We start from the raw sequence: 72,089 nt of genomic DNA on the forward strand, positions 1-72,089 counted from the left end.
ACATGCAGGGCACTTATTTTGCTGCTGAGGGTCTGGAGTCAACAGTCCTGGCAGCACGTTCCCAATCCCCGGATCACAGGTAAAGTTGCATTTTCCTAGAACCACCAGTTCTAGAAAAGACTTCCTGAGCTCCAGTCTCTCAACTAGAGCAAAGATAACAGTTCCTTTCATTGGATGACAAGCATATCTCATATCACATATGTTGGAGTGGATTGTTTTTTATCACCTCTCTCTTCCATATGATACAGTGCTTTTCAGGAATAATCATTAAATGAAATGAATAAACATAAATGGCCAGAGAAGAAATACAGACAGTGTGAAAATTTTCTTTTATTGAACTTCATATATATAATCATACCAGAAATATTAATAAATAATAAAATAAATATTAGAATTTGAGTGCAAAAAAGGAAGAAAAACAATGGATTAATATTTCTTAATTTTTTGGAAAAAAGGGGAACAAACTTACATCTATATATTTGTCTGTTGCAGAAATGAATAATAACATTCTAGTTTAATAGAAATCAAAAAACAACAAAGAAGAACAGCAATGTACAAAAGATCCATCTCAATTTTAAAGATTTTCAAATTCAGTAAAATCATTCATGAATGAGCCATTATTTCATGTATGAGCTAACATTTACGCTTACTAAACAACCACAAGTATTGGAGACATGAACTGTACCTGAAGTGATATTGCATGATTTTAAACCGTGAGGAACTTATTCTCAAAAACGAGCATAGGGTAGCTCTATTTGCACTACTGGGTATTTACCCCAAAGATCCAGATGTAGTGAAAAGAAGGGCCATCTGTACCCCAATGTTTATTGCAGCAATGGCTACGGTCGCCAAACTGTGGAAAGAACCAAGATGCCTTTCAACGGATGAATGGATAAGGAAGATGTGGTCCATATACACTATGGAGTATGCCTCCATCAGAAAGGATGAAGACCCAACTTTTGTATCAACATGGATGGGACTGGAGGAGATTATGCTGAGTGAAATAAGTCAAGCAGAGAGAGTCAATTATAATATGGTTTCACTTACTTATGGAACATAAGGAATAACTCGGAAGACATTGGGGGATGGAGAAGAGAAGTCAGTGGAAGTAAATCAGAGGGGGAGACAAAGCATGAGAGGCTGTGGACTCTGAGAAACAAACCGAGGGTTTTGGAGGGGAGGAGAGTGGGGGGATGGGTGAGCCTGGTGGTGAGTATTATGGAGGGCACATATTGCATGGAGCACTGGGTGTGGTGCATAAACGATGAATCTTGGAACACTGAAATCAAGTCAAATCAAATCAAATCTTAAAAAAAAAACAAAAAAAACAAAATGACCATATGTTGTTGGGTCCAACAGGTGCTAGGCATTGCCTACCTGGAAGTTTTCTAAAACTGGAAGTTTTCTAAAACTGGAAGTACTCCAACTTAACTTCCATGTAAATACAGTGTTGAATAAAGAATATGCATTTAAAATGTTCTGAATTGAAGCTTATATATGTATTACAACTCAACAGTAGTCACAGCAATTTGTTAGAACATAGTCCAATGATTTTTTTTTTTTTTCAGAATATAAGCCAGGCAGAGAAATCACATATTTTGTGGTATCTTTTGTATGTGGAATCTTAACTTTTTAAAAAAGTCAAACTCATAGAAATAGAGCAGAGATTAGAAAAGTGATTGCCAGATGTGCACCTGAATGTTTATAGCAGCAATGTTCACAATAGCTAAAATATGGAAAGAGCCTAGATGTCCATCAACAGATGAATGGATAAAGAAGATGTGGTATATATATATATATATATATATATATATATATATATATATATATACAATGGAATACTATGCAGCCACCAAACCTCACCCCCCGAAATCTTGCCATTTGCGATGATGTGGATGGAACTAGAGGGTATTATGCTAAGCGAAATAAGTCAATCAGACAAAGACAATTATCATATGATCTCTCTGATATGAGGAATTTGAGAGGCAGGATGGGGGGTTTGTGGGGGTAGGGAGGGAAAATAATGAAACAAGATGGGACCAGAGAGGGAGACAAACCACAGAGACTCTTAATCTAATGAAACAAACTGAGAGCTGCTGGGAGGTGGGGGAAAGGGATAGGGTGGCTGGGTGATGGACATTGGGAGGGTATGTGCTATGGTAAGGGTTGTGAAGTGTGTAAGATTGATGATTCACAGCCCTGCACTCCTGAAGCAAATGATACATTATATGTCAATTTTTAAAAAAGAAAGAAAGAAAAGTGATTGTCAGGAGCTGGAAGGTGGGGGAAATAGAGAGAGGTTGATAAAAGGGTATAGACTTTCAGCTATAAGATGAGTAAAGTCTGAGGATCTAATGTGACACATGGTGACCATAGTTGATAACACTGTATTATATCATTTAAATTTGCTGAGAACTTAAGTGTTGTCACCAAAAAAGAAAAAAAAAAGAAAGAAAGGAAAGAAAAGAGAACAAAAGAAAAAGATGGAGCTAAATATGTGAGGTAATGGCTGTCTTAATTAACTAGATAGAGGGAATCCTTTCACAGTGTATATGTGTATCAAATCACTATGTGTAGATTTTAAATATTAAATACATTACACTTTTTTTTAAAGCAATTATACCTTAATAAAGCTGACAAAAAGAGGTTGGCCTAATAGAACAATGAAATCACCTCTTGAAAACCTAGTATGACACCACCTAGGAGAAAGCACTCCATGAGTTTGAGGTGCTGTCTCTCAACACTCTCAACTAGGGCCCATCAACATACATCGTGGTTTCTCCCATAACCAGACCCATGAGGCTAAGAATTAAGGGGTAGTGGTGAGAAATACCTAATGACCCACTTGCAAAAATTTTGCACTTTGCTTCTCATTCCCACAACTCTGGCTTCTGTTCTTTTGGAAGTTTATTATATAGGAGAAGACGACTTCTTTCAGGGAACACAACAGTGCTTCCACTGAACTAGAAGCTGGGACTGCCACTTCATGCCACTAGGCAAAGCAACAACAACAACAAAAAGAAAGAAAGAGAGAGAGAGAGAATTACTATGTTGGCTAGGGTGATTGATCTTGATTGCCATTAAGTACTATATACTAGTAGTATACTACGTTATATGATAGAACTATACTGTGTTTCCATTTCCCTACTGAGACAACCTTTACACTGCTTTCACTAAAACAACGAATGTCTTTGTACATGTCTCCTTTTACACATCGATGAGAGGATAGATCCCTAAAGTAGAATTTCTGCATCTGCATCACAAACTATATGGATATTTAACTTTACAAAGTGTTGTCAAATTGCACTCCAACATGGTTGTACCCACTTACATCTCCACCAGCAAAGACTGAATTTCTATTTTTGCATATTCTTATGAATATTTAATTTTTGCCAATCTGATGAGCATAAAATGATATCTCATTGTTGATTAATTTGCATTCCCCTGATTACCAGAGGTTGAGCATCTTTCCTGTCTGTCTATGGCAATATTGAAAAAATAGTGTCGATTCTCAATTTTCCACGAGAACAGTAGCAGCATTCTGAGCAGTGGTATGTACCACCTCATGAGGCAGTTCTTGTATTCATGCCCATACAACAGATTTTCCTCCCTAATTAGGTCTGGGTCTAGTATCAAATTTAGCTACCCCGAGAATATAGAATGAAAGAGGAACGCTAGTGCAGAATTTTAAATCACCATCTGATAATCTTCAAAATGGACAGTTCGCATGGCTTTTTGTGTCTCCAATCTTGAATTAGCGTTATGTAATCCAGGGATTGCTCAAGCATAATCTTAGGGATTTTTGTCCCTCTGAGTTCCAGTTAGTAATATGGGTTTCAAATGGCAGAATGTGGCTTGCTTAGGAGTCCTGCATTGTTGGAGAACTGCCATGCCTTGCCTGTTTACAGTAACCACAAATGCTACTGTCTAGGACAAGTCACAGCAAGCAGAGCAGGAAGGGATCTTCATAATCAGACTGCCCGTAGCCCATGATTTGCAGAAGGGGAAACTAAGTCTCAGAGAGCATAAACTGTGAAGTGGTCAAGAGCTGAGTGCCTAACCCATGTGCTCTAGCTTAATCTCCTGAGCCCTCAGGGTGGTTGCATGGTGTCTGGTCACAGGATCATTTTCCACATGTGCCATGACATGAACAAGGTTGCTGTTGGTAGGCAATTGTTCATGGGTCTCTCAAGTTTCTGTGTGTCTCAGGGGAACGTTCATCTTTTGCCTCTGCCCCAGTTGTCTTGCATCTTCTGCCAGCATCTTTGAAACTGCAGCAGCTTATCTTGTTACTCGCAAGTGGGGTAAAATCTCAGGTACTTCAGTTTTTCAGAGTTGCAAGCAGCGGTTTCAGAAGCTGTTAAGTGGGACAGATGTCCTCTGGTTAAATTAGTTTGGGAAAAGTTGAGGCAAAAAAAAATTATTAAAAATGCAAAGAGAGGGAAGCAGGTTCTTTTCTTGTCATATTCTTTAAGAAACTAAAGAGCATTATGAATTGCTGCTGGATGTGGGGGTGGGGTCTAGTGGGCTAAGTGTCAAGAATTATTTGCATAGAAACCTTCTTCCCTCCTTCCCCCTATGGAATGCCTATTAACATTGGAAAGAACAATAAGAAACTATAGAATAAAATCAGTAGAAACTATTTGGAAAGCCAGAGTAAAATACTATAAGAACAAGGATGGAAATGCAGTTGCGAGGGGCAGTTTTCACATCCTTCGAAAACTGGGATGAGGTAGGCTATAGGTAAGCCAGCCTCAACTACATGTCCCTTTTGCAGACATGCCCAAACCATGCAAGCTACTGGGATTTTGGCCACGGGCCAGACTTTAGAGTCAAAAGGGGGCTTAGAGATGATGCTAACTCTCATTTACACATTGCAGCACTGAGGCCAAGTAGGAAGACACTTAGGGCAATCCATTTGTTGGTGGCAAATGACGGTAATAAAATCTAAGTGCTGTGAGACATTCTTCAGTGTTCCTCACACATTCTTTGTCTTCATGTTGTCCTGTTTCATTTATTGGTAACAAAACCTTAAAATCTCTGAAGGCAAATATGTCGTTCTGCTTAAAAGCTCCTCCTACGGGGTAACGACGTATTAAATTATCTACCATATTCGCTAGTCACTATGCACATCCAGCGTTGCCCAGTCCAGCTTTCCGCCATGATGGTAACGCTCCAAACTGGCACCAGCCGATATGGTCACTACGAGATATGTCTGGTCACTGAGCACTTGATACATGGCTGTTGTGACCGAGGAACTGGTTCCTTAACTCTGTTTAATTTTCATTAGTTAGAATTGCCATTTAAACCGCCATATTTGCCTAGTGGCTACTGTGGGGACTAACTTAACGGTAGTGGCCGCAGAGTATGGCACGCGTCACAGGGCTGAATCTGGGGGAAAATGAGCAGCCAAGGCTGGGGTCTGAATTCCCTCGAAATATCTGAGGGATCCATGACAAGCAGTCACGTCACAGGACCAGGCTCCAGTCATTCATTCAAGGGCATTTCACAAGCAAGCAGCAGAAGGGCCAGGCCTTGGGTGGGGGACGGGGCACAAGACAATAGGGCGGCCGTTAAAAAGGGGCGGGGCCTGGCACGTGAGACTGAGGGGGCCACGTTTGCGTCATCACCGCGGGAGCTTTTGGGTCACAGGTCCATGGTACTGAGGCGTCACTTCGGTGAGGCAGCGACCCAGAGCCATGGCTTCCGAGGGGAGGTCGATGCGGGGGAGGACTAGGTCAAAGCCCAGGGTCCTGCGAGGGGCTCGCTCCAGGCTGCCAGGTTGTGAGGCAGGGTGTAGTGCGGATAACGCAGCCATCGGGTCGCACCCAGGGGGCAGCATCCCCAGGCAACAGGCCCTCATGGCAGCCACACCTCAGCCAGGCTGGCAAGCGTCTCTGCGCGGCCTGCGGGCGGAGACGCGCCATTCTCTGCTGAAAATGTGGGCCCACAAGTGCTTCGGGCTGCTCTTGCTCACCGTCTGGATGTTGCTTTTGCTGTGTTACTACCTGAACACCGGTGAGTGGCGTGGCCAGCCTCTGCCGAGCCACGCAGTCGCGTCTCTACCTCCCGCCCCTGCTCCATCCCGCCCCCCCGCTTTTCCACGCCCCCGCACCTCTCCACCTCCCCGCTTCTCCTCCCCCAATCTCTCCCCTTTCGCGCCCCTTACCAAAGCCCTTCCCTCTCGGGGGCCTTTCATCGCGACCTCCATTCGCCGACTTCCCCCCAACAAAATTCTAATCTCCCTTAGCCTCCTGCCTCTTTTTTGGCGGGGGGGGGGGGGGGGGGATGGGGAGGAAAGGAGGTGAATTTCCCTCCCGGAAAATGGCCCGTTTTATAGCGAATGAGTGGGTGGCATTTAGTGTATTTCACTGTTGCAAAGCCACTGCCGTTACCTGGTTCCAAAATGTTTTCATCCACCCAAGTGAAAATCCACACTCCGTTCCTAAAGCCGTTACTCCCTCCTCATCGGCCAGTCCTGGGCAACCACCACCCTGCTTTCTGTCTTGGGGGACTGACCTTTGGTGGCCTTTCCTGTGGTGGTAACATAGAATATCTGTGATTTGTATCCAGCTTCTTTAACTTAGCATGACGTTTTTTGAGATTTATGCCTGTTGTAGCACGTATGGGTACTTCATTTCATCTTAATGGCTTAATAACATTCCATTGCATGAATATCCTGCATTTTGTGTATCCATTGATTATGTTCTGGGCGTTTGGGTTATTTCCGATTGTTGGTTATTATGAATAATATTGCTGTGAATATTTGAATATTTGTGTACAGTGTTTGTGTCAATGTGATTCAGCCCTCTTGGCCATATACCTAGGAGCAGAATTGCAATTTCCTCCCTTTCTTAAAAATGTGTTCTTCTTTATACTCCTAAAGACCTTCTCTCTGTCACCTTACCTGGTAGATGTATTCCCTCCCTCACCGCTCAAATTTTCAGTCAAGGTCTATTCATTCTTCACCTCCCCAGGATGACTTTCCTTTGCTCACCTTACAGGCCTCCTCTCCCCTTCCTCAAAAGCCTTTCTTCTTTCTCTCACAAAGCCCTTGATTCCCCTGCTCCAGGTCTTCACTCCAGACGTCCCTTGGAAAAATGCCTTCATTCACTAACTTCACGCCGTCCTCTCTCTAACTTACTGTCATGAAGTCCTTCCTCCCCTCGCTCAGAATCCTCCTTACCTCCTTATTTACCCTCCTTCAGGCCTTCTTTGTTCATGTCCTTTTAGAGGCCTCTTTCAGCCCTCCAAAGGCCCTCCTTCGCCCTACCCTTAAGTATTTCCTCCTGCACTGCTCAAAGGTACTCTCTCCTTCTGCCCCAGAGCCTTCTTTTCCTTCTACTCAATGGTCTTGCTGCCTCATTTTCCTCAAAGTCTTTCCCACCTCCTTCTTCAAATATTTCTTGTTCCTCACTCAAATACTTTTCCTTTCCCCACAGCCTTCCCTCCTTAGCTCCAAGCTGACCTTCTCAAAAGTACCTTCTCTACCTTAACCCCTGGCCTGCCCTCCCTCACAGCTCCCTTTCAATGGTATTCTGTCTCCTCATCTGCATAAAGGCCTTGGCTTTCCCAAGGTCTTTCTCCCTCACTCAAGCTCCATCCTTATCCCTCCATCTCTAAGCTCAAGGACTACTCTTTCCCTGCCTGCTCCAGGACCTTCCATCCCCCCAACCAAGGTCTCCTACAGTCAAAGAAGGAGGCAAAAATTGAGCAGAGGCATTGTAAGTAAATGGAACAGACCTCTGTATACTATGTCATAACTTTGTGGGTTTGTGACTTTTGGTGGGGGATGAAATTCAAAGTTAAATAAAGTATATGCTGTTCATTCTTCTATCAGCTATTTTACATAAGTTGGGAAAATATAATTTTTGCTCTTTCACAAATATCTTAAGATAATTTTTAAATGCTTGCAAATCATATTACTTCAAATTATTCATATTTATTTTTTCTTCTATTCATCTAAAATACCAAAGTATTTCTGAATTACTTTTACTGTATTTGTAAATGTTAGTTACAAATACATTTGAGAGCCTTACAAACTGAGAGCTTTTTCATTCTCTGAAAAAGTAAGTTAAAAAACACAACTATAAATTGTACATCATTTTTTTCTTAGTCCATGATTTCTTCATTTTCTATTTCTATTTTGAGTGGAACTCTTACAAAAAAAGAATACTGTTATTCAGTGTGATTTCTTTATTTCCTTGGGGACTTTTCCAATATAGGTTTAACATGTTTTCTCCTAAAATAATCCATGATTCATTCTTTATATCGTCAGTTTTCCCAGATTCCCAGGAGGTGATATGTGACTGGATGGATTAAGTATCATTTTACATTTTAAATGATTTAACTTAATCAATTTAACTAAATGCAGTGTGTTATGGGTTGAATTGTGTCCCTTCCAGAAAAAAAGTTGGAATTTTAAACCAAAGTACCTCAGAATGTGACTTTATTTGGGGAAAAGGTCTTTATAGAGGTAATCAAGTTAAAATGAACTGAGTCCTAATCCAATAGGACTGGTGTCCTTATAGAAAGGGGGAATTTGGACACAGAGTTAGACATTCATAGAGAAAAGACCAAATGAATAGACACAGGAAGAAGACCACTGTATATAAGCCAAGGAGAGAGGTTTTTCTTCCCAGCCCTCAGAAGGAACCAATCCTATTGACATATTGATTTTGGAACTTCCAGCCTCCAGAATTGTGAGACAATCAGTTTCTATTGTTTAAGTCACCTAGTTTATGCTGCTTTGCTTCAACAACCTTAGCAAGCTAATACACACTGAAGAGTAAAATAATGTGGCCATGGCCTGGAGGATTATGGTGAAAGCAAGTTACATGGTCCTAGAGCTAAATTTCCCTTTCTTTTTCCTAGACAGACACTTCTGAGTTCTTTTAGATTTAATGTCGCCAATGGAATTTGAAGTTGAAGGACTTGAGGTAGCTCCGGGATATTTCTAGTTTCATATTTTCATTTGGGCTCCCAAGCCACATTGCTTTTCAGGTTATATTTATGTAGAAGACATAAAGACTGGTAGCATACAGGATGAGGAGACTAGCAGATTGGGGACTGAGAATTTGATCCCACCTATTTTACCAATTTTCTGTAACCTAGTGAATCAGTCTTCATTGCACATCTTTTTCAGGGAGATTTAAAACATAAAACAAGAGGGGCACCTGGGTGGCTCAGTGGGTTAAAGCCTCTGCCTTCAGCTCAGGTCATGATCCCAGGGTCCTAGCATCTAGCCCTGCATGGGGCTCTCTGCTCAGCAGGGAGCCTGCTTCTTCCTCTCTCTCTGCCTGCATTTATGCCTACTTGAGATCTCTGTCTATCAAATAAATAAATAAAATCTTAAAAAAAATAAAACAAGAAATAAAGATTTACTAATAGGTAGTATTTTCAAAATACTTTAGCTCCATTGACAAAATTGTGACTAGTTTCTGTATTATTATATTAGAATACTTCACTTACCTGCTATGCTTGGGGAATGGATGAGGCAGTGCATATTGAAAGAAGGTCTGGTTACTTGCCATGTACCTCATTAGGCACCATGCTTGCTCTTGTTTTAACCATTTGTGCGTGTGGTGTGTTTGGAGGAGCTCTGAATTAGAAGTTAGGAGACCTAAGTTATCTTGATTCTGCCACTGACATGCTGTGTGACATTTGATGAGTCACCTTACCTCTTTAGGTTTCTGTTATCATGTCTAAAAATTGAGATTTCACTAGATAAGTGTTTCTCCTGCCTCATTCATTTGTATAACACCTGCATAGTTCTTGATTATCTTAATGTTACCAGTTTGTCATCTTTTTTTGAACTGCCCCACTTTTTTTACATAAATATATTTATTTTAAAAGGAAACTGTAGCACAATTATAAACTGAAAACTGTTCACGTTTGCTACTATGACAATTATTTATAAAGATAAATATCCTGAAAACAAAGTAATGCTATTAAATTTAAAATTATAAGCAATAAAATTAAAATAAACAATGGAGGATGTATGACAAAATATTTACCTGTTTTACATTGTACTAAGCACTTCATATTTTACTTCATTACTCCTTACAGTCCTTCAAAATAAACATTATCTCCATTTTACAGATGAATAAACTGAGGCAAAGAGAAGTTTACTGATTTGAAGTTCACCAACAATTATGTAGCAGAGCCAGAATGCAAATTCAGGTCTATTTGAGACCAAAGCCCAGAAAGTCCCAACCAGATCTTCTCCAATGTGATACCATTAGCCACTACTCCCATTCTGTCTCCTCACTCTTTAATACAGTTCCTCATCTGAGAGACCTTCCTGCTGAGCAGGACTGGCAACATAATTTGCATAATGAAAATACAAGGTCCCTTGTTCAAAATTTATTACACATTTCAAGATGATAGCAGAACAAGGACCCCAAGAGTAGGGTCCTTCAAAGAGCCAGACTCTATAGATTGCACTGGTCTCATACCCATGGATCCTGCAGCTTCGAGTCTGTTTTTTCTTTTTTAAATGTAGTTAGATTTTCAGTCTTTTTTTGTAACAGGGAAATTAAAAAATAAAATTCTTTGTGACGGGGAAACATAATTGTTTCTTTACGATTTCTTCCTGTCTTTTAAGGAAGCTGGTGCCTAATCTTTTGTTTGCTGAGCATAATGAGTGTACAGATGCAAATTAGAGGCAGAAAGGATGGAGTTACTCTGCCTATGAAAAGCAATGCCAGAGGAGAAAGAGTCTGGAGCCTAATAGGGTGACGAGGAAGATCTTGGAAGACTTAGGTGAGGGCTCATGGGAGATTTTGGAGAAAGGAAAGGACAGTTTAACTGCTCCCAGGGACGAAAGAACAGAGATGTTAAGGGGGATTTTATAAAGGTTTGCTGTACAGTGAGTTATGTCAACTTTTTTTGATATCCTATCTCATATATATATATATATATGTATATATACATATATATATGACAATCATTTATATTTCTTTCTACACTTTCAAAGTAATACATAAATAGCAAAAAATCAATCCATCCATAATATTCAACGGTGTTCCTCTTAAAATCATGTATGTAATGCTCATGTAATCATGTAATGCTGTTGATACTCATACCACACTTTGGGAAATACTGCTCAAGGTAATTCGTAAATAATTGTCTTTCAGTGTAGGGAAGAAAGCAGAGGTAGAGTGCAAGTTAAATATACTGGAGAATTTTGGTTCAGGCTGCCACTCATGGTGCCTATCTTGAGTAAAATGTTTAATTGCTTCATCTATTTCAAATGCCCATTGAAATGACCAAAAGATCTATAATGGTTGAAAACAAAGAGAACCAAGAAGGTTCCATCTGCCATCAACATGCCAGAAATTTGGAGGGATTTCTGAAAGATAGAAAGGAGGCCAGGTCAGACACCACTGAGAAAAGTTGCAGCAACATGTGTTTTACCACAGGTTTAGGCCGAGCCTATCTGGGAGGAGGTGGAGGCTAGGGTACTTTGAGTTGGGGATCAATCTCTGTCCTGGAGGGATTCCAGAAAGCACAGTCCCTGTAGAAGATAACCTACAGGGGAGGCTTAGGGCACAGTGTGCTACTGTCAGCCAATACTTCCCTTAGATGGTTAACTGACAAGGACAGGTCAATTGGGGAAGGGGGACACCAAGTGAAAAAATGACAGTTTCTCGTCTTGTCAAAGCCACTTATAATTGTAGTTCCTTTCCTGTATGGTGTAGAGCAGTGAGCCCTCTACTCTGTTGAAATGTGCCTGGCGATATTAATTTCATCTTTTGTACCCTGTCCTGGAAGCACTCTTCCAAGCTCTTTGTGTGCCCAGCTTCTTCTAATCATTTTTTAAGCTTCAATATCATCTCAGATAGGCCATCCTCTAGTCAAAGTAGGTCCATTACCTTAAACTGTATTGGTATCTACTTTCTTCACAGCACTCATTACAATTTGTAATTATTTAATTGTTAGTCTACTTATTTTTTGTCTGTTTTCTCCACAATATTTTAAGCCCCATGAAGGCAGGGTTCTTTTTTTTTTTTAAGATTTTATTTATTTATTTGTCAGAGAGAGTGAGAGTGCACACAAGTAGGCAGAGAGGCAAGCAGAGGCAGCAAGAGAAGCAGGCTCCCTGCCGAGCAAGGAGCCCGATGCAGGACTCGATCCCAGGACCCTGGGATCATGACCTGAGCTGAAGGCAGCGGCTTAACCAACTGAGCCACCCAGGCATCCCGAAGGCAGGGTTCTTATCTGATTTGTTCAGTGATGGATCCCCCAACCCTAGACTATAGTAGGCATTAAATACATATCTATTGAATGAGTAGGAGTTAGGAAAAACAAATAGAAGAAAATGGATTACTTACTTTAAATATTGTCAAGATATGTAATATATAGTGAAGAAAAAATTCGAATGAATGAATGTTTATGCATAGTGTTAAAATACATAAAACAAATGGTTTAGAAATTCAAGTAGAAATGGACAAAGCCACAGTCATGGTGGGAGGCTCTAATACGTATCTTTTAGTCTTTGACAGATAAAATAAAGATAGTGAGCATTTGAATAACACACTTTAGCATGATTTAACATGTATAATAAAGTTAATATTCATATAATAAATTTCATGTCATTAGAAAGTACCCTACAGGGATGCTTGGGTGCCTCAGTTGGTTAGGCATCTTCCTTTGGCTGGGACCTTGATTTCAGGGTCCTGGGATAAAGTTCTACATCGGGCTCCTTGCTCAGCAGGGAGGCTGCTTCTCCCCCTGCCTGCAGCTCCCCCTGCTTGAAAAACAAATAAAATCTGAAAAAACCGGAACAAAATAAAGTACCCTACAGACCAAAAATACACATTCAAGTGTATGTGTATGGAAATTGGTCTCATTAAATAAGAAAGGACATTTTCATTGATATAAAGGAGACTTAAAAATTATAAGTGAAGGGGCTCCTGGGTGGCTCGGTGGGTTAAAGCCTCTGCCTTTGGCTCAGGTCATGATCTCCAGGTCCTGGGATCGAGCCCTGCATCAGGCTGTCTGCTCAGCAGGGAGCCTGCTTCCTCCTCTTTCTCTCTGCCTGCCTCTCTGCCTACTCATGATCTCTCTGTCAAATAAATAAATAAAATCTTTAAAAAATTATAAGTGAATATTATTATGATTCCATCTTAATAATTATTTTGTAAGTGGATGATTTTCTAGGAAAATTAAGGTTAAAATTGGCTCATGGGCATGAAGAAGTGAAATGTTGTTGAGGAATTATTCACTCTACAAAATACAGAGTCAGACTATTTATTGATGAATTTTCCCAAACTTTTAATAGATAAAATATTTCCTATGCTGTTTAAATTTTTTCAGTATAGAAAAAAATATGGAAAGCTTCCCAAATTATTTTATGAAGCAAATATAAACCCCATACCAAAACCTACAGAGATAGCAGTAAAGGAAATTCAGGCATACTTAGGAATGTTGATCCACAAATTCTACATAAAGTGTTAGCACTTGTGGGCTTCAGGAATGGGAAAATATTTTAATATTGGAAAATATATTAATATTCAACAGTTAATAGGCAGAGGGAAGTATGATTGTTGCAGTAAATAGTAAAAGCCCTTGATAAAATCCCACTTCCATTCTTGATTAAAAATGAAACAAAATAATAACCAAAAATTTGTTGTAAACCAGGACTAGAGGAATGCATCCTTAATTTAAAATAAAAAATAGCTATCTTAAGTCAGTAGCCAATTATACTTAATGTTGAAACACTAGTGCATTCGTTGAAACACTAGTGTATTCTCATTAGAGTCAGGATAGACTACAGTATGCCCATTATCATAGCTGTTTTTCACCATAGTTTCAGAAGTTCTAGCAATGAAGTGAGAGAAGAAAAAGAAATGAGCTGTTAGTATTGGAAAGAAAGGAGGCAAAACCATCTATATTTAGTGATAATATGTACAGATCTGGAATGAAAATGAAGAACAGTGGAGAGCTAAAGAGCGTCAAATAAGGAAGTAAATCAGAATATACATGAACCCAAATCAATAGTTTTCTTACATACCAGCTGTAAATCAGCTAGAAAATGTAATGCAATATATTATATTCACATAGCGAAATATATATGATATAAGGGAGTAAACATAGTAAGAATAAGGCATGGGTATTCCGATCAAAATTCCACCAATATTTTTCAAAGAGCTGGAGCAAATAATCCTAAAATTTGTATGGAATCAGAAGAGACCCCGAATTGCTAAGGAAATGTTGAAAAACAAAAACAAAACTGGCGGCATCACGTTACCCGATTTCAAGCTTTACTACAAAGCTGTGATCACCAAGACAGCGTGGTACTGTCATAAAAACAGACACATAGACCAGTGGAACAGAGTGGAGAGCCCAGATATGGACCCTCAACTCTATGGTGAAATAATCTTTGACAAAACAAGAAAAAATATTCAATGGAAAAAAGACAGTCTCTTCAATAAATGGTGCCGGGAAAACTGGACAGCGATATGTAGAAGAATGAAACTCAACCATTCTCTTACACCGTACACAAAGATAAACTCGAAATGGATAAAAGACCTCAACGTGAGACAGGAATCTATCAGAATCCTAGAGGAGAACATAGGCAGTAACCTCTTCGATATCAGCCACAGCAACTTCTTTCAAGATATGTCTCCAAAGGCCAAGGAAACAAAAGCAAAAATGAACTTTTGGGACTTCATCAAGATCAAAAGCTTCTGCACAGCAAAGGAAACAGTCAACAAAACAAAAAGGCAATCCACAAAATGGGAGAAGATATTTGCAAATGACAGTCCAGACAAAAGGTTGATATCCAGGATCTATAAAGAACTTCTCAAACTCAACACACAAAAAACAGATAATCATATCAAAAAATGGGCAGAAGATATGAACAGACACTTCTCCAACGAAGACATACAAATGGCTATCAGACACATGAAAAAATGTTCATCATCACTAGCCATCAGGGAGATTCAAATTAAAACCACATTGAGATACCACCTGACACCAGTTAGAATGGCCAAAATTAGCAAGACAGGAAACAACGTGTGTTGGAGAGGATGTGGAGAAAGGGGAACCCTCTTACACTGTTGGTGGGAATGCAAGTTAGTGCAGCCACTTTGGAGAACAGTGTGGAGATTCCTGAAGAAATTAAGAATAGAACTTCCCTATGACCCTGCAATTGCACTGCTGGGTATTTACCCCAAAGATACAGATGTAGTGAAAAGAAGGGCCATCTGTACCCCCAATGTTTATTGCAGCAATGGCTACGGTCGCCAAACTGTGGAAAGAACCAAGATGCCCTTCAGTGGATGAATGGATAAGGAAGATGTGGTCCATATACACAATGGAGTATTATGCCTCCATCAGAAAGGATGAATACCCAACTTTTGTAGCAACATGGACGGGACTGGAAGAGATTATGCTGAGCGAAATAAGTCAAGCAGAGAGAGTCAAGTATCATATGGTCTCACTTATTTGTGGAGCATAACAAAGAACATGGAGGACATGGGGAGATGGAGAGGAGAGGGAGTTGAGGGAAACTGGAAGGGGAGATGAACCATGAGAGACTCTGGACTCTGAAAAACAACCAGAGGGTTTTGAAGGGGTGGGGGGGGTGGGAGGTTGAGGAACCAGGTGGTGGGTAATAGGGAGGGCACGTACTGCATGGAGCACTGGGTGTGATGCCAAAACAATGAACACTGTTATGCTGTAAATAAACAAATAAAAAAAAAGAATAAGGCATGGGACTTGTATGAATATAACAATAAACCTTACTCAGGGAGAGAAGAGAGTTGAATGAATAGAGAAAACAAACATATTATTTGGTGAAAACATATTGTACAGTTATCATTTCATTCCAAATGAGCTGACATATAACTGAATTCATGCCAAACACATGAGACACACAACAAATGTTTTTAATGAATTTTAAATAAGTGAACATAATTGCAATAAAATTATTATTAGTTTTTTTGAATTGATAAAATGATTCTAAGCTTCATCTAAAAAAATTCTTCAGCGTTAAGAATAAAATTTTGATAATGAAGACTAATGAAAGGATTGCGAGATCAGTTATTAAAACATATAACAGTGTAAGATAAATTATAACAGTGGTGCTATGGTTCATGAACACATAGAGTCATGAAACAGAGTAGAAAATTCAAGAATCAGATTTATAACTCTTTAATGACCTAGAATATGATGGCAGTATCATAAGTAGAAAAGAATGGACTTTATGAATTTGGACAACTAGAAAAAAAAATCCCTACTTCATAATATATTCCAGGTGGATTAAAGATATAAATTTCAAAAGTGTTAGAAGGAGGGCATCTGGGTGGCTCAGCCAGTTAAGTGCCTGCCTTTAGCTCAGGTCATGATCCCAGGGTCCTGGGACGGAGTCCCACATCTGGCTCCCTGCTCAGCGAGGAGTCTGCTCCTCCCTCTCTCTCTGTGCCTCCCCTGGCTTGTCCTCTCTCTCACTCACTCTCTTTCTTTCAAATAAATTAATAAAATCTTTAAAAAAAAGTGGTAGAAGGAAATATTGGAATTTAGAATATCTTTCTAAACATGACACAAAAGGCAGAAATAGTAAAGGAAGAGATTGATACATTTGATTACATAAAACACTTCAAACTTTTGAACTTCCCAAAACATCATAAAAAATATAAAGATAGCTGACTACCTTGAAAAATATTTGTAACATATATGACAGACTAAAGCTTAAGTTCTCTATTATACAACAAATGTATGAAAGATGTAAGCTCACTGATGACTGAAGGTGCAATTAAAACAAAAGAAATACCATTATTTGGCCATCAAACTGGCAAACAACAGCAAAAATTCTAGGGTGCGAGAAAACTGGTATTTACCTGCACTACTGGTAGAAGTGTACTTTTGGGCAGACTTGCTGGAGGGTAGTGTCACCAAAATCAAGAACCATTCTTTACTAATTTATCCTAAGGTATTATTCATAGCTATTGGTAAATATATAGTTCCAGTAGTAATCATTACAGTGTTCTTTCTTTTTTTTCTTTTCTTACTGAGGTATAATTGACATCTAACATTACATTAGTTTCAGGTGTACAACATAATGATTAGATATTTGTGTATATTGCAAAATGATCACAATAACTCTAGTTAACATCTGTTATCGTACATAGTTATAAATGATTTTTCTTGTGATGGAAACTTTTGAGATCTACTCTCTTAGCAACTTTAAATATGCAGTACAGTATTATTAGCAACTTTAAATATGCAATATAGTATTATTAACTATAGTCACCATGTTGTACATTACATCCCCCCAAATTATTTATTTTATACCTGGAATTTTGTACCTTTGATTCCTTTAACCCATTTCACCTACCCCTACCACCTGTCTCTGGCAACCACCAATCTCTTCTTTGTCTATGAGTTTTGTTTTGTTTTTGTGTCTATGAGTTCTATGCAGTGTTCTTTATAGTATCAATATCTTGTGAATAACTTAAATGTCTTTCTATGGGGGAATGGTTAACTTAGTTGTAATAGGGCCATATAATGGAATACTGTGAAATTATTAAAGATAGTCTTGAAAAATATTGAATGATATGGATAAATCCATGCTACAGGAACAAAGACAGATATACTTTCTTCTTGTATAAGAGGGAATGATGCAAATGAAACTAACAGCAGTCTGTTTGAAGTGTTGAGGAAGATGGATAAGGAGAGTTTTACAATGTCTAAGGGCTTCATTTTTTATCAGTAAATAAAGAAGCAATCAATATATGCCAATAGTTGTTGTGATGGGGTCTGATTTAGTTGGGATACATACTGTTTCCAACTTGTTAATTGGTTGGGCCTCTGAATGTTAATGTTGTTTGTCAGAGGCAAATTCAGTATTGTAATTCAGTTTATAGCACAATAATAAGATGTGTTAGTCTATGGCTTAAGCATTTTAAAATTAATTATTTTTTAATTAAAAAATTTAAAATATTAACACTTAGTTTTTCAGTATTCAACAGAATCACATTCTGATTAATAGTACCTAAGCTGTTATGAGATGTAAGTATAATACCTGTTAGTCCATAGACTTTCCATAATAAATTTAACTAAGCAAAAGGTAATTACTATCAAAGGGTCATAAAAAGTGATCAATGCTTTATACTTTGGGATTAATAATTTCACTGTTTCTTAAGGGTTCTCGAATTCTGTATCTCCAAGTGAACGTATTCTGTGGAGTGGTGAAAATGTTAATGGACAGTCTCTGGAAAAAACTTCCATTTGGGAAGCTCTGTTAAATTTTTTCTTTCCAACAAGTAAGTTCTTTGACTTTTTTTTTCCTCCCAATATTCTTTTTTTGAAGAGTAGTTACATGTTTAGGAGGCAGTGTGGGCTATTGACACAGGGGACAGCCAGACCTGAGTTTTAATGTTGACTCTGCCCTTTGCCTTAGGCGAGGTAACATCTCTGAACTTCAGTGTCCTCATCTTTAAAATGAAAATATTAATCACAAAGAATTGTGAGGATGACCTGAAACTGTACTTTTAGGACATTCCATAAATGTTAACTCTTTATGGAAATGCTTCTTCTTCACAAATATCTAAACCTTTCATAATTTATCTTAATGGCATTGCCTGAAATTTAGTCACTGAACCAATATTGTGAAATCAATATCTTCTTTAGCATTAATCAGGGAACTGTGTGGCTCTGATGTTATGGAATATACCAGATGTTCTCCCATCTGTTTTTATGATAAAAAGTTCAGGTTTCAAGTCACATCATATTTTTGTGATTCTGTATATAATGTGTTTATCAAGCACATGATGACCCCTGAGAATTATTAACCATAAATAAACATCTTTCATTTTCTACAGCATGTGGTGCCCTTTCAAGGAGAATCTTCAAATAAATTGACATGTGAATTACAAGGATGAAGCTTTTATTAAAAATCATGAGAATTTATTCTAACAAAGTTTGATGTACATATATAAGCACAAAATTGTATCCATTGCTTAATTTCAGGGTCTACCACTTAATTTTTCTGTGATCTTGCATAAATCTCTTCACATTTCTCTATATTGGTTTCATCCAGTACAAAACAGGCATTATAACACCTACTGCTAATGAGAATAACAAAATAAATGATGCCCTTAAATAAATTTTCAAAATGGCCATGGTCAAGTTGAGTGAAGAAAGAGAAATTTGAGGGGTTGCCTGGCTGGCTCAGTCGGTAGAGCATCTCAGTCTTGGGGTTGTAAGTTTAAACCCCATGTTGGGCATAGAGTTTACTGTAAAAAATAAAAATAAAAATTGGGGTGCCTGGGTGGCTCAGTCAGTTAAGCATCCAATTCTTAATTTCAGCTCAGGTTATGATCTCAGGGTCATGAGATCCAGCCTTTCATGGGGCTCCACACTCAGCCCGGAGTTTGCTTCTCTCCCTCTCCCTCTGCCCTGCACCCCAGCTCACACACACTCTCTTTAAAACAAATAAATAAATCTTTAAAAAAATAGAAATAAAAACTTTAAAAAAAGAAAGAAATTTGAGAAGGTGGTGTGTTGTGAAACTAAAAAATGGTTACTGAGTGCCAAAGTTGGTCATAAACAACAACAGATGATGATTTAAGCTTTAGAGCTTATGGAGATAACAGACATACACTGTCCCATAATTACCTCTAATAACATTATACAAACACTGAAGCCACCTTTAAAAATAGCCTAAATATGAATATCTGTATTCCAAAATATTCCTTCAACCTGGTGCGGTAAGTTGAGTCAAAATCAATTGTATGAGATACCCAACAAAATCAGACTGTTCATTGTAAAAGAAACTTTGGGCCCAGGTTGATTCAAATCTTTCAAAAACAGGGATTAAATATTTATGAAATGTACATGCTATCTCTTTGAAAAGAATAACTACAAGTTCATAAGATGGGAAATACTTTTAACCAATTTATTTCCTCCCGTGTGTAATTGAAAAGAAACACTCTCCCCACATAAGCACTAAAAAAAGAAAAAAAAAAAAAAGCCTGCCGTTTTGTCATCAGGCTGTTGTTCATCAAAGATTTATCTCTTGCTCATTAAAGTGATAACCTTGAGACAGACTGGCAGGGAAGCTTGAGAGGTAACATGATCCTTCTCTCTTTGGACAAAATTATATACAGAAACCTGATAAAAATTAGTCTACCCTTTTTAATTCTTCAAAATACAGGTGTCTCAGTAATTTAAGTCTGAAAGCTAATTTTAGTATCTGGCATAAAATCCATCAGATGCAATTTCAGTATAAAATAACAGAAGTTCAGCATGGTTCAGTGCGTTAAAGCCTCTGCCTTCGGCTCAGGTCATGATCTCAGGGTCCTGGGATACAGCCCCGCATCGGGCTCTCTGATCAGCAGGGAGCCTGCTTCTCCTCTGTCTCTGCCTGCTGCTCTGCCTACTTGTGATCTCTCTCTTTGTGTCAAATAAATAAATAGAATCTTAAAAAAAAAAAGAATTGGAGAATAGATTGCCCAGTGTATATAACAAGAAAGTAGACCAGGTGCCTGGGTGGCTCAGTGGGTTAAGCCTCTGCCTTTGGTTCAGGTCATGGTCTCAGGGTCCTGGGATTGAGGCCCACATCGGGGTCTCTGCTCAGTGCGGAGCCTGCTTCCACTCTCTGTGCCTGTATCTCTGCCTACTTGTGATTTTTCTCTGTCTCTCTGTTAGATAAAAAGAAAGTAGACCAAACTCTCATGTGTCTATAAATTAGGCCAGTCAGAAACAAGGGATGAGGGGCTAATAGAATTTCTCCCATAGAGAATTAACAAAAAAAAAGTGTTTAGACCTGATTGTTCCTGAAGCCATCTTACAACTATAAAGGATACTAGTATTCCCACCAACAGTGTAAGAGGGTTCCCCTTTCTCCACATCCTCTCCAACACACGTTGTTTCCTGTCTTGCTAATTTTGGCCATTCTAACTGGTGTAAGGTGGTATGTCAATGTGGTTTTAATTTGAATTTTCTATGGTATTATTTTAACAAGGTGTCAGTTTTAAAGACATTTGATATTTCTTGTTATTTAGCTCCTTGTGTTTTTTTTTCTTTTGATTAATTTATTTTTTTCAGCAAAACAGTATTCATTGTTTTTGCACAACACCCAGTGCTCCATGCAATATGTGCCCTCCCTACTACCCACCACCTGGTTCCCCCAACCTCCCACCCCCGCCCCTTCAAAACCCTCAGGTTGTTTTTCAGAGTCCATAGTCTCTTATGGTTCACCTCCCCTTCCAATTTCCCTCAACTTCCTTCTCCTCTCCATTTCCCAATGTCCTCCATGTCATTTGTTATGCTCCACAAATAAGTGAAACCATATGATACTTGACTCTGCTTGACTTAGTTCACTCAGCATAATCACTTCCAGTCCCGTCCAGGTTGCTACAGACCTGTACCCCTGGGGATAAAAATACACTATATGTTTATAAAAAAAAAGAAAGAAAGGATGAATACCCAACATTTGTAGATCCTTGTGTTTTATATATGTATCCTACTACTCAGCTTATGATCTATAGTCCTTTTAAAACTACCTTACCAATGACCTGTTAACAGTTTATATTTTTCTGCAGTTCATCTAGAATTGAAATGTGATGTTAATAACTTTGTGATAATTTTTAGCTTAACTCTTATTTTTTCAGCATTCATTACTTTGTATATGTTATTCAGTCTTTAAATGCACCAGTTTGAATGAATTTTTTTAAAAGATTTTATTTATTTATTTGACAGACAGAGATCACAAGTAGGCAGAGAGGCAGACAGAGAGAGAGGAGGGTGAGGGGAAGCAGGCTTCCCCTCGAGCAGAGAGCCCGATGCGGGGCTCGAACCCAGGACCCTGGGATCATGACCTGAGCTGAAAGCAGAGGCTTTAACCCACTGAGCCACACAGGCGCCCCCCCCCCTTTTTTTTGTTTTGCCGTCATTATTTAATTAGGGAAAATGCTTATTATCCATACTGAATTCTTTTTCTTGGATTTTGTTTCTGAAAGCATGCATTCCAAAGGTGAATCAGGTGGTGAAGGCTTGCAACGAGCTGCAAGATTATAACAAGAGTGAATGTTTGGGATACAAATGCTGTTATACATCCTTCAGGACCAGTAACTTCAGCTGTTTTGTCCCATTAAAAGACAGTAAGTTCATTCTCTTACATTTATTTTATTTCTTTTTTAAAAAATCAAATAAATAGGTCACAATGGCATAAATTTAAATTTCGATCTCCCAGCTTCACACCTAAAGGCGGCTCCCAGCCCTAGAGCAACACTCTCTGTGAAAGTCCTGAGGTTGTCAGGCATCTATTCATGACCAGTTTCTGCTTAGCCCTTGGATGTGACTTTGGCAGTTCAGAATTAGTCTTATCTTTTCTTTTGCTTTGGCCACTCTCTGTCTACTTCAAAAGATTTCAGACTTTATGATATATGACCCTCAGTGCCTGGGAGAAGATACCAATCAGGCATGCCTTAGCTTATTTTTCTCATCTTAACTTCTCTTCCTACTTGAGTAGAATTCTTCCCACTTATCTTTTCTTCAACATCTCAGTATGTAACAATAGACTTAAATGTTCTTTGTTAAGGTTTGTTTATTAGTTTCTCTTTGTTCTTTTTGAATCAGGTTCTTAAGGTTTTTTTTGCTTTTTTTTTTAACAAAGTTTTAAGAACTAGACCATCTGTTTTTGCTCCTTCATTTGGACAGTAGGGACATATTACCAGTTGGTCCCATGAAAGCATATTAGATATGATTAAACACTAACAAATGCTACAAAAAGGATGCATATAAAACAATGTCTTAGGCTAATATAGTCCCTATTCAATTTACAGCTCTTTGTTGGGCATCTAGTATTAATAATGGAAACTGAAACCTGATCATGAATATAGTATTACAATTTCAACACTGCCACATGTTGTTTATAATTCATTCATCAGTGTAGTCTTTATATTATGTGTGAAGAGACATTTGGTCTTTATAGAGGGGAAAATTGAACCATGACTTATAATTCCCCAACCATATTAGAATGCATTTCCAAATGAATATAAGAATAAAATATGCTTGGGGCACCTAGCTGGCTCAGTTAGTTGAGTGTCCAACTCTTGGTTTCAGCTCAGGTCCTGATCTCAGAGGTGCGAGATCAAGCTCTCAGCAGGTTCTGTATTCAGTGTGGAGTCTGCTTGTCCCATTCCCTGCGTCCTTCCCTCTAGTGTCTCTCTAAAGCAAATAAATAAATAAATAAATAAATAAATAAATAAATAAAATCTTAAAAATGAATAAAATATGCTTATTCACCTGCAAATTCTTAATTTCTTGTTTAATGTTTTATAATTTGAAGTAAACATTTATGAAGCCATTCCTTTAACAAATTAACTATTCATAGATTAATTCACTCCTTGACTGCTTGAGAATATATAACATGGCCAAGGGAAAAAACACACTTAAGCTATAGGAAGAAATATATAGTATGAGTCTTACTAGTCTGTTAGCAAAAACAGTAGGATCATTTTGCTAAGGCTTCCTTTGGGAAGCATGTATTTCAAGTGTAGTGTTTAGTTCTATTTCAAGAACATTTCATAAACTCCTGCTTCTGATAGAGTAGCAAAGATATTTACCTGTCATATAAGAATAACTCCTTATTTTGCTTTATTCACTGGTAGTTTTTTAAATAAAAACTTTATGAAAGAGCTCAGATTTACTTCTCTTGCTTAAGTCATAAAAGTAACAGGATATAATTAAACCAACAGAGTCTACACAGATGTTCCGGATGTTTGGGCTTGGTGTGATTAGCATGATCATCCTGGGATGTCTGCCCATTTATTGCTGCGCTCTTTGCCGGAGGAGGTAGGCAAACATAAACTTTTATTTGCTGATTGCTGAATGTATTTGGATATTTCTGTGTAGACACATTTATTCATATGCACTAGAAACACAAGAATTATGCTTGGGTACCTTTTGTTTAAAAGAAGGTAGCTTAAGAAAAACCTAAAATAGAGTTTGCATAATATTCTTAAATGCATGTTATTTTATTTTTCCATAAATTTAGACATTCTTTTGCATAGTCTGTACCTTCCCTCATCAGACAATTGGAAGGAAAAATACATCAGTGAGCTGGGGAGTGTGTGAGTGGAAGTGGTTATTAACTGCAAGTCAGAAGAGTTCCCAGAAGTGTTGTCTCCATCTAGTAGCTGGTCATCTACTATTGGGTCTTAAAAGCCTTGGTCTGTCTTCAAGCCAATTTGTATCAGATTTCTTCTTACCATCTTATAAAAAATCCCAGTGGCCTATTGGCACGATGTTTCTAAGGTTTAAAAAATTCCTCTCTACCTACTGGAACAGTGGATGTGGAGAGAAAGAGCAGGGCCAGGGTGAGTGAGGCAGTTGGAGCACAAAATTTAAGGCGGCACTCACTCTCAGGTTTGTGTAAGGGCACTAGCATGATCATGCGAGTAGGTATTTTCTTCAGTTTTCAGGGAAAGAAAAGGTACCTGGGTTGCCTGGGTGGCTCGGCTGGTTGTCCGCCTCTTGATTTCGGCTCAGGTCAGGATCTCAGGGTCCTGAGATGGAGCCCTGCCTCAGCCTCCATGCTCAGTGGGGAGTCTGCTTCTCTCCCTCTCCCTCACCACCTCCCACCCCCAGCTCACTCCTGCACCATGCATGTGTGCTCTCTCTCTCTCCCAAATGACTGGATAAGTCTTTAAAAAGAGAAAAAAGAGAGAAAAAGCAAAGTCACCTATTGAAGATTAAGCTTCTCTGATGTTTTAATTCAAGTTAATGAGAAAGTGGTATTTGAGGTACCAAAAAAATGGTTTAGATTTCACTGGAAGATTGACACTATACTATACACGAGTTACCTTGTTTTCCATAAAAATCATTAAGCCTTTTTTTTCCTTTTTTGTACATTTTGCTTGAATTTGATGAGTGTGTCATATTCAACACTGTATTTTCAGTCCATAGCAGGGTGCCTCATATATTAAGGTGCTTAATATATTTTTGTAGAATAAATGAGTGGTTGAATGAATAAAGAAATATAGTAGCTGGCATTGGCTAGCCTGGAAGGCGGTCTTACAGTAACTTAAACTTTCTCATCGCTTACATCATTTTCTCAAACCATTTTGAAGACACATGGAGTCACAGCATTTCAACTCCTCCAGTTTGCTGACAGTTCTTTCCATTTTTACTTAGTTTCCAGTACTGAGTGTATAATCCCTAGGCCTCTCTCATTTTCTTTCTTTCCACAGATGATTGGGAATAGGAGTGGAGTTTTTTACCTTTCCTTCTTCAAAGTTTGATTTCAGATAAAAGATAGCTCTGAATAAAAATGAAGTAATATTTGCTAGAAAATTGTGGCTAGGATTATGCCATGCAATTTAGAGTCTGGTATAAGAGGCCTGGTATAATAATTTAATTACAGCCTCTCTATTGTGTCTCTGCCAAGGAGTTTTGTGGGGATATTCAGGTACACTGTATTTTTCTTTAAAATGAAATTCAAAGAATTATTCCTTGATAAGAATATATTTTCTTCTTTCTACATAGTATAAACTGCTTGAGACTTGAACAATGTGAATAGTATGTTTATTGAACACCAAAAATTTTGGTTTACTATGATTTATTTATTTGTTTATTTTTTATTATTTTTTTAAGATTTATTTATTTGACAGACAGAGATCACAAGTAGGCAGAGAGGCAGGCAGAGAGAGAGGTAAGGGAAGCAGGCTCCCTGCTGAGCAGAGAGCCCGACGTGGGGCTCAATCCCAGGACCCTGGGATCATGACCTGAGCAAAAGGCAGAGGCTTTAACCCACTGAGCCACCCAGGCACCCCTGTTTATTTTTTAAATTTGTTTTTCAATTTTGTGTAAGAGTAGCATGTTCCTTCAGACGTCCTGGGTTGTTTGTTGCAACCCTGGATTATGTGGGGGCAGCTTGCCGCTTAGCTTAATTTCCAGGAACAATGGATGTTCAAGGGTGGATGTGGCACTGTCAAACTTTTCCTGGTAAGCTGATGTTAGAGGCAAGGGTAATAATTGTGCTAGAATAAAGATCCTATCCTTGATACCAAACAAGGAGCTCAAATGGAAGCCAAAGCCTGCTAACCATCCCTCTGCCTTTTGGGGGTCAAGATATCTCTTTAGAACTATCCCCTTAACTCACTTCCTGTTCATTTCAAAGAATAAAGAGATAAAATATTGCAGTAGGTAAAATAAATGACCACATAAAAGGGAAGTAGATGCAGCAGTAAAATCAATATGTAGTGGTTTTAAAAAGAAAAGAAAGTAGCCAAACACAGTTGTTTGTCTAAATCAGAGGGGCTAAAAGCCAAAAGCAGATCTGCAGTAACATGATCTGGACCTGTTTGTTAGAAGAACTCTTGAGACACTGAAAGGTCATCTTAAGCTCCTCCTCCTGCTGGATCCTGTCCTATACATTAAATATAGACACCTTCAGATGTCCTAACTCTCCCCTCTCAGCCTTTTGTTGTAAGCCAAAACAAGTGATGTCTTGACATTCTCCAGCTCCTGCCATTTGGACAGTGAGTTTTATTTACAGGTTGCCTCAGGCAAGAGTTGGAGGAAGTAATAATGAGAAGTAATATGAGCAGGTGGGAGAAATGAAAGCAGTTTAAGGGAAGAGGATAATCACTTTCCAGAGCCAAATGTATTTCATTCTTTTGGTGCCTAATTCATGCTTTCCATAATTGACCATATTTAGTCACTGCTTGTGCTAGGGAGGATGCAGAAATGTCCCAAGACATAGGCCTACTTTCAAGAAATTTAAATCTACCTTAAAATAAGTCCCAAGCATGATATATTAAATAACAGTACAAGACAGAATATAATTGAGAACTAAAAGAGTGGTGGCAATAACTTGTCGAAGTTCTGGGGATCAGGGTAAGTGGGAAAGAGCAGAGTGGATTCCACAGTGGAGGTGCTGTTTGAGCTGAGTTTTGAAGGGAGGACAAGATTTAGGTTGAAGGATGCTCCCACAGAATTCAGTGCATCCAGATGGAGTCTCCCCCTTAACTGCTCATCATTTGTAAGCAGAGGTGGCTGAAATTTGCCCCTGGAGTAATCTATAATGGAATCTCTAGTTTACTTCTACTTGACTTGAGTTCAGGTGTGGTACGAACCAGGTACACAGAGAACTCAAGACCGCTTGAGCTGGTTGCACATATACAGAAGGGAGCAAAGCATTAGTGAAACACTTTCTAAGAATTTGCTACTAATAGCCTTATTAAACTTGCATATAAGATGAGTTTTGAAATTCATTACATCTTCAAGGTTATGTATGATCTATTTTTATTCTCATTAATAGGGATCAGAAGCCTCATTAGGTTTAAGTATCACTGGCTGGCTTAAGACTTACATAGAGATGAAGAAAGGAAAAGATCAGATGGATGAGGACAAAAGGAAGCAGGGGAGGAGGGCTCTAGTGGAGAGAGGAGAAGAGCGGTGTCTGAATTGTTCCCATTACAGTAATAGAATGCCAATAATAGTAGTCTCAAGTGTCAAATTAAGTTTCTAATCTTTATCTGTTTTTAGATAAAGTTTAATCTCTATGCATAGGCCAGTTAAACATCTGTGTATTATATAGTGATATGATACTTGAGTATGTACATAGCTTTGGTAAGGTGAAAAATTCAAATATTATAATACCATGCCTATTAAACTCAGATAGAGTGCATTTTCTTGTTTTCTTTTTTTTTTTGCAACTTTGAATTAAGAAAAAAATTCAGAACTCAGTCTGCAAATGACAAAACTATGTTTTCTCTCAACTAATAAAAAGCCATTTTTTTTAAAGATTGTAGATCATCTGATACACAGATGATGTAAATAGCACATACCGCATACACTTTCAATGTTGCTTCTTGCCAGATGGCTGTTACCGAAAATTTCTACATTTAGACAAATCCTGCTGTGTGATTCTCTGTATTTATAATGTGGTTTTCATTATGCAGATAGTCTTAATACCACTTAGTTTCTTAGAAAGGGAGGTAAAGAATTGGGAATTAATTGCCTAAAAATCACCACCCATTGAATTTTAAAAATAGGCATTTACATTTTCAAATCCCCATGTTTGTGTGTTTCATTAAACTGTACAATATAATTAGTAATGTTATTTTGAAAAGCTTTATGTAGTAATTAACCAACTGCTGAAAGGTTTGAAGTTCCTGGATTATATACATATGAATTCAGAGAAAGGAAATAAAATCTATAAAATTTAAAAGTATGACTAGTCTCTAAGAACTTTGATAAAACATGATCAGATGAGAATGTGAGCAAACTGGAACCCTGCTCTGACATGAGTCACTCTAGATTTGAAACTCACATAAAACCAGTTCTTCTTGGACCCTGTTCAAACTAATTTAGTTACTGAAATAATAAGAGAATCTCATTATATGCGGATTATATGTCTGAGGTGTTCCCATTGCAAAGACTCCAAGGGTAGCATTTTAGAGAATTCTGGAATAGTAGGTACTATTAAAAAGTATTAAAAAGTACTATTAAAAAGAACATTTTGTTGCCAAGTAACTAATAACCTTATTGCAAAATGCAGTGGCCTTTTCTCAATTCCCATCCAACTTGAACTTTTTGTCACATAGTAGTACATTGTTGACTGCTCCTTTATTGAAAATTTCCTTCCTTGGATTTCATTGTTCCCCTTACCATTCTGATCCATCGCGTTTGCTTTTCTTTGTTCTCCCAGCCGTGGTTGTTTTCCTAAGTCTTATTCTTATCTACCAGAGAATATTACAAGTATGTATCAGAAAGAACATTTGAAAAGATCTGTATTCTAGTTCTGTCTTTTCTACCAGTCTTATAGTGAGTTTAACTTCTTTTGTTACTGGTTTTCTCTTGCAGTTAGGGTAGAGAATTGAGTCAGATAATTCCCGAGATCCTTTCTGATAGTAATATTCTGGTTTTCTCTGGGTGAATAACTCTTTTAAATCTGAATATTGGGGAGGGTGACTGAGTGGTTCAATCAGTTAAGCATCTTTCTTTGGCTCAGGTCCTAATTCCAGGGTCCTGGGATCAAGGTCCCACATCTGGCTCCCTGCTCAGTAGGGTGTCTGCTTCCCCCTTTCCTTTTACCCCTTCCCCTGCTCATGCCCCCCCCAAATAAATAAACAATTAAATAATTTTTTTTAAAATCTGAATCCTGGGGCGCCTGGGTGGCTCAGTGGTTTAAGCCTCTGCCTTTGACTTAGGTCATGGTCTCAGGGTCCTGGGATGGAGGGGGCTCTGCTCAGCGGGGAGCCTGCTTTCCCCCTCTCTCTGCCTGCCTCTCTGCCTACTTGTGATCTCTCTGTCAAATAAATAAATAAAATCTTTAAAAATATCTGAATCCTGAAATCCTTACCTCTATCTCCTCCAAATTTCTAATTGCCTTCATGAATTAGGTGTTCTGTTAGTACCTTAAATGCAACATATGGAAAACTGAACTTACCTTTTTTTTTTCTCTCAAATCATCTCCCCTTGACATCTGTCCACTTCTATCAATAATTTCTTTAGTCTCCCAGACTAGAAACTTTAAAATCATCTGTGACTGCTTTCCTTTATTTGCAATATGTAATCTATTCTCTTAATCCATTGTCATTTTTTTTGCTTTCCTTTGGAATGAGTCTGAGATTTGCCTCTTCTCAAATTTATCTATTTATACAGCTTGGTCCAGGTCTTGTATGCTGTCAACTTCTGTACCAGTTATGTGGTTTTAGGAGAGGAGCAAAAAGGAGCCAAGGTGTATTAGTCTTTTAGGGCTACCATAACAAAACACCAGAGACCAGGGGATTTAACCAATAGCCATTTACTATCTCACAATTATGCAGGCTAGAGGATCATGATCATGATGCCAGAGGATTTGATTTCTGGTGAGGGCTCACTTCCTGCACATGGCCATCTTTTCACTGTGTACTCATACAGCCTTTCCTTGCATGAGAGAAGGAGAAGGGAGAGAAAAAAAACCCAAAATCTCTGGTTTTTAGTTTAAAAAAATGAAAAATTGTGGCACCCAGGTGGCTCAGTTGGTTAAGCGTCTGACTTTGGTTCAGGTCGTGATCTCAGGGTCCTGGGATCCAGCCCTGGTCTGGCTCCCTGCTCAGTGGGGAGTCTGCTTCTCCCTCACCCTCTGCTCTTCCCCTTGCTTGTGTGCTCTCTCTCTCTCTTTCTCAAATAAATAAATAAAATCTTTAAAATGTATCAATCAATAAATAAATAAATAAATAACTGAAAAATTAGTTTTTATAATGATATTCATTTTACTGATTGGGGCCCCACCCTTATGACCTCATTTAAACTTAATTACTTAGAGACTCCAGTCTGCAAATATAACCATACTGGAAGTTAGGGCTTAATATTTGAGTTTTAGGGGCGCCTAGGTGGCTCAGTGGGTTAAGGCCTCTTCCTTTGGCTCAGGTCATGATCCCATGGTCCTGGGATCGAGCCCCGCATCGGGCTCTCTGCTCAGCAGGGAGCCTGCTTCCCTTCCTCTCTCTCTGGCTGCCTTTCTGCCTACTTGTGATCTCTGTCAAATAAATAAATAAACTCTTTAAAAAAATATGAGTTTAAGGACACAAGCATTCAAAAGGCTAGCTAGCATCCAAGGGCAAAGAAAGGCTTGAGAACTGCAGAGGGCACTGGAATAAAGCGTTTAATCCAAAGAGTTTATACACAAGAGAATATAACTAGGTTGGGACTGTAAGTGGGGTTTGGAAGATGGCTAGGAGTTGAGTACTGGAGAAGGTTCCTGGCACTTTGATAGGAATATATGGCTGTGCCCTTAAGAAGGAGGGAGTTATTAAGGATGCTTACCAAGCCAATTTGGACAAATACCTGGATTCCTAATCTATGCTCCTTCTATTCCATCCTGTAATGTCCTGCCAGATTAATCTTCCAAAGATAGTATTATTTTGTTTTATTATATTATTCAAGATCTTCTAATGCATTCAAGAATATCTGGATTCCAGGGGTGCCTGGGTGGCTCAGTCATTAAGCATCTGCTTTGGGCTCAGGTCATGATCCCAGGGTCCTGGGATCAAGTTCAGCATCAGGCTTCCTGCTCAGCAGAAGCCTGCTTTTCCCTCTCCCACTTCCCCTGCTTGTATTCCCTCTCTCTCTGTCTCTCTCTCTCTATCAAGTATATAAATACAAATCTTAAAAAAAGGACTATCTGGATTCCAGACCTTTTATTTATTATTTTATTATTATTAATTTATTATTTATTTTTATTTCTTATTTATTGAGCTCTTACTTTGGTCTGGGCACTTGCTATGTGTTGTGTTCTTCTCCATCTGGCCATCTACCTGGGAAGCTTCACTGTCTGTGTTATGAGCCATCTAAGTCCATAGCTTCAGAGTTCTCTGATGCATTCAATTCTGAGGAATCTCTCCTGTATTCTGTATTGGCCACCCACTTTCATGCTCATATCCTAAATCCTGTCATTCATCACAAACTAAACCTCTGAGTCTCTGAAATCTTAAACTTCGATCCTCAAACTATTCTTTGACTATAGGTACTTTGTCCTCTAGGTTTTTCTTTTCTTTTACTCTTGCTACACCTATTCTCATTGGGACCTCTAGGGCCTTTAACTCTGTTTTCCCCTATCTTCTGTTTTCTATCTTTTAATATTATCTGATTTCTTTATCTAGCCTGGATCCTATCGTCTGATACATGAGTCCATTCTTTCCAGCTCCTTTGTTTCCTTGAAATTGAATCTACTTCTCTGCTTCTAGATCTATAGGTTCCTGGGAATTCTTAGAGAAAAAAAAATCTCACAACTGTATAGATCTGTATAACAAGAAATTCCCAGTGAGCCAGTTAGTGTTTCCAGCCATACCACTCTACTTGATGTTTACAAACACCATACTTCTTTGCCACTCTGATCTTTTCACACAATGTACCACCCACTGATTGAAAAGCTCTTGAACATCTTCCCATCACCACTCTTCTTTATCTGGCTCACCCTACCCTGGATGCAGGCCTCAGCTTAGATGTCACCTCTTCTAGGAAGCTTACCCCAGACCACCAACCCAGACTGGGTCAGGCTTCTTCCTTTTTGTCTCCTACCAATCTCTGCTTACTGCTGTTTAGATTGTCTCAATGTGATATAATTCTGCTTATACAGCTGTCTTCCCTTCTAAATTTTAAGCTTCTTGCGGGCAGGACACATATATTATTCATCTTATGTCTCTAGTATTTAGAATGGTATTTATTTCATAAATGAGCAAATGTGTCAGCGAGTGAATGAGTATGAGATAAGTTGATCTGTATGTTTCAAGTGCGAGTATGCTGGTCACAATATGACATTTTACATAAAAAAAAGAAAATCACCTCTAGGATTCTGGACAAATCATTTCACCCCTGCTTTCCCTCTTGGGCATTCTCAGTAGATATTGGGTAGAATATTTAACTTTGGATCTCAGTAATGAATGTTAAGGCTGAACCTACAACCTAGTTCTCTGCAAACTAGACTAGTGCAGTGCATTTCGAAATAATAAGGCTATGTTGGCATTTTTGTCAACTAAGGTGAAATGTACTCCATTAAATTTAAAGTAAAATCTATGGATAAAAAAATAGTCATTTTAATTATGTAAAATAAAATATATTGAAGTCACATTAGAAAAACAGAATAAATCCCCAATTTCTTATCTAAAATTCTGAAGTTCAAAAAGTTCTACAAACCTAAAACTTTTTCGAACTCATTTGGCAACCTGAGCTGACCTGACCTGAGACATTTTTTAGTTATTAGTTAATGCTTAAAATGAAAAATCATATATTTTGTTGTAGAAATATTATTGTGTTTGATCATGAAATGTTGCTTCAGACCTTATGGAAGTGCCATGTAATATTCAGTATATCATGTCATATTACCTTTCTAAAACCCAAAATATTCTGCACTCTGGACCACATCTGGCCCCAAGAGACCGAGAAATATATAGTTGTTTCAGTTATTATTTTTTTGAGACTGAAGTTAATAGCACTAAAACATAAAGAGGCCATAGGTAAATCATAAATTTATTTTTGGCCTTCACCCACTATTTCATTTATGCCTGGAGACTTTTTTATGATTAACTGAGGAAAAAGTATTTATTTGCTCCGTATATGTCTTACCTAGTAGAGCTCAGTGACAACTTAGTAATGCAGTTTCAGGGGAGAAAAGTGAATATTACCTTCAAAGTCATCATTTCAAGGGCAGGCTTATCAATCTCTGGGCCCCACATGCTAAGAACCTGGTTGCTCTGTATAGCTAAGTAGCACTGTCAGGAGCCAGGTGTCCTCTTCTGTACACTACCTAGCTTTGAGCTGAGGTTAAGACTATGTATCTGTCATTACTTCTTCATAACATCATATGGAAATCTTCCTTTCTCTTTTGGGTTTTTGTCCTTACCTTTGCTTTGAGCATTTCTAGTTTTTCTCCTTGGCTTGTGCTTAGATATTTAGAAAGTGAGAGATCTTGGGGCACCTGAAGTCCAAATGATAGCAACAGTCAGTGAAAGTGTAAGTTTGTAAAATTATAGATGATAATGTAATGTGAACTATTACCATTTAGTTTTGAAATTAATAGGAGAGATGAATCTCTATAGGCTAGGAGTAAAAGGGAAGGTTTCCTAGGCAAATAATATATAAGCTGGGTCTTGAATTGTGAGTAACATTGATGTCAGCAGAGGGGCGTATGACAACATTATTATTGTGGAATAGTAATAGTAATGGTAGAGTAATAGTAATGGTTACATAAATATGAATATGAATACATAAATATATGAATATGAATATATGAATATGAATACATAAATATGAATGAGCCAAGTGCAGTATTTTCTATCAGATTTGTTAAATATGGTGAGTTAAATAATCAGATGGGAATGTATAAAGAGTTATGTGGGTAAATAGCCTTTTCCTTATAACCCATCATTTTTTTATAACCCATAATTGTTATTGTTCTATCACTGTTGAAAAATAAGGTTTCACTTTGAATTTTTAACATTGTAGCAAATGGGTCAATCCTTTACGAAGGAGAGTCAACAGAATTTTAAAGAGTTTGAAGAAACAAAGAAAGAAAATAAAGAGGGATGCTGAAATGTTACGGATAGCGGCAGAAGAGGAGGAAGATTTAGGTGATGAAAAAGAGCAGGAGACCAAAGGTAATTATCAGTAGGGTACAAAACTGAAGCATTTAATATTTGATTTTTATCACCATCTTGGTTCAATTGTTGTGCTCTGTTGGTTGGTTGGTTTATTTTTATTTTGTTTTGTTTTTGTTTTTGTTTTTTAAGATTTTATTTATTTATTTGACAGAGAGAGAGATCACAGGTAGGCAGAACAGCAGGCAGAGAGAGAGGAGGAAGCAGGCTCCCCACTGAGTGGAGAGCCCAGATGTGGGGCTCGATCCCAGGACCCTGAGATCACAACCTGAGCCAAAGACAGAGGCTTTACCCACTGAGCCACCCAGGTGCCCCTGTTTTTGTTTTTTATCCCACAAATGTTTGGACCACAGGATATGAGCTTCTGAAACAGTATTATCACTAGGGATATTTGGATTCTAGGAAGGTGGACAAGAAAGGTGCCAAGTTGTTTGGGTACCACACTCTTTGGTATACATAGTTCAGTCCTTTAGAAGAAATAAGTGGAATCTGTCTGCTTTGCCTCTGCAGCTCCATGAAAGACACCTTCGCTAAACAGTAATGGCTGTAGTTCCCCATACGTACTGACCATGCCAGATAGGCAGGCGAAAGAGGGTAACTTCAGGAATCTGACAGATCTGCAATCCAATCCTGGATCCTAGCTGTTAGTTTCAGCTACCTGCTCCCCAAACTTAAATAATTTAGTATTATGAGTGGTTGAGGGATCCCAGAATCATACAGCAGGGACTACTTGGACCTCAGGCTTACAGATCTCCTAGGCTTGGAGATTCTTCCTCCCATAATAATTAGGAAGAACCAACTAAGAATAAAAGGGTCAGTTAGAATGGAGGTATCAGGGAATAGAGTATTGGACTGGGGTATGGTCAGGAGACTCAGGCCATTATCTTATAGCATTTTCACAGACAAGTTAACCTTTCAGCAACTTGATACCATCAGCTGAAATTTTTTTATATTGCTTAAACAATATAATGTATGTGAAAATGCTTTGAAAATTGCAGTGCAATACTCACATTTACATTGTTAAATTCTAGCCTCAGTTACAGAGAAGCAGAGGAGTGGAATAACAGACCGTTGATCTTAGTGTCAGGGGACTCTGGCTTTAGTCTCAGTTCTGCCATTATGTACAGTGGGAACTTGGGCAATTCCCTTAACTTCCCTGGGCTTCAGTTCACCAAGCTGCAAAATAAGAAGTTTAGACTAGATGAATAAGAAATGTGACTTATCTCAGAAGAAACAAAATTCTTATATAAGGTATTATATATATATATATATATATATATATACACACACACACACACACACATACACTAAGGTTATACATAAATATATATTATGATCATACATGTATATACATACCTATATATCATTGCTTTGTATAAGTTTAATGCAGTATATACATGTGCATATGTATGCACACACAGACACACATATATGACTTTATAAATAGACTAACAATATGATTTCTGTGGGCCATTTACTGGGACATGGAAGTTCACCTTGTTATTCAGAAAATTGTCTTTGTATTTGCCACAGTGTATTTTGTCTTAGCCTCACAGTAACATAAGATGATACACTGGCAAACTGAAAATACATAAGTTAAACATAGCACTGAATATACAGAGTTTGAGAACTTTGTTGCAATCATTTCCTCTTCTAACAAAGTGTGATGTATGTATACTAGTCCTTTCACGTTGTTTTACTCTACTTTACTTTTCTCCTGTAGCATTATTTTCCCACTGAAAAGAACACAAAGCATTCAGAACAGAGGAGACTGTTCCAGTCATCTAAACCTGATGGAGTTCTTATTTTTGTCATGTTGACTTCCCATATAAAATAAAGTTGTTAGTTATGTTTCTGTGCATCAAATCGGGATCTGAGTTCTTCTTATTAAAAATAGTTTCTACAGAATTTAAAAAAATATATGAAAAACACTGGTGACAATTCAGGTCTTAGGTACTACTGTGATTTTTGCAACTTCGGTTATGTTATCAGCATAATACTTCTGTTGGGGTGAAATAAGGCAGAGATTTCATGGTGTTATTCACCTTCCAGCAAAGTGGTTGGGGATGGGGGAACCCAGTGATCATATTTCACTGTATTTGATACTGTCTTTATTTTGAAGAAAAGACATAAAAATATTTTGTAATAGTGTTTTTCTTCTTATTTTATAACATATAACATTATTTTTCTACCATAAAAGACTCACTATTATAGAAAATTTGGTATATAAAGTTCTGTAGAAGAAAGGAAAAATTATCCATAGTCCTACTACCAAGAGCTGAACACTGTTGTTAATGTTTTTTTTTAATTGTGTTCTATGTTCTATGACATACATTAACTGATTTTTATTTTTTAATTATTTTTTTAAATATTTTATTTATTTATTTGACAGAGATCACAAGTAGGCAGAGAGGCAGGCAGAGAGAGATAAGAGGAAGCAGGCTTCCCACTGAGCAGAGAACCTGATGTGAGGCTTGATCCCAGGACTCTGGGATCAGGATCTGAGCCAAAAGCAGAGCCTTAAACCCACTGAGCCACCCAGGCACCCTCATTAACTTATTTTTAAAAAGTTGTCTTTATTATTCACTTTCCTCTTTTGAAATGTATGGGGCTCAAGTTTACGTTGGCTTGTTGCTCATTCATTCAGCAAGTATTGATTAAGCCCCTGCTATGGGCAATGCACTTTTTATGTGCTAGGGATGTAGTCACAAGCAAGCTAAAGCTAGCCTTTCCCTCATGGAGCTCGCAATCCTGCTAGAGAGGAAGCCAGGTAAAGAAGTAATGACGAGGCTATGAGAGAAGGAGTACCAAGTTCTATGGGAGCATTTAGCAGGGGGCACTTAGCCCAGATTTCAGGAAGAAGCATAAAATGGAAGGTAAGAAAGACCAACAGGTGTTTCCCATGCAATCAGTGTGTGGTGGGAGGACCGTTTCATATATGAATTCCCAAGTACATGGAATCTTTGGAATACGGCAAATAGTTCGGGATGGCAACAACTTCAACTCAGATGTTAGATTAAAAGAACTTTATTTTTTAAAGATTTATTTATTTGAGAGAGAAAGAGAAAGAGCACAAGTCAGGGGAGGAGTTTTGGGAGAGGGACAAGTAGACTCCATGCTGAGTCCAGAGCCAGAGATCATGACCTGAGCCGAAATCAAGAGTAGGATGCTTAACTGACTGAGTCACCCAGGTGGCTCTGATGAGAACTGTCTAACCTACATTTATTTATTTTTTAGGCCCCTTTTAAAATTTTAATTCCAGTATAGTTGATGTACAATGTTAAATTACATTCAGGTTTATAATATAGTGATTCAACATTTCTATATATTACTCTGTGCTCCAAAGGTAGGTGTACACTTAATCCCCTTCACCTATTTCACCCATCCCTTCTGATAACCACCAGTTATCTATAGTTCAGAGTCTGGTTTTTAGTTGGTTTCCTCTTTTTGGTTATAACCAACATTTTAAAAATGGCTTTATCTTTTAGACAGAAGGGAACCAATGAAGAGTATTAAGCACAAGAAGGGTATGGTTAGCTCTATATCCTTAGAGGCCACTCTAACTATTGTGTGGAGAATTGGAAGTGAGCAGTACTTGGGTCAAAAGAATCACTTATGAGGCTGTTGTATTAACATAGATGAGAAAGTACAGTGTCCTGGGCAAGGGTAGTGAGACTGTGGATAAAAGTAAATAGATCTAAGAGCTGTTTGGCATGTAGCATTAATAGGACTTGGTTATTCGTTTGTGTGGGGAAGGAATGAGAAGGTTGAAAGGACAGTATAAATTTCAGGTTTCTAAGTGATGAACCAACCGGAAAGATAGTGGTCCTATTCCTATTCAGTGAGATGGGACAATGAGAAGAAGGACAGGTGTGGCAGGTGAAGATGAGTCATTTTTGTATAGGCTGTTTGAAATGCCTGTGGAACATCCAGGTTGAAATGACCAGTAGGCAGTTAGATGTATGGGTTTGGACCTCAGGGCAAAGGTCTGGTTATGTGTAAAAGTTTAGGAATCATCAATATATAGACAATAATTCAAGTCCTAGTGAATGACTGATATCAACCAGGAAGAATAAGAAAAAAAAGAAGTGAACAGAATCTTCTAGAATAGAATCCAGAAGAACACAAGCATTTAAAGGATGGTAAGAAATGGTGTAGCTGTCAGTGGAGACTGAGAAATATGAGAATAAGCAGGAGAGAATTGGGGAGGAAAAATTTTTCTATACTTTTCAAAATTCTTTTGGCTGGTCTAAGAATTGACATGAGACAAACTAAGAGGAGAAAATCAAATTTAATTATGTACATACAGATGCTCTGTAAAGAATTTGAAGCCTATAGGCAGTCAGGCAATTGAGGCTTATATGCCATTCAGAGCTAAGGAGAAAAGGGATAAGGGTCTGGGAATTCAAAGGGAAGAAAATTCACTGGTAGATGAAAAGAAAGTAAATTTTTGGTAAGCAAATGTTTCTTGGGCCATACAGAAACAATGGGATACAGAGAGAAATTTTATCAAACAGACTTTGCTAGGTTCCTTCCTGTTTGCCATACCTAGTTCATATTATACAGTAGTTATCTATGCTAACTGTTCCCTTCCTGGAGTAGGACCTCTGTCTGAATTCTTTTAGGCAGTTAGCAGGAAGGAAAGCAAAACAAAACAAAACAAAAAGCAAAAATAAAGCAAACGCAAAAAAGCTTCTTGAGTTTTCTGGTTTTTTTTTAAAGATTTTATTTATTTGACAGATAGAGATCACAAGTAGGGAGAGAGGCAGACAGAGAGAGAGAGAGAGAGAGAGGAGGAAGCAGGCTCCCTGCCAAGCAAAGAGCCCAATGTGGGGCTCAATCCCAGGACCCTGGGATCATGACCTGAGCAAAAGGCAGAGCCTTTAACCCACTGAGCCAGCCAGGCACCCCTGAGTTTTCTGTTTCTTAAAAAGAATCAGCCTGAAATAACCCACATGACAAAGAGACATATTTTGGGGTGGCAAGTTTTGTTCTCCTACAGAGCAATGTAATGAAATCCAAGAGGATGGTATGTTTCAAAGAGGAGGAAATGGTCAACAGCATCAAAATTCTGATTAATTTCCACTGGATTTGGTAACATGGAAGTCATTGGTGACTTTGGCAGTAACAGTTTGTGATGAGGTGAAAGCAGAAACTAGATAACTTGAGTTACAGAGTGACTTGCAAGTGAGAAAGCAAAATCAGTGTGGAAAGCTTGTTGAAGAAGTTTGGCTATGAAGAGGTATAGTAATTGATTGGTAGTTTAGAATGGGGAGAATTTTTTAAAGATGAAGAATAGAAGGAGCATTGAGTGTAAAGGCTGGAGGTGTGGGGAAGTTTCAGCCTGCCTTACTGATCCCCAACTTACCCTCTTCTGTTTATTCCATAGCATTTATTACTGGTGAACATACAATATAATTTGGTTATTTATTATGCTTATTATTTATTATTTGCCTTCCCCTGCCAGAATGTAAGCTCTCCTACAGCAGAGGGAGTTTTTTGTGTTCAGTTCAGGGATACATCCCAAGTGCCATGGACGGTGTCTGGCACAGAGAAGGTGCTCAACAAATAACATAACTATTGGATGATTGGATTGGAAACAAAGACATTTTTGTGGTATTCTTCACTTTTTCTATGATTAATGGGCACTTCCAAGGCAAAATGAAGTCTTAGAAAAAAAGCCAAACTGTAAAACAGTTCAGTAAACAAGTGGTTGCTTTCAAAGCTATTCCCCAAGAATCTGATACTGCTGCTCTAAATTTTAAGAACTGCATTCAGGCAAAACTAAATGAAAAAGAACAAACAAAAAAGTTCTCTGGGTAGAAATAAGTAATAAAACAACTACAAAAAGAAACAGATATTTTAGAGTATAAAATTGAAATTTATCAAAAGCAGTGGCAGTCTATGGTTGTAAGTATGGTTGATGCAGTACTTTGAAAGCAATAGATAGGAACATCTGCAAAGGTTCTCTAACAGATTAGAAACTAAGTTGCAGGGGACACTGACAGAGATTACTATTAGGTGATAATGTGAGGGGAAAGAATGTGAGTTTAGAGTGGTCGTCAAAGAACTAGAGATGCAGAACAAATGTTGGAACAGAGATGAAAAGTTGAAGCAATTGACGGTTATTATTATTAAAGATTAAAAACCAAACAGACCCTCACAACTGTGGGAAGGAAACAAATGTTTTTAGAGAGCTGTTCCCAACACCAGTGCCTAATACACTACTAAATCATGTCTGATATGGCTGACCAACTCCTGCAAGAGATAAATTGGTAGATCATAAGTGTGTCACTAAAATCCAAACTTTAACAGTCAAAGAGGCATTTCCCTCAAGCCATTACTGTATCTGTTACAAATAAAAAGACACGAAACAAGAAGTACCTCTGATGTGGAGCCTGAACTTAAACTGATTAAGGTGACCGTTTTAAAACCAGAGGTTATGAGCATTATCCCCAACTACACAGACATTGAGACATTAAACCAAAAATAGACAGGGCACTGAGATGGCTCAGTCAGTTAAGCATCTGCCTTTGGCTAAGGTCATGCTCCTGGGGTCCTGGGATTGAGTCCCACATACATCAGGCTCCCTGCTCAGTAGGGAGTCTGCTTCTCCCTCTCCCTCTGCCTCTTCTCCCCACTTGTGCTTTCTCTCTCTCAAACGAATACAAATCTTTAAAGAAAAATAAGCCAAGAATGACCAATTGGTCAAAAACAAAGCTCATCCACATTAGCCCAAGGGCAACCAGACACTGACAGAGAATCTGGATAGATGTAAAGTTCAGTTGTTAAAAAATGAGGATAAGAGGAGGAGTCAAGATGGCGGAGAAGTAGCAGGCTGAGACTACATCAGGTAGCAGGAGATCAGCTAGATAGCTTATCTAAACATTGCAAACACCTACAAATCCAATGGGAGATCGAAGAGAAGAAGAACAGCAATTCTAGAAACAGAAAATCAACCACTTTCTGAAAGGTAGGACTGGCGGAGAAGTGAATCCAAAGCAATGTGAAGATAGACTGCGGGGGGAGGGGCCAGCTCCCGGCAAGCGTCGGAGGAACAGAGCACAAAATCAGAACTTGTAAAAGTCTGCTCCACAGGGGCGCCTGGGTGGCTCAGTGGGTTAAAGCCTCTGCCATCGGCTCAGGTCATGATCTCAGGGTCCTGGGATCAAGCCCCATATCGAACTCTCTGTGGGGAGCCTGCTTCCTCCCCTCCTCTCTCTCTGCCTGCCTCTCTGCCTAGTTGTGATTTCTCTCTGTCAAATAAATAAAATATATATATAAAAAAGTCTGCTCCACTGAGGGATATCTCTCCAGAGGCTAAACCGGAGTGAAGCCCATGTGGGGTCAGCGTGGCCCCAGGTCCCACAGGGTCACAGAAGGATCAGAGGTGTCTGAGTGTTGCAGAGCTCACAGGTATTAGACAAGGGAAGCCAACTACAGAGACAGCCGAGGAGTGAGCTCTCAGCTCGGGGTTACCTTGAACCGGTCGTAGGCTGGGTGAGCTCGGAGCGCGGCCAGAGGCCAGGGATACGGGAGGGATTGGGCGCTGTTCTCTGGGGGCTCACTGAGGAGTGGGGCCCCGGGCTCTCGGCTCCTCCGGGCTGGAGACTTGGAGGCCGCCATTTTCATTCTTGTCCTCCGGAACTCTATGGAAAGCATTCAGGGAACAAAATCTCCCGAAAGCAAACCCGAGCGGATTACTTAGCCCGGCCCTTGGTAAGGGCAGGGCAATTCCGCCTCGGGCAAAGACACTTGAGAATCACTACAACAGGCCCCTCCCCCGGAAGATCAACAAGAAATCCAGCCAGGACCAAGTTCACCTACCAAGGAGAGCAAGTTCAATACCAAAGAGAGCAGTGGAATTCCAGAGGAGGAGAAAGCAAAGCACAGAACTCATGGCTTTCTCCCCATAATTCTTTAGTCTTGCAGTTAATTTAATTTTTTTTCCCTTTTTATTTATTTTTTTTTTCAGCGTAACAGTATTCATTCTTTTTGCACAACACCCAGTGCTCCATGCAAAACGTGCCCTCCCCATCACCCACCACCTGTTCCCCCAACCTCCCACCCCTGACCCTTCAAAACCCTCAGGTTGTTTTTCAGAGTCCATAGTCTCTTATGGTTCGCCTCCCCTCCCCAATGTCCATAGCCCGCTCCCCCTCTCCCAATCCCACCTCCCCCCAGCAACCCCCAGTTTGTTTTGTGAGATTAAGAGTCATTTATGGTTTGTCTCCCTCCCAATCCCATCTTGTTTCATTTATTCTTCTCCTATCCCCCTACCCCCCCATGTTGCTTCTCCATGTCCTCATATCAGGGAGATCATATGATAGTTGTCTTTCTCCGATTGACTTATTTCACTAAGCATGATACGCTCTAGTTCCATCCACGTCGTTGCAAATGGCAAGATTTCATTTCTTTTGATGGCTGCATAGTATTCCATTGTGTATATATACCACTTCTTCTTTATCCATTCATCTGTTGATGGACATCTAGGTTCTTTCCATAGTCTGGCTATTGTAGACATTGCTGCTATAAACATTCGGGTACACGTGCCCCTTCGGATCACTATGTTTGTATCTTTAGGGTAAATACCCAGTAGTGCAATTGCTGGGTCATAGGGTAGTTCTATTTTCAACATTTTGAGGAACCTCCATGCTGTTTTCCAGAGTGGTTGGACCAGCTTGCATTCCCACCAACAGTGGAGGAGGGTTCCCCTTTCTCCACATCCTCTCCAGCATCTGTCATTTCCTGACTTGTTAATTTTAGCCATTCTGACTGGTGTGAGGTGATATCTCATTGTGGTTTTGATTTGTATTTCCCTGATGCCGAGTGACGTGGAGCACTTTTTCATGTGTCTGTTGGCCATCTGGATGTCTTCTTTGCAGAAATGTCTGTTCATGTCCTCTGCCCATTTCTGGATTGGATTGTTTGTTCTTTGGGTGTTGTGTTTGCTAAGTTCCTTATAGATTTTGGATACTAGCCCTTTATCTGATATGTCGTTTGCAAATATCTTCTCCCATTCTGTCAGCTGTCTTTTGGTTTTGTTAACTGTTTCCTTTGCTGTGCAAAAGCTTTTGATCTTGATGAAATCCCAATAGTTCATTTTCGCCCTTGCTTCCCTTGCCTTTGCCGTTGTTCCTAGGAAGATGTTGCTGCGGCTGAGGTGGAAGAGGTTGCTGCCTGCGTTCTCCTCAAGGATTTTGATGGATTCCTTTCTCACATTGAGGTCCTTCATCCATTTGGAGTCTATTTTCGTGTGTGGTGTAAGGAAGTGGTCCAATTTCATTTTTCTGCATGTGGCTGTCCAATTTTCCCAGCACCATTTATTGAAGAGGCTGTCTTTTTTCCATTGGACATTCTTTCCTGCTTTGTCGAAGATTAGTTGACCATAGAGTTGAGGGTCGATTTCTGGGCTCTCTATTCTGTTCCACTGGTCTATGTGTCTGTTTTTGTGCCAGTACCATGCTGTCTTGATGATGACAGCTTTGTAATAGAGCTTGAAGTCCGGAATTGTGATGCCACCAACTTTGACTTTGTTCTTCAATATTCCTTTGGCTATTCGAGGTCTTTTCTGGTTCCATATAAATTTTAGGATTATTTGTTCCATTTCTTTGAAAAAAATGGATGGTATTTTGATAGGGATTGCATTAAATGTGTAGATTGCTTTAGGTAGCATAGACATTTTCACAATATTTATTCTTCCAATCCAGGAGCATGGAACATTTTTCCATTTTTTTGTGTCTTCCTCAATTTCTTTCATGAGTACTTTATAATTTTCTGTGTATAGATTCTTAGTCTCTTTGGTTAGGTTTATTCCTAGGTATCTTATAGTTTTGGGTACAATTGTGAATGGGATTGACTCCTTAATTTCTCTTTCTTCAGTCTTGTTGTTGGTGTACAGAAATGCAACTGATTTCTGTGCATTGATTTTATATCCTGACACTTTACTGAATTCCTGGACAAGTTCTAGCAGTTTTGGAGTGGAGTCTTTTGGGTTTTCCACATATAGTATCATATCATCTGCGAAGAGTGATAGTTTGACTTCTTCTTTACCAATTTGGATGCCTTTAATTTCTTTTTGTTGTCTGATTGCTGAGGCTAGGACTTCTAATACTATGTTGAATAGCAGTGGTGATAATGGACATCCCTGCCGTGTTCCTGACCTTAATGGAAAAGCTTTCAGTTTTTCTCCATTGAGAATGATATTTGCGGTGGGTTTTTCATAGATGGCTTTGATAATATTGAGGTATGTGCCCTCTATCCCTACACTTTGAAGAGTTTTGATCAGGAAGGGATGCTGTACTTTGTCAAATGCTTTTTCAGCATCTATTGAGAGTATCATATGGTTCTTGTTCTTTCTTTTATTAATGTGTTCTATCACATTGATTGATTTGCGGATGTTGAACCAACCCTGCAGCACTGGAATAAATCCCACTTGATCGTGGTGAATAATCCTTTTAATGGACTGTTGAATCCTATTGGCTAGTATTTTGGCGAGAATTTTTGCGTCTGTGTTCATCAAGGATATTGGTCTGTAGTTCTCTTTTTTGGTGGGATCCTTGTCTGGTTTTGGGATCAAGGTGATGTTGGCCTCATAGAATGAGTTTGGAAGTTTTCCTTCCATTTCTATTTTTTGGAACAGTTTCAGGAGAATAGGAATGAGTTCTTCTTTAAATGTTTGGTAGAATTCCCCTGGGAAGCCGTCTGGCCCTGGGCTTTTGTTTGTTTGGAGATTTTTGATGACTGTTTCAATCTCCTTACTGGTTATGGGCCTGTTCAGGTTTTCTATTTCTTCCTGGTTCAGTTGTGGTAGTTTATATGTCTCTAGGAATGCATCCATTTCTTCCAGATTGGCCAATTTGTTGGCGTAGAGTTGCTCATAGTATGTTCTTATAATTGTCTGTATTTCTTTGGTGTTAGTTGTGATCTCTCCTCTTTCATTCATGATTTTATTGATTTGGGTCCTTTCTCTTTTCTTTTTGATGAGTCTGGCCAGGGGTTTATCAATCCTATTGATTCTTTCAAAGAACCAGCTCCTAGTTTCATTGATTTTTTCTATTGTTTTTTTGGTTTCTATTTCATTGATTTCTGCTCTGATCTTTATGATTTCTCTTCTCCTGCTGGGTTTAGGGTTTCTTTCTTGTTCTTTCTCCAGCTCCTTTACGTGTAGGGTTAGGTTGTGTACTTGAGACCTTTCTTGTTTCTTGAGAAAGGCTTGTACCGCTATATATTTTCCTCTCAGGACTGCCTTTGCTGTGTCCCACAGATTTTGAACTGTTGTGTTTTCATTATCATTTGTTTCCATGAATTTTTTCAATTCTTCTTTAATTTCCTGGTTGACCCATTCATTCTTTAGAAGGATGCTGTTTAGTCTCCATGTATTTGGGTTCTTTCCAGCTTTCGTCTTGTGATTGAGTTCTAGCTTCAGAGCATTGTGGTCTGAAAATATGCAGGGAATAATCCTAATCTTTTGATACCGGTTGAGACCTGATTTGTGACCCAGGATGTGATCTATTCTGGAGAAGGTTCCATGTGCACTAGAGAAGAATGTGTATTCTGTTGCTTTGGGATGAAATGTTCTGAATATATCTGTGATGTCCATCTGGTCCAGTGTGTCATTTAAGGCCTTTATTTCCTTGTTGATCTTTTGCTTGGATGATCTGTCCATTTCAGTGAGGGGAGTGTTAAAGTCCCCTACTATTATTGTATTATTATTGATGTGTTTCTTTGATTTTGTTATTAATTGGTTGATATAGTTGGCTGCTCCCACATTAGGGGCATAGATATTTAAAATTGTTAGATCTTCTTGTTGGACAGACCCTTTGAGTAGGATATAGTGTCCTTCCTCATCTCTTATTATAGTCTTTGGCTTAAAATCTAATTGATCTGATACAAGGATTGCCACCCCAGCTTTCTTCTGATGCCCATTAGCATGGTAAATTGTTTTCCACCCCCTCACTTTCAATCTGGAGGTGTCTTCGCGTCTAAAATGAGTTTCTTGTAGGCAACATACTGATGGGTTTTGTTTTTTTATCCATTCTGATACCCTGTGTCTTTTGATTGGGGCATTTAGCCCATTAACATTCAGGGTAACTATTGAGAGATATGAATTTAGTGCCATTATTAGCCTGTAAGGTGACTGTTACTGTATATTGTCTCTGGACCTTTCTGATCTACTACTTTTAGGCTCTCTCTTTGCTTAGAGGACCCCTTTCAATATTTCCTGGAGACCTGGTTTGGTGTTTGCAAATTCTTTCAGTTTTTGTTTGTCCTGGAAGCTTTTGATCTCTCCTTCTATTTTCAATGATAGCCTAGCTGGATAGAGTATTCTTGGCTGCATGTTTTTCTCGTTGAGTGCTCTGAATATATCATGCCAGCTCTTTCTGGCCTGCCAGGTCTCTGTGGATAAGTCTGCCGCCAATCTAATATTTTTACCATTGTATGTTACTGATTTCTTTTCTCGGGCTGCTTTCAGGATTTTCTCTTTGTCACTAAGACTTGTAAATTTTACTATTAGGTGACGGGGTGTGGACCTATTCTTGTTGACTTTGAGGGGGGTTCTCTGCATCTCCTGGATTTTGATGCTTGTTCCCTTTGCCATATTAGGGAAATTCTCTCCAATGATTCTCTCCAATAGACCCTCTGCTCCCCTCTCTGTTTCTTCTTCTTCTGGAATCCCAATTATTCTAATGTTGTTTCGTCTTATGGTGTCACTTATCTCTCGAATTCTCCCCTCATGGTCCAGTAGCTGTTTGTCCCTCTTTTGCTCGGCTTCCTTATTCTCTGTCATTTGGTCTTCTATATCACTAATTCTTTCTTCTGCCTCATTGATCCTAGCAGTGAGAGCCTCCATTTTTGATTGCACCTCATTAATAGCTTTTTTGATTTCAACTTGGTTAGACTTTAGTTCTTTAATTTCTCCAGAAAGGGCTTTAATATCTCCAGAGAGGGTTTCTCTAATATCTTCCATGCCTTTTTCGAGCCCGGCTAGAATGTTCAGAATCGTCATTCTGAACTCTTGATCTGACATAGTACCAATGTCTGTGTTGATTAGGTCCCTAGCCTTCGGTACTGTCTCTTGTTCTTTTGTTTGTGGTGATTTTTTCCGCCTTGTCATTTTGTCCAGATAAGAGGATATGAAGGAGCAAATAAACTACTAATAGGGTGGCAAAGACCCCGGAAAAATGCGCTGTAACCAAATCAGAAGAGACCCCAAATTGTGGGGGGGGGAAGGGGATAAAGAACAGGTTCTGAAAAAAAAAAAATTTAAAAAATAAAACAAATAAAAAATATAAAAAAGAAAGAAAATATATATATATTTAGATGAACTAGTCAAAAAACGTTAAAAAAGAAAAGGGTAAAAGTTTTTAAAAAAATTTAGCAGAAGAAGAAAAAAGAAAAAAGAAAAAAAAATTGAAAAAAGAAAAAAAAAATTGAAGTAGCCGCAAGACTAAAGAATCATGGGGAGAAAGCCATGAGTTCCGTGCTTTGCTTTCTCCTCCTCTGGAATTGCTCTGCTGTCTTAGGAATTGAATCTGCTTTCTCCTTGATAGATGAACTTCGTCCTGGCTGGATATTTTGTTGATCTTCTGGGGGAGGGGCCTGTTGTAGTGACTCTCAAGTGTCTTTGCCCGAGGCGGGATTGCACCGCCCTTACCGGCGGCCGGACTAAGTAATCGGCTCGGGTTCGCTTTTGGGAGCTTCTGTTCCCTGAACGCTTTCCGTAGAGTTCCGGAGGACGGGAATGAAAATGGCGGCCTCCCAGTCTCCGGCCTGGAGGAGCCGAGAGCCTGGGGCCCCACTCCTCAGTGCGCCCCCAGAGGACAGCACCCAATCACTCCCGTATCCCCAGCCTCTAGCCGCGCTCCGAGCTCACCCAGCCCGCGACCAGTTCAAGGTAACCCCGAGCTGAGAGTTCAGTCCTCGGCTCTGTCTTTGCAGCCGGTTTCTCCGTTCTAATACCTGCGAGCTCTCCGACACTCTGACACCCCCGATCCTTCTGTGACCTTGCGGGGCCTGGGGCCACGCTGGCCCCGCGTGGGCTTCACCCCGGTTTAGCCCCTGGAGCAATGTCCCTCAGTGGAACAGACTTTTAAAAGTCCTGATTTTGTGCTCCGTTCCTCCGCCGCTTGCCGGGAGCCGGCCCCTCCCCCCGCGGTCTATCTTCCCGTCGTTTTAGATTCACTTCTCCGCCAGTCCTACCTTTCAGAAAGTGGTTGATTTTCTGTTTCTAGAGTTGCTGTTCTTCTTCTCTTCGCTCTCCCGTTGGATTTGTAGGTGTTTGCTATGTTTAGATAAGCTATCGAGCTGATCTCCTGTTACCTGATGTAGTCTCAGGCTGCTACTTCTCCGCCATCTTGACTCCTCCCCAGTTAATTTAATTTTTTTCAATTTTTTTTTTCTTCTTCTGCTAAATTTTTTTAACTTTTACCCTTTTCTTTTCTAACGTTTTTTAACTAGTTTATCTAATATATATATATATACATATATATATTTATATATTTTTTTATTTGTTTGCATTTTAAATTTTTTTTCTTTTTTTCTGAACCTATTTTTATCCCCTTTCTCCCCACTGCCACGATTTGAGGTCTCTTCTGATTTGGTTAAAGTGCATTTTCCCTGGGGTCTTTGCCACCATGTTAGTATTTTACTTGCTCCTTCATATACTCTTATCTGGACAAAATGAAAAGGCAGAAAAGTTCACCACAAAAAAAAAAAAAAAGAACAAGAGGCAGTACCAAAGGCTAGGGACCTAATCAATACAGACATTGGTAATATGTCAGATCTAGAGTTCAGAATGATGATTCTCAAGGTTCTAGCTGGGCTCGAAAAAGGCATAGAAAATATTAGAGAAACCCTCTCTGGAGATATAAAAGCCCTTTCTGGAGAAATAATCTAACCAAGTTGAAATAAAAAAAGCTATTAATGAGGTGCAATCAAAATGGAGGCTCTCACTGCTAGGATAAATGAGGCAGTAGAAAGAATTAGTGATATAGAAGACCAAATGACAGAGAAAAAAGAAGCTGAGCAAAAGAGGGACAAACAGCTACTGGACCACGAGGGGAGAATTCGAGAGAGAAGTGACACCATAAGACAAAACAACATTAGAATACTTTGGATTCCAGAAGAAGAAGAAAGAGAGAGGGGAACAGAAAGTATATTGGAGAGAATTATTGGAGAGAGTTTCCCTAATATGTCAAAGGGAACAAGCAACAAAATCCAGGAGGTGCAGAGAACCCCCCTCAAAATCAACAAGAATAGGTCCACACCCTGTCACCTAATAGTAAAGTTTACAAGTCTTAGTGACAAACAGAAAATCCTGAAAGTGGCTTGGGAAAAGAAGTCTATAACATACAATCGTAGAAATATTAGATTGGCAGCAGACTTATCCACAGAGATCTGGCAGGCCAGAAAGAGCTGGCGTGATATATTCAGAGCACTAAATGAGAAAAACATGCATCCACGAATACTCTATCCAGCTAGTCTATCATTGAAAATAGAAGGAGAGATAAAAAGCTTCCAGGACAAACAAAAACTGAAAGAATTTGCAAACACCAAACCAGCTCTACAGGAAATATTGAAAGGGGTCCTCTAAGTGAAGGGAGAGCCTAAAAGTAGTGGATCAGAAAGGAACAGAGACAATATACAGTAACAGTCACCTTACAGGCAATACAGTGGCACTAAATTCATATCTCTCAATAGTTACCCTGAATGTTAATGGGCTAAACGCCTCAATCAAAAGACACAGGGTATCAGAATGGATAAAGAAACAAAACCCATCAATATGTTGCCCACATGAAACTCATTTTAGACCCAAAGACACCTCCAGATTTAAAGTGAGGGTGTGGAAAACAATTTACCATGCTAATGGACATCAGAAGAAAGCTGGGGTGGCAATCCTTGTATCAGATCAATTAGATTTTAAGCCAAAGACTATAATAAGAGATGAGGAAGGGCACTATATCATACTCAAAGGGTCTGTCCAACAAGAAGATCTAACAGTTGTAAATATCTATGCCCCTAACGTGGGAACAGCCAACTATATAAACCAATTAATAACAAAATCAAAGAAACACATCAACAATAATACAATAATAGTAGGGGACTTTAACACCCCCCTCACCACTGAAATGGAGAAATCATCCAAGCAAAAGATCAACAAGAAAATAAAGGCCTTAAATGACACACGGACCAGATGGTCATCACAGATATATTCAGAACATTTCATCCCAAAGCAACAAAATACACATTCTTCTCTAGTGCACATGGAACATTCTCTAGAATAGATCACATCCTGGGTCCTAAATCAGGTCTCAACCGGTATCAAAAGATTGGGATCATTCCCTGCATATTTTCAGACCACAATGCTCTGAAGCTAGAACTCAATCACAAGAAGAAATTTGGAAAGAACTCAAATACATGGAGGCTAAAGAACATCCTTCTAAAGAATGAATGGGTCAAACAGGAAATTAAAGAAGAATTGAATAAATTCATGGAAACAAATGATAATGAAAACGCAATGGTTCAAAATCTGTGGGACACAGAAAAGGCAGTCCTGAGAGGAAAATATATAGTGGTACAAGTCTTTCTCAAGAAACAAGAAAGGTCCGGGGCGCCTGGGTGGCTCAGTGGATTAAGCCGCTGCCTTCGGCTCAGGTCATGATCTCAGGGTCCTGGGATCGAGTCCCACATCGGGCTCTCTGCTCAGCGGGGAGCCTGCTTCCCTCTCTCTCTCTGCCTGCCTCTTTGCCTACTTGTGATCTCTCTCTGTCAAATAAATAAATAAAATCTTAAAAAAAAAAAAAGAAACAAGAAAGGTCTCAAGTACACAACCTAACCCTACACCTAAAGGAGCTGGAGAAAGAACAAGAAAGAAACCCTAAACCCAGCAGGAGAAGAGAAATCATAAAGATCAGAGCAGAAATCAATGAAATAGAAACAAACAAACAAAAAAACCCCCAAAAAACCAATAGAACAAATCAATAAAACTAGGAGCTGGTTCTTTGAAAGAATCAATAAGATTGATAAACCCCTGGCCAGACTTATCAAAATGAAAAGAGAAATGACCCAAATCAATAAAATCATGAATGAAAGAGGAGAGATCACAACTAACACCAAAGAAATACAGAAAATTATAAGAACATACTATGAGCAACACTACGCCAACAAATTTGACAACCTGGAAGAAATGGATGCATTCCTAGAGACATATAATCTACCACAACTGAACCAGGAAGAAATAGAAAACCTGAACAGTCCCATAACCAGAAAGGAGATTGAAATAGTCATTAAAGATCCCCAAACAAACAAAAGCCCAGGGCCAGACGACTTACCAGGGGAATTCTACCAAACATTTAAAGAAGAAATAATTCCTATTCTCCTGAAACTGTTCCAAAAAGTAGAAATGGAAGGAAAACTTCCAAACTCATTTTATGAGGCCAGCATCACCTTGAACCCCAAACCAGACAAGGATCCCATAAAAAAAGAGAACTAAGACCAATATCCTTGATGAACACAGATGTGAAAATTCTCACCAAAATACTAGCCAATAAGATTCAACAGTACATTAAAAGGATTAATCTCTACCAAGTGAGATTTATTCCAGGGCTGCAAAGTTGATTCAACATCCACAAACCAATCAATGTGATAGAACACATTAATAAAAGAAAGAACAAGAACCATATGATACTCTCAATAGATGCTGAAAAAGCATTTGACAAAGTACAGCATCCCTTCCTGATCAAAACTCTTCAAAGTGTAGGGATAGAGGGCACATATCTCAATATTATCAAAGCCATCTATGAAAAATCCACCGCAAATATCATTCTCAATTGAGAAAAACTGAAAACTTTCCGCTAAGGTCAGGAACACAGCAGGGATGTCCATTATCACCACTGCTATTCAACATATTATTAGAAGTCCTAGCCTCAGCAATCAGACAACAAAAAGAAATTAAAGGCATCCAAATTGGCAAAGAAGAAGTCAAACTATCACTCTTCGCAGATGATATGATACTGTATGTGGAAAACCCAAAAGAGGGGCACCTGGGTGGCTCAGTGGGTTAAGCCGCTGCTTTCGGCTGAGGTCATGATCTCAGGGTCCTGGGATCGAGTCCCACATCGGGCTCTCTGCTCAGCAGGGAGCCTGCTTCCCTCTCTCTCTCTCTCTGCCTGTCTCTCTGTCTACTTGTGATCTCTCTCTGTCAAATAAATAAATAAAATCTTAAAAAAAAAAAAAAAGAAAACCCAAAAGACTCCACTCCAAAACTGCTAGAACTTGTACAGGAATTCAGTAAAGTGTCAGGATATAAAAATCAATGCACAGAAATCAGTTGCATTTCTCTACACTATCTACAAGATAGAAGAAAGAGAAATTAAGGAGTCAATCCCATTTACAATTGCACCCCAAACTATAAGATACCTAGGAATAAACCTGACCAAAGAGGCTAAGAATCTATACTCAGAAAACTATAAAGTACTCATGAAAGAAATTGAGGAAGACACAAAGAAAGGGAAAAATGTTCCATGCTCCTGGATTGGAAGAACAAATATTGTGAAAATGTCTATGCTACCTAAAGCAATCTACACATTTAATGCAATCCCTATCAAAATATCATCCTTTTTTTTTTTTTCAAAGAAATGGACCAAATAATCCTAAAATTTATATGGAACCAGAAAAGACCTCGAATAGCCAAAGGAATATTGAAAAAGAAAGCCAAAGTTGGTGGCATCACAATTCAGGACTTCAAGCTCTATTACAAAGCTGCCATCATCAAGACAGCATGGTACTGGCACAAAAACAGACACATAGATCAGTGGAACAGAATAGAAAGCCCAGAAATAGACCCTCAACTCTATGGCCAACTAATCTTCGACAAAGCAAGAAAGAATGTCCAATGGAAAAAAGACAGCTTCTTTAATAAATGGTGTTGGGAAAATTGGACAGCCACATGCAGAAAAATGAAATTGGACCATTTCCTTACACCATACACAAAAATAGACTCAAAATGGATGAAGGACTTCAATATAAGAAAGGAATCCATCAAAATCCTTGAGGAGAACACAGGCAGCAACCTCTTCCACCTCAGCCACAGCAACGTCTTCCTAGGAACATCACCAATGGCAAGGGAAGCAAGGGAAAAAAGAACTATTGGGACTTCATCAAGATCAAAAGCTTTACACAGGAAAGGAAATATTCAACAAAACCAAAAGACAACTGACAGAATGGGAGAAGATATTTGCAAATGACATATCAGATAAAGGGCTAGTGTCCAAAATCTATAAAGAACCTGCAAACTCAACACCCAAAGAACATATAATCCAATCAAGAAATGGGCAGAGGACATGAACAGACATTTCTGCAAAGAAGACATCCAGATGGCCAACAGACACATGAAAAAGTGCTCCACATCACTCGGCATCAGGGAAATACAAATCAAAACCACAATGAAATATCACCTCACACCAGTCAGAATGGCTAAAATGAACAAGTCAGGAAATGACAGATGCTGGCAAGGATGCGGAGAAAGGGGAACCCTCCTACACTGTTGATGGGAATGCAAGCTAGTGCAACCACTCTGGAAAACAGCATGGAGGTTCCTCAAAATGTTGAAAATAGAACTATCCTATGACCCAGCAGTTGCACTACTGGGTATTTACCTTAAAGATACAAATGTAGTGATCTGAAGGGGCACATGCACCCGAATGTTTATAGCAGCAATGTCTACAATAGCCAAACTATGGAAAGAACCTAGATGTCCATCAACAGATGAATGGATAAAGAAGAAGTGGTATATATACACAATGGAATACTATGCAGCCATCAAAAGAAATGAAATCTTGCCATTTGTGATGACATGGATGGAACTAGAAGGTATCATGCTTAGTGAAATAAGTCAATCAGAGAAAGACAACTATAATATGATCTCCCTGATATGAGGAAGTGGAGATGCAACATGGGTGGTTTAGGGGGGTAGGAGAAGAATAAATGAAACAAGATGGGATTGGGAGGGAGACAAACCATAAGTGACTCTTAATCTCACAAAACAAACAGAGGGCTGGTGGGGGGAGGACGGTTGGGAGGAGGGGGGTTGGGTTATGGCCATTGGGGAGGGTATGTGCTATGGTGAGTGCTGTGAAGTGTGTAAAGCTGGCGATTCACAGACCTGTACCCCTGGGGATAAAAATACACTATATGTTTATTAAAACATAAAAATTTAAAAAATTAAAAAAAAAATGAGGACAAGATCTCTCTTAGATATCAGCATCATGGACAATGGAAATGTTCCATAAAGTAAGGGCTTCTCTTTAGTGTAAGAAGACACATTTTATTCATTATAGCATTTTGTAAATACTTCTTGTCTACTTATGGTCTAAATGATGCACAACTTTCCCTTGGGAGGACTAGGAAAACTGATAATGCCTACTATAGGATTGCCAGGCTGAATTTAAAGCCTCAGACCAAACTGTAATATGTGGGTTAGCTGCTGCCTGTCCCAGATCTCAGGCAAAAAAATGTACTTGTATATGGGTTCTAACTCTAGGGTAGAAAGAACAGAAGAAGGTGAAACTCAAATAGAAAATTATTTAGGAATAGCAAGACTAACTATATAATGTATGGGACCTAGTACAAAATGAAAATATGGTCTGCATTTTTACAATTATTAAGAATTTCAAGATGGTGACAGCAGAACATTAAACCAAGCACAGGGCCCTTCTGTGAGAAAAGAGCTGGGCCTGTTTATGAGTGCATTAGTTGCATGCCCATGGAACCAGCCTACAGGAGACTGTCATAAATAAGACCCTCCACCTCAGACACCTAGGTCAGGGTCATCTAGTGTGTTCCCTTATCTCTGGTTTCTTTACACCTCTGCATTTTGGGGATTTCTGTAAGCCTGATCACATAGTGCCCTATCATCTCTCCCTACCTAGTCCTGCCTGTCCCTTACTCATCCCTCCTCCTGGAATAGTAACCCTAACTGGCATTAGGGAATGGGATGATGACCACTTTGGCTGCTCCCTGGTAAAATGGGGTGGTGGGCTGTGTGGCAGAATCTATCCAGGGGTCAGTCCAAGGGCCTGGTATGGCTCCACGGGGCCATGATGGACAACAAATGGTACATACATCAGCACATGAATAAGGATAAATACAAAACAAATACTGGGCCCAAAATTATGATCACATCCCTCAGATAATATCCCCAGTTACCAATTCTGTCAAACAGACCAGTGAATATCTTGATCTTATGTAATTGATCACAAAGGTCCCCTATTGAGACACCTTGCAGGAATTAACTATGATGTTAAAACAATACATGTGAGGAAACTCATCACACCTCAAATGGTGTAGCAATAGCAGACGGTCAATTGTGGTGCAGTTCTTGAGAAGTCCCTTGACTTCACTCAATTCTTGGCTTAGTGTATCTAGTGCCTGGGAAGTATCATTTTAGAGTCCTGCTGAGCAAGCATACTGTTTTGCTTATTTGCTAAGTCCTGGAAGACCCATAGTGAGCTTTCAGGCTTTCTTTTTATTTCCAGGAGTGCTATTGTGTGCTTGGCTAAAGCCTTTGTTTGTAATTGTACCTCAGTAGAAATGGCTTCTAGGATAAATATGACTAAGGAATAAAACCATCAAGGAGCCTTCTTTGAGGTCTAGCCTTAACAATATCCTAATTACAATGAATCACTGGCAAGTAGGAGAAAACTTGTCTCAAGAGATAAGGTCATCCCCAAGTGCATCATCCAATCCAATCATAAAGAAAGTGGGGTCATCCATTATCTCCATAAGTCTATATTCAATACCATGCAGTGGGGTGAGTATGCTCTGGGTTTAAAGGGAAGAATTTGTCATCCCAGCCACACAGAACTGGTCAAGGTGCTAGTTGAATTATACAATTGGTGGGGAATCAATCCCATTTTTCTAGTTGTTTAAATAACCATATGCCCATGGGGTTCTGTTATTATCCCCACAGAATAATAAGCAAGAAGATTACCTATACATGAGCTTTTGTGGCAATTTCTCTGAAGTTTACCTCAGGTTGCCTAGCTTAGGCAAACATCATTCAAAGACCATCAGAACTAGGATTTAACATCCACAAAGGTGTGTTATTGAAACATAATTTTTCTCTCTAAAATCAACCTTTTTTTCCAAAGATAGCCAAAGCAAGACCAATTTGTTTTACCAAACAAGTCCAATTTTAACAAACTTGGCCTAATTATTTACATAAGCTCAGCAAGAATAATGATGGATCATATAATTCTTTCAGAATCTGCTTTGCTGCAACATTTATAAGGAATCTTTAGGTTGAACTCTTAGTAGTCTCTCCAGGCCAGAAGCCAAGCCAAGTGCTTGCCATCAGACATGCCTACAATACCTGTAGATGTGGGCAGAATCCTCCTCATTAGGTCCCCAATATCTCCTGAGGCGCTGCACCTGCCAGGATTTGGCATTCTTTATCACCTGGTGAGGCTGCTGGGAACCTAAGCAAGGTATCAGGCCAACATTTCCAAGGGGCTTTATGGTTCCCAGTTTCATAAAGTCATCCCTAGTTCCTCAGTTCCTCAAAGCTGTTTGATCATATCTGAGTCTATGCATGTCTCTTTCAAAAGCCTTGGTAAAATAACCAATGTTTCCAATAGTGTTCTGTTACAAGGAGAACAGATTCTTAATGAACTTATGCAAATGACTGTGACTGCCATGGGAGAAAGAATACTTACTGAGACCCTATGTATTTCAGAGGGTTCAGGTAAAGAGAAAAATTAAATGCTTCAATTTGTTCACTAATGAATGCTTTATCATGTTTCTGTAAGTCATAGATATCTTAAGAGGAAGTTTCCTTTATCTGGGAGAGCAAACATTAGAGAACCAGCAATGTTTCAAACAAGAGTCACAGAACTATAATCATCTTTTTAGTTCATTTAGTCCCATGTTACTATTCTTGTTTAATTTGAATGCAACTTTAGTTAGTTCTGAAAATTCTTACCCATTTTAGTTTTGATCTTAAAGATATTAAATACCTGTATTTGTCCTAATGTCCTCTTTATGAACCTCCTTGAAAATGAAACTCATTTTGCAAGAGAATAAGAACAATTAGAAATGACACAAGACTTAAAAATGGACATGACCAAAGATGATGATGAGAGGTTGATGATGATGAGAGGTTACAATATAGCTGGCAAGGAAATCTGGTTATTTCTGTGACACATAACACTTCAATAATCAAAATATCAAGTGATGACCTTGTATTAAAACATACTAAAACTTTAGGAATTGTATACCTAGAAACGTAATAGCATTTACTCAAACATAACCCAAGGCTTATCATTATTTGACAGTGCTTTCCAAGTAACTCACCATAGGAAATAAAAGGCCTAATGAGTCAAAGAGACTTCATTTATAATTCAAATCTTGGGAAGTCTGATAAAACCTTAATGGTGGCTGGGCGATAGACATTGGGGAGGGTTGTGCTATGCTGAGCATTGTGAATTGTGTAACACTGATAAATCACAGACCTGTACCCCTGAAACAAATAATACATTACATGTTAACAAAAAATAAAATAAAAAAAAATAATAATTTAAAGAAAACCTTAGAAAGCATTGTATGGAGCACTGGGTGTTGTATATAAACAATGAATCTTGGAACACTGCATCAAAAACTAATGATGTATTTTATGGTGACTAACATAACACAATAAAATTTTTTTAAAAAAGAAAGTTTTAAAGCACATGCCTAAATAGGATTAGGATCATTAAACACCTGATGAAGGCAAAACATAGAAACTGGGTTTTTTTGGCAGACAAAGAGAAAACAATTTACATTTTCTTATCAGGAGCAGACCAAACAGACCAACCATTTAAGAAAATTTTGTCTTTTTGACTGAGAGAAAGCAGACTTTCAATCTTATACCCGTGTACTTTTAAAATTCCTTCATTTTAATCTTAGTCTGTCCTGACCACATGTAAAATTCTTTTCCAAGAATTTCCCTAAAACAAACCTTTTATAACTTTCTTTACATTAAGATTTGTCCCAAGCCATTTCTTTCCAAACAATCAGTCTTATTTAAGACAAAGTTACTTCCTTTTAGCTATAACAAAAAGTCATTCCCACTCCTTAGATCTTCTTACATGTAGTGGTGCTTATTTCCATCAGTATTAATTTCATTTAGCAGAATTTTAACTCTTCAAAAATTTAGTTTTCAGTGAAGAAGGCTAAGTAGTAACCAACCGTGAACTGTTACACCAGAATTTTTTTTTAAGATTTTATTTATTTATTTGACAGACAGATATCACAAGTAGGCAGAGAGGCAGGCAGAGATAGAGAGGAGAAAGCAGGCTCCCCGCGGAGCAGAGAGCCCGATGTGGGGCTCAATCCGAGGACTCTGGGATCATGACCCGAGCTGAAGGCAGAGGCTTTAACCCACTGAGCCACCCAGGTGCCCCACTCCAGAATTTTTAAAAGGCAAAGGATTTATGCGACCTGAAGAGAAACCAGAGCATTATACCAGAATTTTTAGATGGCAAATTTATTCAGTTAAGCAGAAAGCATGTTTACCAACAGACTCAAATATCCTTAGTTTCTCTGCAAAAAGAAGTCAAAAGCACAAACCTACATCAAACAATCAATGCTTTAGCACTTTATCCTATTTGGAAAAGACCTAGATGTCCAGTGACTTTAATCCCACCATCCAAACAGAACTTTTAGGTTTCAGGTTACTAAAGCTTTTGAAAGCAATTAACCATGAACTTTGAGACAGTCAATTAACCATTATTTTAAGTCATCTTTTTGCTAACACATTGCAACGGATATTGCTTATTTGACTTTTTGCAAACCTCGATAGAATAAAAATTTCATATTTAATGCTGATAACTTTAAAGACAAGTCTATCGTAATTAAACAACAAACTTAAATTAATTTAAATACTGAATATGTTTCACCTTGGTCCACTTTTAAATGTCAGTTTGTTCTCCATTGTCAATTTTTATCTGAGACACTCGTGGGGAAATCTGAGGTGAGTGGTGTATGCAGGCCTTATCCAAGGTGGTACAGAAACAGGAGGGGATGAGGGAGAAGGCAAAATGAAGCCAGAAGGCAGAGAAAAAGGGTTCCGAGTGCTAAATCTCATCCACTTGGACAGATGAGCAAAAGCCATGTTTTTTTCTCCAACAAGTGGGATTAGGCATTCCATGTCAGGCCAGAGAAGACAGGGAACTTCCCTGAAATGAAGAGAGTTTAAACAACTGCTTGGAAATATTCCTTAAATTCCCCATCCTGAGGTAGACTAACCACAGTTGGCTCCAATTATAGCCATTAACCTGGAAAATGAATGAGGGAGAAGTGCCCACATCTATTAGGAGGATCAGTGAGAGAGTGTCGGCATCCCCTTTGCCAGGGAGGGCCTGTGTTACCTCCAGCAACGTGGGTTTATTCAGAGAAGGCCTGTTTAGGTGATTATCGTCCAATACATCAGGAGGGTGTTTACTGGTCTGGTTATGACCAAACATGTTCTGCAAGAGGCCCCTAGGTCTGGGTCCTGATTTAGAGCCCTGAAAGCCTGGGTGGACTTAGGTTACCTCCATCTATTGACCCTGTTTTCCTGCAGAAGAGATCTGATAGATCCTATTAAGGCCATGCAGTGAGTGTTACAGGAGCTTGGTCCTTTCCTAAAGTTTGCAGTCCAGATTGTTTCTAGTGGATTAAAAGGCACCCCAAGGGAGAGTCTTTGGGAATTGAAGAAGAGACCATGCCTTACCATGGAGGTCACACCTTATTTTACCTTGCCTTGAAGAACCCACGGTATTTAATCCCCGGAAAACACTAGAAAAGTTTTACAAGGGGAAATTACCCAATTTTGCCCTACCCAGTAAAGAGGAATCCCCGTGTAGAATGGTTTCCCATCTTGCAATCCCAGTAGGTGTTACCCCGTACCTGTTATAGAGAGGTGACTATGAAGGTGTCCCTACATATTAGCTCTCCCCTGTGAACCAAGGCATCCCCTGGTTTGCCTACCCAAGATGAAAGACTGGCCTAACATCTTGGGTTGAGGAGGGATCAGACCAATGATAATAGCCACTCTTACCTGTCAGTCAGCTGATCCTCCTTGTCTCCTCAGGATTCTGTCCCGGGGCTTGGCGTGAGTTTAAACTTTAATATCTCTTTAGAAGGCTAAGAATGCGAATGAAACAGCTAGGTTCTCTCAGTGGGAGGCATGTGCTATTTATGGATGCGGCTTCCCTGGGGTGTGACATCCCCCCACCCCCCGAGCTGGTCTCTATCCTTTTATGTGTCTCCAAGACACCCAAGGCCACCAATGGTAACCAAAGAGCAGGTTCAGAGGGCTGGAATGCCAGTCCTTCTGTGCGCTGCAACCCCCACAGTGAACCTTAATGCAAAGCAGGGAATCCTTTTAAAGACCTTATCCTTAAGACCTTTGTGGAGGGGGAGATGAACCATGAGAGACTGTGGACTCTGAGAAACAAAGTGAGGGTTTTGGAGGGGAGGGGGGTGGGAGGTTGGGTCAGCCTGGTGGTGGGTATTATGGAGGGCACGTATTGCATGGAGCACTGGGTGTGGTGCATATGGAACACTGAAAATAAAAAAAAAATAAAAAAAAAAGAGCTCTGTGATGGAGTTCTCAGTGTTTGGTCATATAAATTCACTTGATGGTACCTCAGCAGTCAGGCCAATTATAAGCCAATTTCAATTATGAGTCCTTGCCTTACCCCTCGAGGGCTTTTCCTGTCCTTATACCTGAGATCTTATTTGTAAGCATGGCCCTGTTTGAGGGGTGCAGACCCTGAGATTTAGCATCATCATAATTTGATATTTTTGTTGTTGAAACAAGAAAAACTCATCTATATGACCCATTAAAGCCCTAGCTGCTAATGCAACCAATCAAAACATTGGCTGGGGTTTCTAATTCCTTCCTTACTGCCCAAGGTATTCCAAGGGGAGTAAATGCCCAGGAAATATTGGGATGCCTCCAATTTATCATATAAAGAAATAGCTCTAATCCTGCTTGCTGATAACATGGGTTATAATTCCTGGCTGTGACTAAACCTAAGTTATACATAACAGAAAAACATATGTCTTACCAGTCCACAAAAATGAGGAAAAGATTTTCCTCTTGAACTAAGTTTTTGCCAAAGGCACTTTTACATGAAAAAGTCTTATCTACATAGGCAACATTCTTCTCCCAGATAACAAAGTTGGCCGGACCTATTGAACTATTGAACCCACAAAATTCCCAGGTGCTTTGAGAAGGAACTGTGGAGGATAAAAAGTGATTCTAAATCCTGAAATAAATCCCTGATTAAAAGGGAATACTGATCCTCAAAGGTTGGAAGGGCCCTACTATAGGCAAAGTCCCTGAGGTGGGAGAAGGCATTTAAGAAAAGCAAATGAACAGAAAAGAGAACTGGGTAGGGTTAGGCCAACATTCCCTTCTTTTGAGGAAAGAGGCTGCTTTTACTCACCCTTTGGTTGGAGTGATCCCGGGTTTTGGCTCCAAAATGAATCACGGAGAGCAAGGTTCTTGCCTCATGGAGTTTAAGAATGAAACTTGTGGACCAAAGGTAGTGAATAAAATGATAGAATTTTATTAAGCAAGGATACAGAAAAAGTTAAGAGTGAGAGGGGTCCCAACGGGGTTGCCACTGAGGACTTGTAGGGTTGGTCTTTTATTGAAAGCTAACCAGGGAACTCAAATCTTTTTAACTTCTCCACTGGCTGCACCATTGATTGAAGACTAGTGATAACATTTTTAATGGCTTACTTCTTTTTTAGGGTCTGGTTATTTTCTGTTGACCATAGGAGACTATCATAAATAAGACTCCCCTTCTCAGACAACTGGGGGCAAGGTGCCCTGGTATGTTCCCTTAACTCTGGTTTCCTTACACCTCTGCATTTTTGGGATTTCTGTGAGTATGATCACATAGCCCCTCTATCTCTACCTACCTAGTGCCCCCTGTCCCTTACTCACTGCCAATGCCAACAAAGTGATGGAGAAATTAATGGAACTCAGTGTCAAATGTAGCAACTAAAAATCTTCAAAAGTCTTAGGCAAGGTTAATACATGAAGGGAAATGAAGACATTGGCCAGGGCGTATAGATAGTTAGGGTAAGGGTTTCTAGCTGCACTCTTTACTTTCCCCTTATTGCCCCCAGAGTCAGGCCCTATTTTCAAAAAGTGTGTATTACCAAAATTTCAGGAACAGATAATCCCAGTCTTACACAAATTGTTTCAGAAAGTAGAATAACAGGAAAAGCTGCCCATCTTTATGAGGCTGGTGTGCTATAGAGATCACAACCAGAAGATAATGCAAGAATATTAGAGAATATTAGAAGCCAATTTAACTTAAGGGCATAGAGACAAAAGTCATACCCGTGTGTGTGTGTGTGTGTGTGTGTATGTGTGTGTGTGTGTGTGCTGAAGCCAACTGTGTATTAAGTAGGCTTTGTTCCAGCAGTACAAGGATGTTTCAATGCTGGAATGCATAAGAATATAATTACATTAATGAAGTGAAGGAGAAAAATTACATGATTTTCAGAAGAAAGCAATTGATAAATATCAATATCCATATATGATTTTATTTATTTATTTGACAGAGAGAGAGAGAGAGAGGGAGAGAACAAGCAGGGAGTAATGAATGGCAGGCAGAGGGGGAGGGAGAAGCAGACTCTCCGCCCAGCAGGGAGCCCAACCTGGGGCTTCATCTCAAGACCCCTGGGATCATGACCTGAGCTGAAGGCAGAGGAGCTGAAGGCAGATGCTTAACACACTGAGCCGCCCAGATGCCTGGCACCAATTTATGATTTAAAGAAATCTTAGCAAACTAGAAATAGATGGAAATTCCTTTAACTTTTTAAAGGAAAATAAAGAGTAAGTATTAATAAAGACAACTTAGAAGTGTTCCCTTTAAGGTCAGGAACAGGGAAATGAAGGCTAGTATGGCAGCTACTATATATTTTTTGTTTTGTTTTGTTTAACTAAATTCTACCCCCAACGATCGAGAGTAGCATGCTCCATCAACTGAGCCAACCAGACACTCCCACAGTTGTTTAACATAATACTGGAGCACCTAGACAAGAAAATCATTTAAGAGAAACAAATATCCTTTAAAGACTAAAAGAGGAAATCTCTTATTTGCAAACAATATTTTCATTTGCCTAGAAAATACAAGGGAATTAACAAACAATTGGGACTAATAAGACAGTTACGGGTGTTATATCCAGCACCTAGGGTCCATAACAAGTCTTTTGTATATCAGCTTCCCTTAACTTTACTGCTCTAGCCAAGGAAAACCACTGTCCTGGTTGCCCAGAACAGAGGGGTTTTCTTGGATGCAGGACTTGCTAAACTGAAGCAGTCACCCTAACTCTGGCTCTGATTTCTTTCTTCCCTTACAACCGCTGGAAATTTACTTTCCTTTCAAGCCTCTATGTATTAAAATTTGTTTTGATGAAGTTCTAGAACTTAGGTGAGGTTCGGTGGGCTGAGGTCCGGAGCCGATGACCAAGAAAGAATTCTTGAGACATCTTTGGTGCAAAATGGTGTTTTATTAAAGCACGGGGACAGGAGCTGTGGGCAGAAAGAGCTGCTGCCCCATTATCCTGAGGAGTGGCTGATTATATACACAGGAGTTGGGTAGATGAGAACAAAGGGGGTGAGGTTAGTCTCTAAGGAATTTTGGAAGCAAGGTCTCCAGGACCTTGAGGGGTTAGCTATTGTTGGGAGAAAGGTTATTTATTACTAGTAGTAAAAATCTTCTTGTGAGACCCTTTAGATGTATATTAGTGGGCCATATGCTTGGGAATGATTCTCGACACTATCTTGGAGATCTAGTGATAAAGATTCACATTTCTCCTATCAAGTGTCCTTGTTAGTGAGATTTGGGTTTAGAAGAAATTTAACTTTATTTAGGGCTTGAGGAATTGAGTTATTTGCCTCTGGAAATTGTGCTATTGTTAAAATAGCTTCTTGTAAATCTTCAGGACATTGGTAAACCAAGGGAGACTCCTGTCTTGCAGGATTGTAATCTCTGCAAGTTAACTATTTGTTTCTCATTTATGGTGGTCAGGGGTGACTGAGGAATGTCACACATATTACCAAGGGGAGCAGGTGGAGAGGGGGTGCAAGATGCCAGCTTTTGCTTTGTCCTCAGCCAGCCTCCTGCTCCCTCATCAGTTTGAGTATTGTATTTTATCCAATATTCCTATATATTTTTAGCATAAGGCATGGATCTACTTCAGCTCAATCTACTTTTCTGACAGATTTTTCCATATTAAATCTTTAAGAATAATGAAATGTTCAATGACATAGGAAAATATTCACGTCTAGAGTGAAAAAGATGATACAACTCTATACTTGAGTACCATTTTTATTATAAATAAATATCATATATGCATATCTTTGAAATGTTTGAGATAGCTAATAGAATTTATGTGGATAGAATTGACTTTAGTGTCTTTAGAGGGGTAGATTATTGTGGGAAAGGGAGAAAAGAAATCTGATAGGTTGGAAAAGTGGAAGGATGTAGGATAGGGGAAGAGAAGAAATCTGGTGGAGATTGGGAGATGTAACACAGAGAGAATGTTCTCATTGTAATGAGATGATTTGTATTTTAGATACGTATGACCCATAGCTCTTTCTCTTTTTTTACACTTTATGACTCTTCTTTCACATTGGAGAGAGAAAGGGATCAAATGTTATTCCTCAGAGCCCTGGATCCAGATTGCATTGTCTTATTGAGCATGTAACTAGGTCATTGGAGCAGGAATTTTAAACAATCACTTACTAAGGGGATTTTGTAAAATCTGTGCTTCAACCAGAACAAGAATATAATAAGTTAACTAAGATATATTTGAATGTTAAATATTCCTAGAAAGGCTCTGACACATCTCAGGTTTTTTTTTTTTTTTTTTGTAAGTATAATTTTTTTTATTTGTTTATTTACAGCATAACAGTGTTCATTGTTTTGGCATCACACCCAGTGCTCCATGCAGTACGTGCCCTCCCTATTACCCACCACCTGGTTCCTCAACCTCCCACCCCCCTGCCCCTTCAAAACCCTCTGGTTGTTTTTCAGAGTCCAGAGTCTCTCATGGTTCATCTCCCCTTCCAGTTTCCCTCAACTCCCTCTCCTCTCCATCTCCCCATGTCCTCCATGTTCTTTGGTATGCTCCACAAATAAGTGAGACCATATGATACTTGTCTCTCTCTGCTTGACTTATTTCGCTCAGCATAATCTCTTCCAGTCCCGTCCATGTTGCTACAAAAGTTGGGTATTCATCCTTTCTGATGGAGGCATAATACTCCATTGTGTATATGGACCACATCTTCCTTATCCATTCATCCGTTGAAGGGCATCTTGGTTCTTTCCACAGTTTGGAGACCGTAGCCATTGCTGCAATAAACATTGGGGTACAGATGGCCCTTCTTTTCACTACATCTGTATCTTTGGGGTAAATACCCAGCAGTGCAATTGCAGGGTCATAGGGAAGCTCTATTCTTAATTTCTTGAGGCATCTCCACACTGTTCTCCAAAGTGGCTGCACTAACTTGCATTCCCACCAACAGTGTAAGAGGGTTCCCCTTTCTCCACATCCTCTCCAACACACGTTGTTTCCTGTCTTGCTAATTTTGGCCATTCTAACTGGTGTCAGGTGGTATCTCAATGTGGTTTTAATTTGAATCTCCCTGATGGCTAGTGATGATGAACATTTTTTCATGTGTCTGATAGCCATTTGTATGTCTTCATTGGAGAAGTGTTTGTTCATATCTTCTGCCCATTTTTTGATATGATTATCTGTTTTGTGTGTGTTGAGTTTGAGAAGTTCTTTATAGATCCTGGATATCAACCTTTTGTCTGTACTGTCATTTGCAAATATCTTCTCCCATTCCGTGGGTGGCCTTTTTGTTTTGTTGACTGTTTTCTTTGCTGTGCAGAAGCTTTTGATCTTGATGAAGTCCCAAAAGTTCATTTTTGCTTTTGTTTCCTTGGCCTTTGGAGACATATCTTGAAAGAAGTTGCTGTGGCTGGTATCGAAGAGGTTACTGCCTATGTTCTCCTTTAGGATTCTGATAGATTCCTGCCTCACGTTGAAGTCTTTTATCCATTTCGAGTTTATCGTTGTATACGGTGTAAGAGAATGGTTGAGTTTCATTCTTCTACATATCATCCTCAATGGGAAAAAGCTTGCAGCCTTCCCGTTGAGATCAGGAACACGACAAGGATGCCCACTCTCACCACTCTTGTTCAACATAGTATTAGAAGTTCTAGCAATGGCAATCAGACAACAAAGAGAAATAAAAGGTATCCAAATTGGCAAGGAAGAAGTCAAACTCTCTCTCTTCGCAGATGACATGATTCTTTATATGGAAAACCCCAAAGACTCCACCCCCAAACTACTAGAACTCATACAGCAATTCAGTAACGTCGCAGGATACAAACAAAGTCAATGTACAGAAATCAGTGGCTTTCTTATACACTAACAATGAAAATACAGAAAGGGAAATTAGAGAATCGATTCCATTTACTATAGCACCAAGAACCATAAGATACCTGGGAATAAACCTAACCAAAGAGGTAAAGGACCTGTACTCGAGGAACTACAGAACACTCATGAAAGAAATTGAAGAAGACACAAAAAGATGGTAGACTGTTCCAATGCTCTTGGATTGGAAGAATAAACATTATTAAAATGTCTATACTGCCTAGAGCAATCTATACTTTTAATGCCATTCCGATCAGGTTTTTTTTTTTAATGGCAATAAAACAGATTGATAGCTGTGAGCCCAGGTTCAAAGCAGCTTTGATGAGTTTTCAGGGGTTTCTTGGTTATAAAAATGAAGGAGATCTGTTCTTGGAATTTTTAGAGATATGTGTGTCACAGTAGGGAAATTCCATCTGCAGCAGTTTCTTCCTTTTTTAAAAGATTTTATTTATTTATTTGAGACAAAGAGAGAACATATGTGTGAGAGAGAGCACAAGCAGAGAGGAGGAGCAGAGGGAGAGGGAGAAGGAAACCCCTTGCTGAGCAGGGAGTCTGACACAGGTCTCCATCTCAGGACCTCAGGATCATGACCTGAGCTAAAGGCAGACACTTAACCTTAACTGACTGAGCCACTTGGGTGCTCCGGGGGCAGTTTATTCTTTCAAGAATTGAACACAGGTAATGCAGAGAGGAGGGGGCGACTATAACTATAAAGGAGTAGCACTAAGAGATCTTTGGGGTGAGGGTGAGCACTAAGAGATCGTTGCTACTCCTATAAAGGAGTAGCACTAAGAGATCTGTATCTGGACTGCTGTAATGGTAACAGTGAACCTACACATGTGATAAAATGACAGAACTATGCACACACATTGTACCGATGTGAATTTCCTGGTTTTGATATTGAACTATGGCTATGTGAGATGTAACCATTGGGTAAAACTAGGTGATCGATATGTAGGACCCCTCTGTTCTATCTTTACAACTTCCTATGAATCTATAGTTACTTCAAAATAAAAGTTTTTTTTAAAAAAATAACACCAAAAGTTAGGTCATGTAGACAGCATCACCTAGGGAAAGCAATTTAACTCCCAAATTTTCTGTCTACTTTGTCTTAGTTGAGCACCAAGGCTGGGAGAAGAGTTTTGGGCTGACTGACATTTGTGTGCCTTGCCAAGTAATGTGTTAGATAATGGATAGGTAAATATAGCCTGAAAATACTTGTTCATTTTCACTTTTATGTAGGCCACAGTGTCTTGCTGCAGTTATAGAGATGACCTTCCAAAACATTCTTCCACGTTTGGTTTGGTTTATTTAGACTATTTATTCAAATGACCAGTTGATTCACTGGAGGGTGGAAAAAATCACCTAATGAACTGAATGATTGATCAGTCAGAATGTTAAGTCCTTCACTCAAGACAGACATGGGATGCATGTTCATGATGAAATAGCTTATAGCACAGCTCTTAGACAATTTGACTTACAATTTTTTTTAAGTAGAGGGTCATACCTGGAAAAAGCATTAGCAATTATTAGCATTGGAAAATGGACTTTAACCATCTAAGCTAAATGTAAATGTAATAAGAATATTTAGAATTGGAAAAGACCAAAAGTTGTCTAATCCAATCACCTTATTATTTTTTAATTTTTTTTATAAATATATAATGTATTATTAGCCCCAGTGGTACAGGTCTGTGAATCACCAGGTTTACACACTTCACAGCACTCACCATAGCACATACCCTTCCCAATGTACATAACCCCATCACCCTCTCCCTACCCCCCTACCCCTGGCAACCCTGAGTTTTTTTTGTGTGTGTGTGTATGAGATTAAGAATCTCTTATGGTTTGTCTCCCTCCCTTCCTACCCCCAAAACCCCCCACGTTGCATCTCCACTTTCTCATATCAGGGAGATCATATGGCAGTTGTCTTTCTCCAATTGACTTATTTCACTAAGCATAATACCCTCTAGTTCCATCCATGTTGTCACAAATGGCAAGATTTCATTTCTTTTGATGGCTGCATAGTATTCCATTGTATATATATATACCACTTCTTCTTTATCCATTCATCTGTTGATGGACATCTAGGTTCTTTCCATAGTTCGGCTATTGTGGATATTGCTGCTATAAGCATTCGGGTGCACGTGCCCCTTCGGATCACTACCTTTGTATCTTTAGGGTAAATACCCTAAAGTATTTACCAGTAGTGCAATTGCTGGGTCATAGGGTAGCTCTATTTTCAACTTTTTGAGGAACCTCCATGCTGTTTTCCAGAGTGGTTGCACTAGCTTGTATTCCCACCAACAGTGTAGGAGGGTTCCCCTTTCTCCACATCCTCACCAGCATCTGTCATTTCCTGACTGGTGTGAGGTGGTATCTCATTGTGGTTCTGATTTGTATTTCCCTGATGCCTAATGATGTGGAGCACTTTTTCATGTGTCTGTTGGCCATCTGGATGTCTTCTTTGCAGAAATGTCTGTTCATGTCCTCTGCCCATTTCTTGACTGGATTATTTGTTCTTTGGGTGTTGAGTTTGCTAAGCTCTTTATAGATTTTGGATACTAGCCCTTTATCTGATATGTCATTTGCAAATATCTTCTCCCATTCTGTCAGTTGTCTTTTGGTTTTGTTAACTGTTTCCTTTGCTGTGCAAAAGCTTTTGATCTTGATGAAGTCCCAATAGTTCATTTTTGCCCTTGTTTCTCTTGCTTTGGTGATGTTCCTAGGAAGAAGTTGCTGCAGCTGAGGTTGAAGAGGTTGCTGCCTGTGTTCTCCTCAAGGATTTTGATAGATTCCTTTCTCACACTGAGGTCCTTCATCCATTTTGAGCTCTATTTTCATGTGTGGTGTAAGGAAATGGTCCAATTTCATTTTTCTGCATGTGGCTGCCCAATTTTCCCAATACCACTTGTTGAAGAGGCTGTCTTTTTTCCATTAGACATTCTTTCTTACTTTGTCAAAAATTAGTTGACCATAGAGTTGAGGGTCTATTTCTGGGCTCTCTGTTCTGTTCCATTGATCTATGTGTCTGTTTTTGTGCCAGGACCATGCTGTCTTGATGATGACAGCTTTGTAATAGAACTTGAAGTCCGGAATTGTGATGCCACCAACTTTGGCTTTCTTTTTCAATATTTCTTTGGCTATTCGAAGTCTTTTCTGGTTCCATATAAATTTTAGGATTATTTGTTCCATTTCTTTGAAAAAAATGGGTGGTATTTTGATAGGGATTGCATTAAATATGTAGATTGCTTTAGGTAGCATAGACATTTTCACAATATTTGTTCTTCCAATCCAGGAGCATGGAACATTTTTATATGTAGTAGAAGTTTATATCTGAGAAAAACTAGGATTTAGACATAGCTAGGCATCCGTTTTTGTAGGTTCATTACATCTGGCATGGGGCCTGTTTATGTTTCTGTCTGGCTGCTAGGGGCAGAATCTTAGTGATGGATGAGTGAGTAGAGTGCCTATTCCTGTGACTGGCCTCATAGACCAGGCAGAGTCCAATGGAGAGAAGAGCTTTCTTTCTATTTCTCCTTGGAATGTAGCATGTGTTAAGGATAAAACAGAAAAGAAACAATAGGCATAATAAATAAATTATGTAGTATGTTAGAATGTCATAAATACTGTGGAAAAAAACTAAAAAGTAGAGCAGAAGGAGAGGGGTTCAGGGTGGGTCTGAAGGGATTGCACTACTGAATAGTCAAGATAGAATTCATTAAGCACGGACAATTTGAGGAAAGATGTGAAGGCACTAGCTGAGCTGATATCCATGGGAAGTGCTTTCCAGCAGAGGGGACAGCTACAACAATGGTCATAAGATAGTAATGTTCCTGGCATGTTTGTAGAGCAGCAAAGAGGCCTGGGTGGCTGATTCAGAGAGTAAGGGGAAGGGTAGGAGGTGAGGAGTGAGAGTGGTGGGCAGGGCCATAGGATAGATAAGATAGTAAGGACTTGGGCTTTCTCTGTATGAGATGGGAGCTCGTGTGGGGTTTTGAGCAGAAGAGAGGTGGGACCTGGCTCAGTGGGTTAAGCCGCTGCCTTCGGCTCAGGTCATGATCTCAGGGTCCTGGGATCGAGTCCCGCATCGGCCTCTCTGCTCGGCAGCGAGCCTGCTTCCCTCTCTCTCTCTGCCTGCCTCTCTGTCTGCTTGTGATCTCTCTCTGTCAAATAAATAAATAAAATCTTAAAAAAAAAAAAGAAGGTCTGATTCTGGGGCACCTGGGTGGCTCAGTGTGTTAAGCCTCTGCCTTCCGCTTAGGTCATGATCTCAAGAGTCCTGGGATCAAGCCCTGCATTGGGTTCTCTGCTTAGCGGGGATACTGCCCTCCTCCCCCTGCCTGGCTCTCTGCCTACTTGTGATCTCTGTCAAATAAATAAATAAATCTTAAAAAAAAGAAGGTCTGATTCTGCAGATATCTTGAAGGAAGTGTTGATAGGATATCCTAACAGATTGGATGTGAGGTATAAAAGAAAGAGAGGAATCCAGGAAGAGCTGTAAGGATAGAGTTTTCTCAGTCCTGATCTGGGGAAGGCTGCAGGAGGAGCAGATTTGAAGGGATGAATGGGAATTTGCCATGTTGAATTTGACATGATTATTAGATGCTCAATGGAGATGTTGACTATGTCATTGGATATAGGGGTCAGGAATCCAAGGCTGCAAGATAAAGATTTGGGAATTGTCAGCTGTAGATGGTATTGAAAACTACAGGATAGAATGAATAAGATAAAGAAGAAGACCATGGAGTAATCTTTGGGGCATACCAAAATTGATGTAGGGAAAAAGAGAACCAGCAAAGGAGACAACTAATATCAAAAGAGGTAGGAGGGAAACCCAAAAGTGTATGATGTTCTGGAAACCTGGAGGAAAAGAAGATGTGATCCATGGCTAAACACTGCCAATAGGTCAATAAGATGAGAGCTTACACTTGAAGGCTTATCAATACTGAGGTCATTGTAGACCTTGATGAGAGCAGTGTGGTGGAGTGGGTGGAGTCAAAATCTGTTTCACATGAGTTTAAGGAAGACTAAGTAGAGGAATTAGAGACAGCAGATATAGGCAACTCTTTTTGAGAGATTTTGTTTCAGAGAGGAATACAGAAATCGAGCAGTAGTTGGTAGGTGGTGGAGACTGAGATAAAGAGAAGTGTGGGGCGCCTGGGTGGCTCAGTGGGTTAAGCCGCTGTCTTCGGCTCAGGTCATGATCTCAGGGTCCTGAGATCGAGTCCCGCATCGGGCTCTCTGCTCAGCAGGGAACCTGCTTCACCCTCTCTCTCTCTGCCTCCCTCTCTATCTACTTGTGATCTCTGTCTGTCAAATAAATAAATAAATAATCTAAAAAAAAAAGAAGTGTGGTTTTCTTAAGATAGCGTATTTCATAATGGGAAAAGAAAGATCATTTTCCTATTTGAAGTTTACTGACAAATGCACAATTAATGCAGATTATGTTGAGTTAAGACATGGTATATCAAATGGAAAAATATGGAGTTAAGCAGC

The 72,089-nt window shown here is 39.2% G+C and overlaps 1 protein-coding gene across 1 annotated transcript; it reads left to right on the plus strand.

The window, feature by feature from the left end:
* The first annotated feature begins 5,699 nt into the window (after positions 1-5,699).
* FMR1NB (FMR1 neighbor) lies at positions 5,700-35,175 on the plus strand. Its single transcript, XM_045994841.1, has 6 exons — positions 5,700-6,018; positions 18,153-18,272; positions 21,972-22,112; positions 23,712-23,808; positions 33,949-34,100; positions 35,132-35,175. The coding sequence occupies exons 1-6, from the start codon at positions 5,700-5,702 to the stop codon at positions 35,173-35,175; spliced, it is 873 nt and encodes a 290-aa protein (XP_045850797.1).
* The last annotated feature ends 36,914 nt before the right edge of the window (positions 35,176-72,089 follow it).

This window comes from Meles meles, chromosome X, assembly GCF_922984935.1.
Source record: "Meles meles chromosome X, mMelMel3.1 paternal haplotype, whole genome shotgun sequence".
Taxonomy (NCBI): Eukaryota; Metazoa; Chordata; class Mammalia; order Carnivora; family Mustelidae; genus Meles; species Meles meles.

What these genes read in the sequence shown, in the direction of transcription:
- FMR1NB (XM_045994841.1), top strand. Translation starts at nt 5,700, where the DNA reads ATGGCTTCCGAGGGGAGGTCGATGCGGGGGAGGACTAGGTCAAAGCCC. An exon ending in AAATTTTTTCTTTCCAACAA is followed by an intron (nt 18,273 to 21,971) that starts GTAAGTTCTTTG and finishes TGTTTCTGAAAG; the next exon opens with CATGCATTCCAAAGGTGAAT. An exon ending in TGCGCTCTTTGCCGGAGGAG is followed by an intron (nt 23,809 to 33,948) that starts GTAGGCAAACAT and finishes TTAACATTGTAG; the next exon opens with CAAATGGGTCAATCCTTTAC.